This window comes from Porites lutea, chromosome 6 (assembly GCF_958299795.1).
Source record: "Porites lutea chromosome 6, jaPorLute2.1, whole genome shotgun sequence".
Lineage (NCBI taxonomy): Eukaryota > Metazoa > Cnidaria > Anthozoa > Scleractinia > Poritidae > Porites > Porites lutea.
Window position 1 is genome coordinate 22,498,968 of NC_133206.1, and position 71,535 is coordinate 22,570,502.

The 71,535-nt window shown below is 39.4% G+C and overlaps 5 protein-coding genes across 6 annotated transcripts in view; 3 read left to right on the forward strand and 2 right to left on the reverse strand.

Annotated features, from left to right (window-relative positions):
• Positions 1–7,040, reverse strand: part of LOC140940126 (pyrophosphatase PpaX-like) — a 9,013-nt gene extending 1,973 nt beyond the window's left edge. Inside the window, exons 1-5 of one of the 2 annotated variants that reach the window (XM_073389019.1) lie at positions 6,935–7,040; positions 4,951–5,077; positions 4,010–4,097; positions 1,365–1,498; positions 1–866 (exon numbers count right to left, since the gene is read on the reverse strand). The exon at positions 1–866 is cut by the window's left edge and continues 1,973 nt beyond it. In XM_073389019.1, coding sequence (XP_073245120.1) covers positions 19–866; positions 1,365–1,498; positions 4,010–4,097; positions 4,951–5,047 — 1,167 coding nt within the window. In that variant the 5' untranslated portion in view covers positions 5,048–5,077; positions 6,935–7,040 and the 3' untranslated portion in view covers positions 1–18. Of the gene's footprint in view, positions 867–1,364; positions 1,499–4,009; positions 4,098–4,950; positions 5,078–5,837; positions 6,081–6,934 lie in introns of those variants that run through there. The other variant, XM_073389018.1, reaches the window with a different exon arrangement.
• Positions 7,041–10,493: 3,453 nt separating this feature from the next.
• LOC140940556 (multiple inositol polyphosphate phosphatase 1-like) lies at positions 10,494–12,050 on the reverse strand. The gene has a single exon (XM_073389543.1). The coding sequence runs from the start codon at positions 12,027–12,029 to the stop codon at positions 10,599–10,601; it is 1,431 nt and encodes a 476-aa protein (XP_073245644.1). The 5' UTR covers positions 12,030–12,050; the 3' UTR covers positions 10,494–10,598.
• Positions 12,051–12,739: 689 nt separating this feature from the next.
• On the forward strand, positions 12,740–25,880 carry LOC140940574 (peptidyl-prolyl cis-trans isomerase FKBP4-like). The gene is made up of 9 exons (XM_073389566.1): positions 12,740–13,011; positions 15,613–15,870; positions 16,377–16,445; positions 16,871–17,052; positions 17,203–17,286; positions 19,148–19,327; positions 20,523–20,573; positions 22,141–22,291; positions 24,442–25,880. The coding sequence occupies exons 1-9, from the start codon at positions 12,753–12,755 to the stop codon at positions 24,672–24,674; spliced, it is 1,467 nt and encodes a 488-aa protein (XP_073245667.1). The 5' UTR covers positions 12,740–12,752; the 3' UTR covers positions 24,675–25,880.
• Positions 25,881–29,643: 3,763 nt separating this feature from the next.
• Positions 29,644–33,938, forward strand: LOC140942027 (uncharacterized). The gene is made up of 2 exons (XM_073391019.1): positions 29,644–33,370; positions 33,851–33,938. The coding sequence occupies exon 1, from the start codon at positions 29,649–29,651 to the stop codon at positions 33,366–33,368; it is 3,720 nt and encodes a 1,239-aa protein (XP_073247120.1). The 5' UTR covers positions 29,644–29,648; the 3' UTR covers positions 33,369–33,370; positions 33,851–33,938.
• An 11,451-nt stretch (positions 33,939–45,389) lies between these two features.
• On the forward strand, positions 45,390–49,633 carry LOC140940781 (tetratricopeptide repeat protein 28-like). The gene has a single exon (XM_073389743.1). It carries the CDS (start codon positions 45,499–45,501, stop codon positions 48,112–48,114), a length of 2,616 nt encoding a protein of 871 aa, XP_073245844.1. The 5' UTR covers positions 45,390–45,498; the 3' UTR covers positions 48,115–49,633.
• Positions 49,634–71,535: the final 21,902 nt, after the last annotated feature.

Here is a 71,535-nt window from a genome sequence, read left to right on the forward strand (position 1 = left end):
AAAGAAAGGAGAATCGACTTAAGAAGACTCCTCTGGAAATAATGTATCAAGGAGCTCATCCACATTGTTTAGGACAACATCGGCCTCCTTTTCAAGGAATGTCTTACTACCTGCCCCACTGAGCACACCAACAGTAAGGCCCAGCCCTGCTGAGCGACCCATTGTGGTGTCAGCATATGTGTCCCCAATTATAACAGTCTGTGTTGGGCAGACATTCAACTCTTTGCAAATTTCAAGAGCAGTTTCAGGGTGGGGTTTGGGCTTTGTATCTTTGTCATCTCCACATACAATCTTATCAACCATTTCCATCAGTCCTAACCTGTCAAGAGCTGACATAGTGCCCTCCCGGCTATCTGCGGTGCATATAGCAGTCTTCACCCCCTTTGCCCTTAGTGTTTCAAAAATGAGTGGCAAATCACCCAAGGGTTGTAGCGTGTCATGACTTCCACTATCAAACTCCTTACAACAGTTGTTGACCAGCTTCTCTGCTCTGTCTCTGTTCACACCACAGTCGACTAGAACAGAGACAAATACTTTCATGATTTCAGCTATAGTAGCATGGGCCAGCAGACCTCCATCCGTGTAAGCGCGAGTCTTTGGACAGAACCCCACTTTTTGGTACAGTTTGTCTGCCAGATCCAGCCCAGTTGCTGCTTCAAGTTCACGTACATAGCTCTCCATCCATGGTATCCAGACAGAATCAACATCAATTAAGGTCCCATCCTTGTCAAATATGATAAGAGATGGATCAAGGGAGTCAGCAGATGCAGATGACCCAGAGCTCTGCCCATCGCCAGCAAGGGATGAAAAACATGCGGAATAACCACCACGACGAGGAAGCAGTGGTCTTGCCCAAGGGGCATTACCTGCAGGAGGCAAGCAATATTAGCAAAACAAACAGGGGGGAAGGGACATGTCAAAAAGCCACTGATGACAAGACGGGACTTCTTGCACACACACTATCCTTTGACACCACCCAACACTCTCATGAGGCTTGCTGTGCTGTTGTAATGCACAGCCAACCAAAATTTATTTTTTACCCTATGCAGGGAGGAGGTAACAATTTGCTTACCTTCCTAAACATGCAAAGGGAAAGTTTACTATAAAAATATTAATATCAATAAAGTAATAATTAGCAGCTTTTACCAAAACAATATGACTGAAACAGATGTACAAAACTGAAGGAGTGCACAAAGATAAAATGAGTTTTTGAGAATATTAAAAGATGAATATATTTAATATTATAGTCAATATTAGTAAAAATAATTGAGTTATTATTGTAGAGTTATTTTATTATTAAAATTTTGGCTAATTAGTTGTTTTACTCCTCCTCCCCACCAAACAAGATTAAAACCCTTTAATACCTTGTAATGTACGACCTTCTCTCCAAAGGTCCCTGTCAATGTATGGTTGTTTCAATGACGATGATCTGACTAATTGTTCTGCTTCGGGTGGAGGACCAAAGAGCTTGTTGTAATCATAACCATCAGTGCATTGCCTGTTGATAATTACAGGTCAGCACCACATAACAGAAGGCCTTCAACAAGCAGTGCTTGCAGGCCTTAAAGCATATAACTACAGTATTAATGGTAGTACAAGTGACCTTTATAGTATAACAACCTCCATCACAAAATATACCGGTGAAATACACTGTTATTATTCTGCAGAACAACAATAGCTCATCTAATCACAACAAAAATATATAGACAGCGATCATTAGAAACTTAACAAAATTATTATTCGTGACTCAGTCGAAATGACCAATCCAAATTAATGATTCTTGCAAATACTGGTATATCCAAAGAGGTTGTTAATTACAGCACAACATACTTACCTTACACCCTCATAACAGTGCCTTGACCCCCTTCCAATTTAGTACTAATCAAATTTACATCAACATGTTTTGGATAACAGCAAAGTCAAAATATAAGTTGATAGAACAATGCTTCAAGTGACTTCTGATAAACTGCTACAGGTAGAGATTCTCCTTCCAAAATTTGCCTTTTAAAAAGTACACATGAAGTCCCCTATGACTAAAAAGCAACTTTTAAAGAAAACTAAATGACCATTTGATGCATGGTGCCATATTTGGAAAATAAATGTAAGCTCACCCCATCTTACATGCATTTTGAATAGCAACAAACAGCAAGTGCACTTTTCAAGTAATATTAGGCATGTTACGGCACAAATACAAACGACTGTTCATTTACAAAGCTCTTCAGAAAAAAACTTGAGCTGAAAAATGCTCAAACATTATACAAATTTAACATTACAGTGTTATCACAATCTACAAACTTTCCTGACAGCAATGATCAGGTAATATTAAAAACGGTGCAGGGCTTTTCCTAAGTGCTGGTTGTTTATAAGTGCATTGTTCTTGGTGTAAACCCTCCTTAACCCTGTTCTACATTTTCCTCAAAACAAGCACAGTCCAGATTTGATTTGCACATTTTCAAGCAGAATGTCACTGGTAATTTGAGTAGTATGTTTTAATGAAGTTATAATGATTTTGGGATTATTAAATTTGTAAAGTCCAGAACTTTATGCTCTTACTAAAAACCCTGCTCATGGCTTTACAATCTGCAAGACAAAGTGTTCTACAACGTTGTCTGGATTATTTTTATTTTAACTCCTCTGGGAATCTTGTTCAGGAAGGTTGTAACATACCATGGTTTACCTAAAAAAGTTTTAAAGTGAAAAAATTCTGTGAGAAATTGCAACCTGAAGCAGTTATTACTTGAAAACATTGTAGAAAAACAAATTAGTAACATTGAAATATATTCAGATCGAACCAATTGAAAGAAAACAGATAGATGTAAGATAGAAAATTTAGATGTTAGGAGTCAAAAATAAGAATTGATCTTGCCTATTTAGTTACACTGTTGTGAAGTAGGTGAATTGCACCAAAAAGAAAGAAAGAATTTATTTTGAGAAAACTTGAGCACTGCCACCAACAAGTCATCTTTAAGCTGAATTTCTGTTACTACAAATGTGTTCTAAAGAGCTGTTATAAAGCTCCAAATTTGCTGAAGCACTTCGTTTCCTTTCAACATTAAACTTAATAAAACTTGGCCAAAACTCATCATAGTGTAAGCCTTTATTGCACTTAAAGTGCAACTGAAACAAAAATTGCATTAACTGTTTTTACTTTTACTACTTAAAAATTAATAGTTTTTTACCAGGGCTTGATCTGCTAACCGTGTGATGCAATGCATTTATAATAATCAAATGTAAGTCGAAGAAATTTGCAACTGTTTACGAGAAGGCCAAAGTTTGCTTTCCCCTTTTTTTGCCCCCAATATTTTTATTCTTCAATTCCACTTCTACTGGTGCCTTATCTACATTGGGATATTTGGAACTGATGCTTTTCTCTATTAAGGGCTTTTTGGTACGGAATAGTTGTTTGCTTTAAAAATATCCCACACACAGAGTTGTTAGCTCTTCCATGCTTCACCTGCAAACTGTGCGACATCATGTGGTAGAAAATGCATCCTCGGTGGGGAAGCAACAGGTTGCTCCCATTTGGATAATGGAGACATTAAGATTCACGTTTATGCCAAACGGTAAACATCAGATTCAAGTTGAAAATTTCTCAGAATAGAAAATAAGCAGATAAAAACTGTCCAGAAAATTCTTATGTATAAAACTGGTGTGAAACTACTTATTTTTTAGTTGAAGTAATAAACAGTTAAAGACAATTAGGGAAAAAACTTGGTCACGTGGTACAAATTCAGGTTGGCCATTTGGCATAAACGTGAATCTTAATCTCTCTAATATAGCCAAAACAAAACTGAAAAATCCCATTGACAAATATTTCCTATGACATTAAAAAGGTTATTTTACATATTAGTTTAATCTTAAACTTATTATAGCTCTTTAACCGGACCAATAATATTGGTTTCACTTCGTCCTGAGACTAGCAGTAAACAAAGAAAACTGAAACTTTCAGAACAATGTACAATGCACACATGATCAAAAATATTGTTAGCCAAAAAATTCATCAACCTACTCTGAATTCTTTGTTACAAGTACAAGTCTTCCATCATTGTTTGAACCAAACCCAAGGCTTTGATGCCACACACATTGAGCTGACAAGCCTACAAATCAAAAGGTAAACAGGTTAGCTTTAGACAGACATGTGCTACATTGAATTTGGCTTTACAGACTACTCACAAACAGTGCTATTTTCTAAAATAAATGCCCCTGGCATTATTATTTTATTTTTCATAATATTTGCATAGTGGACCTGGCTAGCTGGTTCTTGTATAAGGTATGAATTTTTTCTTTGACATCTTGGTTTTAGAACTGCTGGCTTGTGAGTTTAGGCGGAAGTCTAACTATAATTTTTTTTTAACCAAAACCCTGCCCACTTGACTAATGGAGCTATTCCCAGTGCATATATTATTTTTACTTTCTGGCAATTTTTAAGAATTTTCCAGCTTTTACCCAAAGGCTAAATTAAGTTCATGTCATGTTGCACACTTCAAACATGATGACAACTTGCACTGGCCATTGATACTGACACAAGACTGACCTTAATCCAATCTACAGGTAGCTTGTAAAACTACACAAGTTTTCCAATCAGATAAAAGCTAGTGCTAAAGTACAAGTTTTAAGTACTAAAGTAAAGCGATTTCAAAAACCAAGCAAGAATCAAACTTTTAACTGATGATGCCAAATCCAACAAAAGTAAATTGAAAGTCAACATTCTGACAGTTTTTCATTTTCACTAGCCAGTTGGGAGTTGTCCATTTGATTAAAGGTAGAAGAACAATACAAGAAACTTCATTTAAAGACAAGATGTTATGTCATCAGTTTGGACTTTTTTGTTCTCTGCATACACAAAGAACCAGAAGAATAATAATCCTCTTAATACCTAAACAGCAAACACCAAAATGTGAATCCAATTTTGCCTATAAAATGATAAATGATGCAAGTTATAAGCATTACCTGAAAAAGAAGGCTGTGTTTTTATCGATTTCCTCAGACACCTGCTTTGAACTTGGAGAAAACTTGAGACTTTTCTTGTACATCCACGAAGAGCCATATTCTTTTAATCCAATGCAACAAAATCAAACTGCGGCAAGGAAGATGTATGAAAGAACCCTGGTCAACAATTATTTATTCAATGCGGTCTACAAACTGGCCTTAATCATGCATACGGTAATTAAGTTACCGGATATAAACAAAACGCTTGAAATAAACAAATTGAGATGTTGTGCAATAAAATATTCGCTGATCGAACAAGCTCAGAAATTCCAAAGTTTCCACAGTGGTCCAAGACGCGTTCCTATAGCAAATCATTCCAAGCGGCCCAGCGACTCAGAAAACGTTTATTTTTCGACCGACACGAACAAGGTGGTACCAAGAATTGTTAGCATAAAAATTTCGGTTGCGAGTTTCGCGGCGTAATAACTTTTCAGATTTTGATTGTACTAAAAGCAGAAAGCGGAATTACTTCTGTCAGGTAAAAAAAACTTGCGCCTTTCATATCAACAAAATATTCGAGGTAGAAATAAGGTACATATTTTCCGCTCTGAAACCGCGCGAAAATAAAATAAAACTGGATGAAGTTCTGAGAATCTCAAGCTTGAGCTTAGTACACCTGGACGCGAGATCTCTCATTGTAGAACCAAAAACCACAGAAAGAACTGTAAAAAATAATCATTTCCCAATAAAACGAAGTATGTACTTTTCTAAATTTATGAAAAAAACTGTTTACTGAAAGCCTCGGCGGCAGCATTCGAAGATACAAAGGTCAACTCTACGTTAACCGAATTTCTGCGGGTTGACAAGGAAAACTTGACGGGGACAAGCAAAAGAATGTTCGAACTTACCTCGGCTGTTCAATATTGCGTGATATAACGAAAAAAGTGCGTAAAACCGGCAAAAGTTCTGTTTTCGTAAAGTCCTATAAACGAAACATTCACACCACTTTCCGCCATGAAAGTGATGCCGTAATGAGCCGGCTTTCGATTATAAAGCAAAATTTCGTCACGTGTTGATAGCGTCATCACTAACAGGCAGAACCGGTTTTTCCTGTTTCGTTTTCACGTGCTCATCGTCACACCATCAACAATATCACCCCATCCCAGCGAACACAGACGTATTTCCGGTCGTCGCTTCTCTTTTGAAATTAAAAAAAAATGGAAAAGTTTAGATTTTAAGCGGTTCTCTTTTTATTTTCCAATTCCTTCTTTTATCATTTATTCCCGCAATTTAATTTGGTTGGCTGCTAGTTGCGGCTAAAAATGGCTAGCAATAAGCACACTTTTCAATTTCTTTTCCTTGTTTACTTTATTATTATTATCATTAGAGAAAATACGAATGAGGTAAACGTTGTACGTCTGATCCACCCCTTCATGACCTTCATGATCCTTCATGGGCCCTTCATGCAAGCCGCGGTGAAATTTTGCATTTCAAGCCGACCCGCGCGTTTCATCCGCCCGTTAAATCGCATGGCTACCCTGACTTTTACAGAGAAAAAATACAACAACAATAAAGATGATTCTTTCTTTCGACTGAATTTTAATGTCTTTCTTAACGTAGATAACAGAGAAAGAGCTGGAGCGAGAGATAAAAAACAAAGAGACCAAAACGTGAAAATTTTATAGCGGCGGTGAGAAGATGAGAGATGCTAGCGGCCAGCAAGGTGAAAATGACTAATGAGCGGCAGCGACGAAAAATGTTAACAGGAACACATACGACATCAGTCTTCCATCGTGTAGCTAGGAAGTAGGCCTAGCTACAAATCCGGATATTTTTTTTGATATTTTAAGAAACTTATGGCCCGATCATAGTTTAGAAAATTACGATGTATTATATAAGGAAAAACATTGAAAAAATGATTAAATTTAGGATTTTGCTATGGTTACTAAATTACTTTTATGAGTTCACACAAGTTTTTTTCTTTAAAAATTGAGATGAAATCTACCTTGAGGCTCAATTAAGTGTCAACAGTGGCCCTGTTCAGCGGTTTTCCTCACGTATATTTTATCCCATGGACTAAAAGCGAGAAGTCCAAAGACTACTGCAAAGCTGATTCAGAACAACGTGTGTTGTTTTTTCATACCAATAATTCGGCTGGCGATACCAGCCTTCTTCAGGTTTCCAGATGCTAATGAGCCTATGTAGGAATCACAATATTATATAAATGGGGAATGTCGCAATAAAGATTGTTTAAAAGAGATCGAGAGGCGGAAATGACGTACAACACCAAAAAAACTAGAAAAAAAAAAAAAAAAACAAGGATATCGTCACGGCGGTTTAGGCCATTAGGTTCAAGAGTCAATTGTGCCACTTGTTCATACATTACTAACCGCCTCACAAGTTATACTTTTTACGCTACAGGTGAAACACGCTCCATCACTTCACATTACTTGTAATAGTGAAACACGTGATCTGCATGGTTCAATGTAACCGTTGTAATTTACAATATAGAGGTGAAAATAAGCGACGCCTCAAGGACAGATTTAACGAACACAGACGTGCAGTCGACAAAACTGACATTAAGTTTAAACCCACTAATGTTTCTGAACACTTCCTCTCTCACTCTAACCATTCTCACACTAACATGCAGTTAATCCCACTAGAGAAAATTCATTCTTCACGTGACTCAGTTCGTAAGGCTAGGGAGTCGAATTTGATAGATAAGGCCATGACTCTTGAACCGATTGCCTAACCCGCCGTGACGAATTATTCTAATCCATATCCTTGTTATAGGTTTTTCTTTTCTAGTTGTTTTTTTGTGTGTGTTGTACGTCATTTCCGCCGCTCCCTTTTAAACAATCTTTATTGCGACATTCTCCATATATAATATTGTGATTCCTACATAAGTTCAGTAACATCTGTAAACCTGAAGCAGGCTGGTATGGCCAGCCGAAATATTGTTATGAAGAAACAACACACGTTGTTTTGAATCAGCTTTGCAGTAGTCTTTGGAGGCTTCTCGCTTTTGGTTCTTAATATTTTGGCTGATTAGAGCTCTTCAAGAGTCCAACGTTTACAATTAGCAGGAGCCTCTTCGTCCACGGTTTTTGCAGTTAATTTAATTTCTTTGTTATATCCCATGAGTCTTAGTAAGTTCGACCTGAACAAAATGGCAGATGCTGAAAGTTCGGAGGCTTCTGTTCCTGCCGAACCTGAAGCGGTTCCTACAGCAGAAGCGAGTAGACTAAAAAAAAGCACAGTAGCATCGCATTCAGACAAACTAAGATCGCCAGCTCCTAGTGATTATCAGTTTATCAGTTTATAAAGTCGATATTTATAGAAAAATGTTAAGCGAATATTTGAGATATTCAGAATTTTTTCTGATATTTAGGGAGGGGGGGACAAGATATTTAGGAAAAATATCAGGAAGTTCCGGAGGCATATTCTGGCGATTTTACGTGATATTTGTTGCTAGCTGGAAGTTTCAAGTTGTAGTCATGCAAAACAACGGCAAGAAATGTACAAAAACGTCTGCTGCACCTGCGAAATTGTTTTTTTTTTGCTAATTGGATTAATGTTTTCGTTGCCTTCGATCGCCGCTTAGCATTGCCTGATTTTATGTTTTGTTTGAGTAAACCATAAATATTAACGAGAGCTACTGTCTACTATGCACAAACTAATTGAGTAGTCCAAGCCTGATTCGTCCATAAGAATTGATTCGTTCAGTTGTTATCTCGGCCCATTTTCTAATTTGAGAAAGTGTCAACTCGTCATTAACTGTATCTCATATTTCCCCATTTCTAGCCTGCGTGGCAGCCGGCAAAAAAGGGAGGGGAGGGGGAGAGGGAGAAAAGCGCGAAAGAAAAAAGGAAAGTCCCTTACCCTCTCTCCCCAATCCCCATCCCTTTTACCCTTCCTTCCCGTGATCCCTTACGCCCTTGCCCCTTTCGACACTTGCTACGCAGGCTACCCTATTTTCCCCTCCTTGCGCGCCCGAATTCTCTCTTATAGCTTCCCCTTTTAGGCCAGCAGACCATGGTGAAGTGCGACTATCCCAACAAGCCCCTCACTCTAGCGTGACCCTCGGCCCTATCAAGACCAGAGGGTCCCAACGATTCTTTAGCAACCGTGGTTTATTTGGCGGGAAATCGTATGGTAGCTGTTATTTTTTAGCGGGAAACCGCATGTCCAACGGCCTATAACAAGAAAGCAAAAATAAAAACAACAACAACAACAAAATGACTGATCAGCACAGGGCAATCATTTGTTGGTTTTAAAGAGAAAGTCAAGTTGGTCCAGGGCAACTAATCCAGGTAAACTTAATTGCTTCTTTTATGAAAGCCCCCCCCCCCCCCCCCCCCCTTGCGTTGACATTCTAGATTTTTTTTATTTAGACATTGACATGGACGCTTTATTTTTAATACGTGGTAAATACACTTAGCCATACGGCTAGACATTTTACAGATATCCCACGGGAAGACTGACACTATCGAACACGTAGCATGCATAGATATCGAATCCTGATATAGGTTGTTGAACAAATTATTTATTTTAATAAAGTTGAACTCAACCTCGTGGTTGAGTTGAGCTTAGGTAGTCTATAATTTCAATGAAACTGTCTTGCTAGAAACTTCGTTTTACAATTACTGATGAACTTATAAAATGGGTCGTTTGTTTTTCTCATTTAGGTAATGGTCGTAATGTGGCGACTTAAAATTGACTTGTGTATCACAGTTCGCGGTTAATTAAAACATATAGCCATATAGGAGGAACATTTTCACATGCATTATTATCTAACTGCTTTTGTCAGGAGCCTGCTTTTGTCAACTTTTACCCTTAGTTTTCGATATGTAAATAATTTCCTTTTTTGTGAATCAAGCATGGCTGCCGCGAGCGATTTGGCTCGTCATGTTTCGCCCCATGTATTGTAGGTATTCCGGATACCGCATTCGGCGACTTTCTTTGCTTGTGGAATCGGAATCCTGGGCTTTGGAATATGGAATTCACCTGACGAATGGAATCCAGAATGCAAGTTCCATTGACAAGAAATCCCTAATCCAGGGCCGGGGTGCTTACCATTTACACAAACCAACCGGGAAGAAATCGTGTGCAAAAACAAGAAAAAAAAAACTATAAAATTTGACATGGTGGGAGAACGACCCGCTACAATGAATACTCAAATCAGCTGGACAGCGCATGTTTTCTGAGGCTCCACAAACGGAATGGCGCGAACCATTTGATTTCCCATTCAGAATTTCCGGTTTTCCATGTAAATGATACGTACCCTAGTTTACTTGCAATCCGGAATCCACAGCGTGGATTCTAAAATCCACTACTGTCTTAGAAATACCAACCTAGTTCCCAGGGTACCCTTCTACTCGGCCCTCGTGGCGCTGTCACAATGATGTGGGCATCCCCATTCCCAAAACCCTAGTGATATGGGCATCCCCTATGACCCTAACCCTACCCCTAACCCTAACCCAAATCGCTAAGGTAATATGAGAAGGGGATGCCCATATCACTGGGGTTTTGGGAATGGGGATGCCCAAAATGTGGAAATGCCCATATCCCTATGACAGCGCCACGGGGGCCGAGTAGGAGAGGACCCTGGGAACGAGGTTTTTGGATATTACATCACATGGGATGGGGCGAGCTGTTCTAGAGTAAAACTAGTCCTGAGGTCCCCTCCTGTTCTTGCATTTTCGTCGCCTGCCGCATATTGTTCTAATGTCACAGTTATCCTTGATGTGCGAATAGTAGGACAGAAAGTTTTTTAGCCTGCAGTACATCCGTCCTCCACATGCAGGCATTGGCACGGGGGCTTCATTCACCAACATTTGTATTGTCATATTGGATATATGACAATGACCTGCGCAATCACTCTCTCCTTCAGTATCGCTTTTGCTTTTGTTCTCGGGACGTTCTTTACTGCATTTGTAGAGCAAAAATGCGACATTTCCTCCCATAGGTACAACATCAGAAATACGGAATTTTCGGTTGGCTTGTTGGTGAAAATTGCCTGCTGTAGGTGGGATCGTATCGTTGTAGAGACCCAACATTGTTAAAAGCGGAATGACAGTTCCCGTATGAGCAAATCGAAATATACTATGCGGCTTTCCAGACTGAAGAAATCCTTCAAAACTGTCTATTATCTCAGCATAAAGCTGACAGCCCATTTTATAATTGATTTCACGGCCGTAGCTCCGATCCCAGTAAAGTTTCAAATCATTGAGATATTCCAGAACTTTTAAATCTGCTTCCTCAAATACCTCGCACCAGCTTGAATCGGCGCTATCCGTCTGAATCCCAAATGCGCACATTAAAAACATTTCCACAACCATCTGAGGGGTAAGCAAAATTTTCTTGCGCAATTTTAGCCTTTCAGCGATTTTTTGCACAACTTCGCGCATTTCTGGACCGTTGAGAAATTTTGCGTGCTCGGACCGCGATCTTTTCTTCTCGGTTATTTTTTGCCATTTGGGACATGCTTCAAAGATTCGTAAAACACTGTCATCATCGTAAGAACCCGAAAATTTTACGGCAACTGGTTGGTATTTCGCTGAACCTACTTTTCCTTTTCCTTCGAACAGCCCTTGGGCAAATGCCACAGCGCTTTGACTCGATCTAAGCTTATCGGTGGCAACAAAGCTATAGTTAGTGTTCGAGTATCCGTGTTCCAACACGCTACGAAACTCAGCAAGAAGGCGTCTTGCTATGGAATACATCTCCTCGGAGCCTAATGCCGACATTTCTTTGCTTGCGGCTTGCAGGATATCGTTTGGTATGTTCCAAGGTAGTGAAAGACCCTTGTAATGAATCGTAGAATTGCTTGGGAAGACTTGATTGATCTTTTCAAGCATCTTCTTCATCTTGTTCACCCGGTAACTTCCCGGATACCTTGAACCGTGTCTTATTACCATATTAAGATGAACCGCTTCACATTCTGGAGGTTTAACTATGGCATTTCGCTTGAAATGGTACGGGGTTTTGTCGCTAAACATAAATCTTGGCGACGTGTTCGACGCCCAGATCTCATCTGAAAATAAGACAAACAGCACCGAAAGACTGAGTATCACGAAGGTAGTTTGCAAGCTCGCCATTTTCGTTACAAAGCAGTGAATTTTGGACATACGTTACGGAAAGAGATTTATGCTGACAAGCAATAATCGGCTATAAATTACTCTTTGGTTTTGCCTAATCACGTGCAAAGATCAAATTTATGCTCACAGACAATAATCCCCACCCTGTCTATGGCCACCTCCTTCCCTGAGTCCCCTGGAAAAAATCGGGGAGGGAGGGTACAGGTGTGCTAGCCATTTACATGAGAAAACCAGAAAAACCGGTTTGAAAATTGAATGGTTTGCGTATATTCTCTTCGTGAAGCTTCAGGAAAAATGTTTAGCCGGATTTGGATATATTTTGTTGCAGGTCGCTCTCCCACCACCTCACTATGCAGAAGATTTCCGCCCGGGTGGTTTGTGTGGGAGCCTCTCTCCCTGATTTTATTTAAGGGGAGGGAGCGGTTGTACACAGCCTTAATAATCGTCTATATAAATTATTACTTTTTGTTTTTGCCTAATCACTTGTAATTTACTAAATGTTGCTCTAAAAGCACAACGCCACAAATTTCCGGATTCCCAAATTTCCTAGCCTGCGTGGCAGGCGTTTGAAAGGGAAGGGAAAGGGAGTTTTAGGTGCGCAAACGCCTGCCACGCAGGCTACACTGAATTTCCAGGGTCTCTTTGTCTTAACGGCCACTTTTGGACGCAAAAGCCTAGGGTACATAGTTCTGACGTCAGTGCCGGCTCATGCCGTGTTTCAACATGGCGGCAGAAAGTGAAAGCTGTTCTACGCAAATGTCCGTGGACGAGGAAAGTGATTTGCTAAAATACGGAGAGGATATATCTCCAGCAAAGGATGGTGGAGTGCGAAAAATTGTAAAAGTAGAAAGTACTGAAGGGAGCAAGCCGCCGATTGGAAGTAAAGTTAAAGTTTTTTATCGCGGAACATTTCTCGACAGTGGAGAGGAATTCGATTCAAACTTCGGCAGAAGAGAACCGTTTGAATTCGAAGTCGGAAAGGGTAAGCTTGTGTTTTACTGATGTGTAGAACAGGAAAAATGTCTTAAAATTGCGATGCTTGTAATGTGAGCAGGCCAGCCGGTTTTGATGAGAAAAACTTCACCCAGCTCGCAGGCAAATTACAAAAAAATACAAGTGTTAAATAAGCTTAATTGGGCATGGGTAGGGTGCAAGCTGCATTGCAAAGAACTTAATGGGAGAAGCCACATTCTTTCCCCTCGAAGGCATGGCCCATGGTCTGGTGCCTAACTTTTGCTCCTGGGCGACTGGAAAATCTTAGCCTGAGTATCAGGCGTTTCTGGGGGAAAAGGGGAAAGATGGAAGCCAAAAAGGGAGAGAGCTGAAGGAGAGGAACGCCTGACACAGATGATTTTACTGGAGCCTTCCACCCCCACACAGTATGATTCAATACCATCCAATCAAAATCACTTCCGGTCATTGGGTTGTCAGCTTCACGTCTCAAAAAGCTCGCCTAAAATAAATCTCACCTTTCTGTCTGGCCAAGCTCCGGTGCTTGTGTTGCTATGATTTCACTTTTTTCTGAAACCTCCAATGACGAGTTTTCAAAAACTTGTAATGCCCGGAAAAAAGTTTTGTAAATTGCTTTTGTTTGCAAAGGTACAACAGGTGCTCACAAAATAAGCAGCTAGGTTCCTGAGAGTCTGGCAGCTAAAAAGCCTTGGGAAAATCTATTTTTTTTCTTTAGGGTTTGTTGGTTATCCCTCGTATTCTGGGGTGGTTTAAAGGAGCTGCAAGAATAAATAGGAAGGTGCGATAGTGAAACACCTATGCATAGAAAATTATCAAGCAGCAGCAAATTTCACCACTTCACAGAGAGCTCGCGAAAGCTGTTACAAGTTCAGTTAAGAAAGAAGTGAAAGCCTATAGCAATCCCGTTGGCAAAATATGATGGCGCCTGCTTGAGCTTAAGACATTTTAAAAGTAAAAAAAAATTTGGAAGAGGAGGTGACGAATTCCAATCACGTGGGCTATCGTAACTGCCACTAGCAAAGTCAAGCTAAAGCCTTAGTGCTGGCGGCTATTCTCAATAAATTGCTACCTCGTTCTAATTTTATTTACAGTAACAATACCCTTTTAACGGCAGGATGTTGTAAATCAGAACTTAGATATCTGATGCACTGATATCGTCCTCTTTGTCCTGGTCTTGTGAAACCAATACTTGGACATAGTTTTGGCAGAAGCTGGTATATGAGGCTTTTCCATACTCCGAGAACATCTTTCCTTTTAACTACGAGGCCTTGAAAACACAATTCTTGCTTGGGTTTTATTTTCATTCCAGGAAAGAACTTGAGAGCACCCTCTAGAGCCTCTTTGAATTCCTCTCTGGGTCTCTGTCCTTTTAAGTACTACTTGAAATCAAAACTTCTCTGAAAAATTTCGATGGCTTCTCCTTGCCGATCGCTCTACTCGTATTTACTTGCGGTCGGTGACGTCAGGGGGTATTGTGTGTTATCCAATCACTGCCACATCCAGATTTTGGATGTGTCACACAATATGCTGAATGGTTTTGTGTCAGGCCTTCCTTTCTCTTCTCTCCCCTCTCCCCTCCCCCATCTAAAATCTCCTCTCCCCTAGCCCCTTAGGTAGGCCGGATACTCGGGCTACGAAAATCTTGGTTTTCTCATAGAAATCGTATGCTTGGTACCCTGGTTGAAGTCCAGGACACTACTGAGCTTCCTTCAATATTTCCTTAGAGCACAGCTTTGTTTCCATAATAATAATATTAATATTTATGTAATTCAAACCAACATGTAGGGAGGATTATGTGGATTACTCTGCTTAATCCTTTCAATCCTAGAATAAGTTTTGGTGGGATGATTGTTAAATCTGTAAACAAAGTCATAGTATAGCACATAGTACTATAATTATATTTCTTAGGATTTAACAAAAAGATGTAAATTTTAAGATGGGCCACTTTGGACTAAAAAGCATTTCGTAGATCAAGCATTCAAATTTCCCATGACATTTCTTCAGTATAGTGAATTGTTCAGTGAGGTCTTTGTTCTTTTGATTGTGAGAGTCACGCAGGTGTTTTCCAATTTCCAATAGCTGAGTGCTTGTGTTCATCAATGCGTTGGAAAAGGTGTCGGCGAGTATAACCAACATAATCTGCATCACACAGATCACATTTGAATTTGTAAACAACGCATTGTTGATTTATTAACGGTGGTTTGGCTTCAGCTACTCTGATGTCGTCGGCAATTTTCTTGCTTGTGAAAACTGGGCGTATATCACTGTTTATTTTCTTTCCAAGATCGGACAGCTGTCTACGTACAATGTCGGCTGATCTTTGATCCTTGAATGGCAGAATAATCTGAACGGGTGCATTTCTTTGAACGTCGCGAACCTGCTGTTGATTTCGCGACTCGATGAATCTAGTTATGGTGGAATTAATGAGCTTCTCTGGGTACTTCAATTTCAAGAAGATTCCTCTCAAGTTGTCAAATTCTTCAGCAAATATATCCGGTGAAGATGAAAGACAGTGGGCATGGTTTAACATAGTCAAAAGAAGTGATCGTTTGTAACGGACTGAAAGGGTTAAAACAGGCTTCACCATTTTCTGTCTTTTTTTTACTTGTAGGTGTTGTGATACAAGGATGGGACATTGCTGTTCCTTCTATGATTGCTGGTGAGACCAGTCTCTTTACCATTAAACCTGAGTATGCCTATGGAAAAGAAGGTAGTGGCTTGAAAATACCCCCAGACGCTACTCTTCAGTTTGAAATTGAACTTGTTCTCTGGAAAGGGGAAGACTTGACAAAAGATGGTCAGGTGACAAAAATAGTTCTGCAGAAAGGAGAAGGATATGACAAGCCCAATACTGGTGCCAACTGTGAAGGTTAGAAAGTTTCATTAGTTTTAAATATTTAGCTAATAGATAAATAATGTGTATTGCTCATCATTTTAAAAAGCAAGTTTGCCTAAATTGCCTGTATATATGTATTTAACTAACAATACTTAGATAATTATTATAACCCAAAACCTTAAATTATAGCTGTATATGTACATGTACATTTTGCTTGCAAAATCTTTAAATAGTAATCATTAACACAATTTTTAGGGGATTTAATAATATTTATTGTTATTCATTCAAATGGCAGTCAATTTAGATTCAGTTAAAAGATGAGTGCGGGCCTGATTTTAGTTACTGTTACTGAATACTAATACATTGTAAAACTGTTAGTGGAAAAGTGAATTATTGGGATGAACTCTATAAAACAGACACCCCTTTAATGTGGACAGTTGCTCTGTCTTTGTCCATATCAGAGAAGTGTAACTGAAGTACAGAAATCTGTCTCATGTCTAAACAGTTTTAAAACTAATCCAATGTGCTTTTATTTTTAGCTCACATTGTTGGAAAGTACAATGAGAAGGTCTTTGAAAATCGTGAAGTCTCTTTTCAAATGAGAGAAGGTAATATTACTTCTCAAAGGTATGATTACTGTTGCTCCAGTTAATAAATACCAACATATGCTCACAGAAGCTACAACCTTTCTTCAGGCTGGTCTCATCAAAGTTTGAAAAAATTCACACTGTATGATAGGCTTTCCTTGTGACATACTGGCAACTATTAAGAAAAGCGTTAAAGGGGGGAGGGGCATTGAAATTGTATTTTCTTGTTTGGTAAGAAAATGGGCTAGGCACTTATTTGGGGATGGAGAAGCTTTTTTGAGGATGTGTGGTAATTACTGAAATTACACCAGGAAACTTCTTTTCTTTGTAGCTTCCAACTAATAATAGTTATAATAATAAGTTTTAATCATAAATCAGTAATGTGCTCACATGTTTTAAGGCAGTCTAGGGTAAATGTAATCAGGTTTATTCTTCTTTGACTGTAGGCTCCGAGCATGGCCTCCTTGCTGGTGTAGAAGAAGCTATGGCACAAATGTGCGATGGAGAAAAAGCACAAGTTTGGATTCACCCTGGGAAATGGGCATTTGGCACAGCAGGAAAGCCAGAGTTTGATATTCCTGGAGAGGCGTTACTAGAATATATCATTCACCTAAAGAAATTTGAAAATGTGAGTATCGTTGGCTTTAATGCAACAAATTGCCTTATGAAAATTCTGAATAACAGTACTTCACCCTCCTAGAACTATTATCTATCAACTTTAACTATTCTTGCTTAAAGAAGTTTCTTCTTACTGGTAATTGCTGTGTACATTTTTAAGAGCAAAGAAAACTGGGAATTGAGCAATGATGAGAAGATCAATTTAGCAGCTTTGACCAAGGAGAAAGGAACAAAATACTTTAAGGTTAGCATTAAGTTCTTTGTATTTTGGTGATGTTGAAGTTTTGGTTTATTCATTTGTTCATCTGTCTTTTTATTATTTTATTTCATTTATTTATTTATATACCGTATATATTCGAATAAGTGCCCAACCTTGAATTAGCGCCCACCTCGAATAAGTGCCCATCCTAAAAGCAGAAAAAGTTAATGAGCGCCCAGCTTTAAATAAGTGCCCACCCCACCCCGAACCCCACCCCTCCTCCTCCTAATCAAATTTAAATAATTAAGCACCCACCCCCACCCCACCCACTTTAGTAACAATGTGATTGAAATTGAATAAGTACAGTACTAATAAGAGACTTTCCCGAGGACAGAGTTTTCTTCAGAGTATTTTACAGAAACCTTGCTTTGTTACTTCTTCGCATTTAATTGTTGTTAATCGAATTAATAATGGTATTTATCTAGGGACACGAAACTAAATATTATCAATTGCAAGACCCTACAACAACATTTCTAAACGATGCGACCTATGCTTAACAGAGAAACTAATGATCATTACTGCAAACCCCGACAGAATCCTAAATAAAAGATCAGAACTGATTTCCAAGTGCCGCCACGAAAACAAGTTTTACCTTAGGAACAATTGACTCAAAAACAACACTCTATTAGTTTTTCCTCACACCTAATTGTAATTAGAACCGCACTGCCCTGCTTTTTGTAATCAATAGACGCGTGTATATATATAACTTGATAGGTTTATTCTCCATTAAATACTGTCTGATGAGTGCGTGAGCACGAAACTCGGAGTAACAGAGAATTTTGTCTCTTCATTATATCTTCTTATTCAATTGAAAACACATATGGACACTCAAACACAACAACACGCCGTTCAACTTAAGTGGAAAATCATCAAACAATGCAAACCTTAAAACAACACAACTAAGAAATGTAATTTATGTCTTTTTGAAAAACTCATAATCATCTGTAAAAAGGACCTCTGCAGTCTAAACAAGTGAAATGAGTTAGTGATGGACCATTAGAAAAGTTATGGGGGGGGGGATTTTTGAGCCGCAGGAATTTTTTTTCGTTATCAAATTCCTTGTATGAATTTTTTTAGGCCATATCATGAATATTTTTTAGGATTAATTGGCATGCATGAATTTTTTTTTCATTGAATTTTCCCGTGCGCGAATATTTTTTTTGTATGACACCCGCCCCCCCCCGGATAAGTTTTCTTATGGTCCGTCCCTGAGCAAGTTCATACCCCCACAGAAACAGATACCTCCTCAAGAACTTTATGATAAAGTACCACAATCTCCCAAATTATAAATAGCAACCACATGATTTATATAATAAAATAATGGCATGCTGTTTTTACATCTTATTGCAACCGTATTTCCGCTTTTTTTTTTTTTGCCAGTTATTGTAATTTAATGGTCAATTGTTGATATTACATGATAAGTGTTGTCATCTTTTGGCCACACGAAACAGAGCTGTAGAAATAAAACAATGCACTACCTCTGAAGTCTTGAACCAGTTTATTATAATTATCCATTCATTCATTATAGATTCCACATACTGTTTGTCTAAAATATGTGTCTCCCTTTGCTCAGATAGTGACCAGAAAGCATCATGCCTAGCAATGTTTGTTAGGTAAATGGGATAAAGGCATGTTATTGAGGGGAAAAATAAAATTGTGGACTTAAATGGTCAAGTTCTAAATATGATGTGGTTTAAATTATATTTTCCTTTGTATTTGGGTGTGGCACTGTATGGCAATGAGTTTAAAACAAAGGAAAAGAAAAATTAATTTAAAGCAAAGATAAAATTGAAACACAACAGATGAAATGGATGCAAAATATAACTCTTAAATTAATTTTTACCAGGAGGGGAAATACCAGATAGCAGCTCATCAGTACACCAGGGTCATTGCCTTAGTAGATGGTTACTTTAAAGATGAAGAGAAGGAGAAGCGAGATCCACTTAAGTTGGCTGGTCATCTTAATCTTGCTGCCTGCCATCTAAAACTCAATAGCAACTTCAAATGCATCAAAGAATGTGAAAAGGTGTGTACATGTAGTTTTCTGTATTTTAGTATTTTAAAAACTAGTATGCAACTGTTTTGAGTATTCTATAGCACGGTTTTTAGGGACTCACACTCATTAATTATTCATGCAGTCAAAAGCCAATTAATGACGACCATTTGCATGGTTCATACAATCTTCAAAAGGTCTTGAATTTTAGCAGTTGTCTTGAAAAGTTCTTGAATTTGTTAAGTCCTTGAAAAGTACTTTATTTCTTTATTAGGTCTTAAAAAGTCCTTGAAGTTCACAACCTTGTCTAAAAATATTTTTGCACTTAAGCAATAATTTTTATCTTACTTCTGTTTCTTTATTTTAAATCCTACTTATGTACCTCAGATGCAATTGCAAGTCATACCCAATCATTTTTCAAAGTGTTGTCACAGAAAGTGGTATAAAATACTGTGATCAATCGTGGCTCAAGAATTTAAAATTTTAAATGACTCCATGACATGTTTTAGCCAATAAGGTGTTCAAGAGGGGTTTGTTGTGAACAAGGGAAGACATTTGCCTGGAGAATATTAGGCTTTAATCACCAAATCTCTTACTAGCACAAACATGGCAGCAAACTGCAACCACGAGGATTGCAGGCTCATACAATAAAGTCAAATCACACTACATATACAATACAACGAATCATAATGTAATGCGATACGTCACACAACTCTTGCAGTGTTCAAGTGTTTCTAGTTTCTAGCTTTAGTTTGCAAATTATCATTTACACCACAGGGTTTAAAGAATGTAGATTTTTTGAATAAATCTTAGTCCTTGAAAACTGTAATTTGTTCTTGAAAAGTCCTTGAAATTTGTTTGTCTGAAGTTGTAGGAACCATGATTTGGGTCAGGTGGATGAATCTTGATGCCTATGAAACACCAGATAAGACACCATGCACCACCAGGTTTTCATCTGAGATCAAACACTTGTATTCGCATTTTTGTTATACTCAGACTGTATGCTTCATCACGGGCTCCAAACACCTCGAAGCAGATGAAAGCTTCTGGCCTACGGCCTCCTGCTGTTTCTTGGTGTCTGGCACTCGCCCTCGTTCTTAACATCTTACTTGAAATACTCTTGTGTATATCAACAAGAGTTTAAGTCACTTATGGCTGTAAAATGTGTAAAAAATACATGTTTAGTACATGCGATTGTAAAACTATTTCTCTTTTCCTGTTATTGTAGGCTCTTGAAATTGAAAAACAGAACATAAAAGCACTATTCAGAAGAGGAAAAGTAAGTTGTTAGACTTTATGTAATTTGAAGTCGACATGCATTACTTGATTCAGTTTATAATACAGTAAAACCCTGCAACTAAGAACCTGTCATGGATCTTAAGAACCTGTTGGGCTAAAATGTGCCTGTAAGGCCCCCTCTACTGATACAAGAACCTGTTTCTGAAGCCTAAAATTTAAAACAGGTTCTTATTTTCTAAAATCTATGAAAAAAGTCTGTGCACTTGGGCAAATATTAGATAAGTCAACATTCAGAATTTTCTTTGGAGAGATAGCTGCCTTATCACTCCAACTGCAATTTAAATGCCAATGCAGTCAATGAGATCAATGCTTTACTTCTTCCTTTTATGGTCATTTTTACGTACTTTCAAATTTGGTTTTATAGAATTTGAGGAATAAGCTGAACCACTAAATACTCTTAACTACATCGTATTTTGTGTCTTTAGAAAATAAGAAACCATTCAAGAACCTAAATAGCCTAAACTTGTGCTAACTACCATTTTATTATAAGAACCTGTTTAGGCTAACTTGGTAAAATTTAGGTGTTAGAACGCAGAACGAGTGGTGGGGCACGTCGAAAGCACCCATGCAAACTTTTGTTGGATTTTTTTTCAGCTCTGATTGAAAGCTGTTCTACGTTGTGCCTTCATTTGTAGTCAAGCCCAAAAGAGCTAACAAAAACATACATAAAAAAGACGTTCAACAGGCTGTGTAACTATCCCCCTTTATTTACAATTGCCACCTCTGCAGGATTTCGTCCAAATACTCAAAAGGTAGAATTTGCTACCCAGAATCTTGGTAATCGTGATAATCATGATAGTGATAATCAGAAAACTTGAAAATAATTAGAAGCAGGGAGTAATGAGAATACCTTTAATAGAGTGTCGGACACTTGGTTAATAGGGCCATTTATACGAGGAAATATAAGACGCGTCTTACATAAGACCCGTCTTAAATAAGACGCGCACTGTACCATTTATACGAGCATGTCTTATCTAATAAGACGCGTCTTAGCTAAGCCGCGTCTTATTTTAGACGAAATGTGCCGTTTATACAGAAAGTTCGCGTCTTATTTAAGGCGCGTCTTATTTTTCCGCGTATAAATGGCCCTATTGTTTCGTTACTATAAACATATGTTATCAACACTTGAAGACAATTTTCATTTGATGTTTAAGATATGGCACATACTGTGATGGACCCAAACCTTAAATGACCTTGCGGAGACAGTGAACGTTAAGTTGAAACAATCATAGCGCAGAGGATTAAGCACAAAAGGAAGGGTTTCCGTTTAAGTTGGGAGAGTAGCTCTTTACACGCCCGATTTAATGGAGTGATTGCGAGAACACAATAACCAAGTCATTCTCAGTGGAATTTACTGATTGAGCTGTAGTTCGTTTTAGTCTTCTTATCCTCAGTAAAAAACTGGACAAACGTTATGAAAAGAGAGAGGGGGTTGGGAAGAAAACGCCTTATTCCCTCTTGACATTTTTCCTTCCCGGTGCTCTTTGCGTCCTCGATATCTGAGCTTTAAAAATAGGCAACTGATACCCTTTGCATCTCTTTACCAGGCCAGATTATCTATCAGCGAACTTGACCTAGCAAAGAAAGACTTTGAACTTGTGCTCAAAATCGACCCAAAGAACAGAGAAGCTCAACAGCAGCTAAACTTGGTCAACAAGAACATAAAACAGCATACGGCCAAGGAGAAAGTCATATTTGGTAAGTGTTTGGTTATTGCTCCTTTCTTTCTTAAAGTAACAGAACAGAGTTCGGTGATACAAGTAGTTTCCCTGTGAAAATGTGAGGGCACCACTCTCTAGAGAGAGTTCGCGCCAATATTGCTTAGAATTACGTGTAGTTTTGTTTTGTTTTTGTATTGTTCACCGTAACGAACCCGAAGAATCCAACTTTATCTTCCTGAACCTATCTCTTGGAATCTCATAATAAACACGCGCGGGGTAGCCAGTCTCGCTGCGTTTCTCGAGGTAGGGCTGATCTCTATATCGAGAATAGAATCTCGCGTTTAGGTACAATAGGTGTACTTCCCTCACTTTCCTCAGGAATAGCAAAGCGAACGAAAAACGCGATAACGCGTGAAAAATCGTATTGAGGTAAACTACGAGTAGTTCCCTCAATTTCCTCAGGGATAGTAAAGCGAACCTTAAACGTGATAACGCGTGAAAATTCGTGTTGAGGTAAACCACGAGAAGTTTCCTCAATTTCCTCAGGTTTGGTAGAGCGAATGAAATACGCGATAACGCGTGAAAAACCGTGTTGAGATAAACTACAAGTAGTGCCCTTAATTTCTTCAGGGAAAGTAAAGCGAACGAAAAACGTGATAACGCGTGAAAAATCGCAAACCGCAGGAAGGTTTCACGCGGAGGAAAGACAGAATTGGCCTTTCGTGGCTTCATATTCCAGGGACTGTGATGTATTTAAGTATCACAGGAGACCCAACCAAGAAGCCGATAGTAATCAGTTCACTCTGAAATGGTTAGCTTACTGGACTTTTTTCTGTCCTGGTAGCATCTAGTTCATTGTGACATTTTTGTTGCAGTCAGGTTGAAGTCACAAAATGGGTGAAAAAAAATAAGGTAACCACTGCTGCAAAGAGCCGCTGACAACTGTCGTTCTTCAGTACTGTTTGTGATGGTACACAAGATGGTTCTAACTTTTGAGTCTGAGGATAAAATCTCAAAATATGTCCGTTCCAATAAGAGGTACTAACCAATACTTTCCTGTAGTACTGTTTATTATTCTGCACAAAGTGGTTCGAACGTCTGAGTCTGAGGATAAAATCTTAAAGTGTGTCCGTTCCAATAAAAGGTACTAACCAGTACTTTCTTTTGGTACTGTTTATTATGCTACACTTGGTGGTTCTAACTTTTGAGTCTGAGGATAAAATCTCAAAATATGTCCGTTCCAATAGAAGGTACTAACCAGTACTTTCCTGTGGTGCTCACGGTGTATTTTGCTGCACAAGGTGGTTCTAACGTTTGAGTCTCAGGATGAAATCTTTAAAGTGTGTCTTTTTCATTTAATGGTACTAACCAGTACTTTCCTCTGGTGTTGGTTATTATTCTGTACAAGGTAGTTCTTCTAAAGTGCAACCATTCAAAAGAAAGCTACTGAGGAGTACGTTTCTCTGGTAATGGCTAAATTATGCTTTTACCTGGTGGCTCGGCCTGTTTTCCGTAAGACATGTTTTCGAAGAAGCAAATATTGCCTAGAATTTTCTAAGTTTGAGGACGCTAAAAATTCCCGATGACCGTTCCATTCATGTACAATTTTTGCTTGTCTAATACATTCTGTACGATTTTCTGAAACTGAATTTTTCACATTCGCCTTCCCCCCCCCCCCCCCCCGGTTTAGCTAAAATTTGCTAAAGCCCTCGTAATTTCCAAACGGCTCAATTTACCCCAGGATAACCGAAAAGATACAAATTTTATTACGCCACTTAGAATGCATTTCTAGGGATCTGAAGGTACTCGGGATAACCTGAAAAGCGTTTTTCAATGTAAGGGTGTAAAGGCGCACACGAGCCAAAGGTCCAAACGGCCGGAGCTTATCCCAGCTTCCTTAGCATAAAGCGTGCATAGGAGTGTTGCTACTCCTGACTGGAAAGGATGCTAGTCCTCCCCCCCAGCAGTATGTCGTCGGTTCCCATTTATACACCTGGGCGAAGAGTAAAGTTCCTTGTCTAAGGAAACAACAGGACAGGCGAGGTTGTTAATGTATTTGGAGAAAACTGTCGTTGGGTGCCCCTGCTTTGAGTCTGTGAATGAGTGAAAATCCTATAAGTGTAAATTCTGATCTTCCAAATAATAGGTATAAGCGATAAAAATTGTTTTTTTTTTGTTATTCCTCAGCTAACATGTTTGAGCGTCTGGCGCGCAGAGAAGAACTCGAGGCAGGGCAAACGCAGCGTCGCGATGTGTTTCAAGAAGCCACAGACGAAGAAATGAGAAAACTTTCAAACTCAAGCGACACAAAACCACTTGCTGCGAAAGATCAAGAGGAAGCGCCATCGACGGAAGTCAACGGTCAAGGAAACGCAGATGTGGAAATGAAAGAAGACGACAAAGGAGGCGTGGTTTGTTGACATCCGGTTGAAAACGAAATGACGAACAATTTTTAAGAATTGGATCCCAAATTTAGCGTCTGCATTCCTGCCCATCAACAACTGTACAGTCCACCGTCTCTCAACGGAAACCTCCCTAAAACGGAAACCAAGAGTTGGACAGACCCTGCCGGACTCCTCATTTAGAAAACCGGACGTGTGTTGCCGGTTTCAACGCTGTCCGTGGCTTGTATTAGAGAGAGAGTAGACTGTGTTATAAGCACCCCATGTAAAGGAATCCAAGACAGTCTTGGGCTCTGGATTCCAGATACTGGATACCAGATTCTTTGTCAGTGGAACTTGGATTCCGGATTCTAATTGGTTTTTGAAATTCCGGTATCCTTGAGCCTTTTTCCTAATTCCAAATCCCAAGATTCCGGAATGCACAAGCAAAAAATTTCCTTGATTCCCGAATCCGGATTCTCTAACATAGAGTGAGTCATAAACAAGGAGTCGCAAAAATCATCCTCAGTTAACCGTGGTTTGGTCTTTGCTGAGTCAGCAACGATGCTGTGATAAACCCTCCCAAACAAGGTGCCGTTGCCTTTGGTGTGACTGTCTACCACAGTCGAATCCCCTTAATATCTACACCATAGACGCAGGGTGCTTAGTGTCCACATTACATGTCTGTGTCAGAAGTTGGGTTTGTATGATTTTTGGGACCAAAACAGTTGCCCTCAAGAGAGAGGTTTCCGTATTATAGAGGTTTCCAGAAGAAGAGGTTCGACTTATTCGTTTGGAACCGGCGAAGCAGCTGTCTAAGACAGAATGGTGTCTGTCTCCTTTCTGCTCGTGCCTGACCGTAAGGGGCTGGCCAAAACTACTGTCCTCAATAGAGAGATGTCCCAGTCGTAGAGATGTTCGGAGGGAGGGGTTCGCGAGAACTACAAAACCATAGTCCGAAGGGGCCGCTGTAGGTGCACCAGTATAGTATAGCATCTCCCCCTTTTCTGCCGTCGATCGGATTTATTTTATCAGATCGTGTGATGTTAGCTGGACCGTATTTAAAATTTACTTGAAGTAGAATATCTTTGAACCTTATTTTCGCCCTTTTTCGTGCCACCAATTGTCGCCTCTCAAACGCTCTTTTCTTTACTGGTGTTTTATATTTAGTTATGCATAAAATGCTCTTTTATATTGTAGAATCAGCATTACATTATCTTGAAGCAAAATTTATCTTAAAGAAAATAATCCTAGCAGCTTTGAATAATATTTACTCTTTAGTGTCAAAATAAAGGAGAGTCTCTTACTTCCTGGCGCCAGTTGTTCAAAAGGCGGATTACGCTATCCACTGGATAAATCTCTATCTCCACAGGATACCCAACGCAATTGGTTTCCCTAAAATTCATCCGCTGGAAAGTGATTTATCCGGTGAATAGCGTTATCCAGCGTTTTAAACAGCCGTGGCCTGAACTCTAATTTTAACCTGTAAGGGATTACAAGGAGTGACTAACTTGTACATGAATTGACACAATAGGTCATTTCCGAGTTCCCCCGGGCCTCTGTTTCAAAACGAGGGTAGGTACTCAGCCATTGATATGGAAATTATTTTTCATTCTCATTCAAATAAAACTCATTTTCACAAGAAAGATTGTGCACCTAGCCTCATTTTGAAAGTGAGGGTTTTTGAAACTCGGAAGTGGCCTATTGGTGGAAAGATGAACTTGGGGAGGGGATCTATATAATGTACTTCACTGAGCGAGAAGACCTCGGGAATCCAGGATAGATGTGCATTCACTGGGACTAGAATATTCATGTTGATACTGTCGTTGACATTTTTACATTTTTACTTGAAAACACCTGCGATACCTGTTTCTCGCTTACCTTTTGTCGACATACCTTATTGAGACAGGTTGTTCTTTCACAGGTGAAATTTATGGTTTGGTTTCATTTCATTCGAACAATCTCATCGGGAACTATCGTGAGTATTCGTGCGATTTCCTGACTCTTATTTTACTGCCGGTTACCCATCCGTGATATGCGATAAAACGCCAAATGCGCACGCTTTCGAATGAACCTCTTTACGAATACACAAGACGTCAGCTTGCAGCGAAGCCAGAGCTGAGACCAAAAGTCCAAACCAGAATGAGAAACGTCTTTGTTACTATTTCACCGGCAGTTAAATAACGAAACGGCTCAAACCCAAGGTCAAGATGTCCGTCAACTGTCAGATTTTATTTTGGTTTCGCGATCGTCGCTCTTTTTCCCGTCCGTGACGATGGTAAGGAGGGATTCGGCTCTATCTTTGGGACTAAAGCAACTGTGTGAGACTGAATGGTGGTCGCCCCTATTCTGGCGTCCTGTCCCTGCCCCGCCCTTATCCAGGTAAATTCGCTGGTATTAATTTTGACAAATTGCACGAGATGGAATATGAGCGTTGAAGTTTCAAACAGCGCGAATTCTCTTTCAAAGTGACGTTTTCATCACCGCCGCCGCTGTCGTAGTTGGTTAAGCTCTCTATTATGAGACCAGGTGGGGAAGCAGGAGGGGGTTATCGTACTCATTCATTCTTATACAACTTTCCATCTTTTAGTGTATTATCTTTATCTAAAAACAAACTCGTCACGCTTAGCAAGTAGCGTGACTGTCCGTATGATTTCGTATGACTCGAATTACACTTCCGGGTTTAATACTTGTCATGCAATAAACTGCGCATGGTTTTTCCGATGTCGGGAAAGGTCCCTTTGTTTGAGTACCCAAAATTTCAACTTGCTAGAAACGACAGTTGTGGTAATTGCAAACAGGAAAACCTGGTTTGTTAATCTACTTTCACGTTGTCGAATAAACGACCATTTTTACAAGAGCAGGACTTTGAGCATGACAGGTTTTTACATGCAAGATTCTCGCACTTCGCTCTCGACTGTGTCTTGTTCTAGCTGTTAGGCAGGCTAGCGTCTTGGAAAGAGGCAGGAAAACCAACAATTATTTTGCTGCATCGATCACGCAAGGATTAGGCATTTTAATCCCGTAAGATTCAAAAGGACACGGAACAATTCCCCCTTCAAAACACAATTTATACAGAAATTCGATTTCGACAGACGGTGTAGTGGATGTTAGACCGTGTTAATAGCATTTTTTCCCATATATGGTGTATATTTGGCAGATATGAGCTGATTTCACTTTCTCGGGAATAGAAAACAAGCCAAGACTTTCACAGCACCGTGAAGGAAGTCAAACTCCTGCTGAACTAATCAAGCGACAAGCTAAGCGAGAGGTAAGTTTGAAGTAAAAATTTTTGTTTTATATGGATTCATCTTTTAATAAGTCTGTGCAATTAAAAGTATTTCTGCGGCAGTAGACGATGAATGCAAATGCAAAAGTTTTATCGATCAGTGCAGATATGAAGTCGGGAAAACGGCTTGAAGGCTAGGTGATTTTTTTGTTTTGTTTTGTTGTTTTTAACTGGGCGTACGGTATCTTTCGGCTTTATTCAGAAGTATTCATTTTTTAAGTATGTGGTTACTGCGCTTCTCTTATGTCTAGATGTATTGCAGAAAATGCTGTGGTATCCTGAATTTGGCAGCATTCCTTGTATAGCGATACTCATCTGATGTTACTCATCTATTGATGTTACTAGAGAGCTTAAGCAACTACGACGACGACGACAACGTCAAAAAAGAAAAAAACAAAACAATTGGTTTTATGAGAAAAACAACGGCTCTACACGTGCATCACGCTTTTTAGTACATTTCTTTGACGTCCACTGCACGACTACGACGTGAAACCTCCCAATGCGACGTTTTATGGAGGACGTGGACATACGAGGACAAGTTTTCCTTTCTCTATTCGAACATGGGTAAAGCCCTTGAGAATTCAACTCCTGGAAAAGTCGCCTACATTTAACGAATTAAGCGCTTCCAGATAGACGCGATTAAGTTTGAAAGGACGCAAATTCATTTTTTTAATGCCGTTTTCACTGCCGTCGTTTTTGTTGCAACCAGAAGCGCGTTGGTTCCTGTAACAAAAGATTCTTTTGGTTTCACTCGTCACGAATTTGAATAACTAAAACAATGTTTGTAAAATGTGATGTCTCCTACACTGCGGGGGGGAGGGGACACAAGGGTAAGGGTGACATTAATATTCCTTAACGTCGCTTTAACAATTCGAAATCCATTTTCCAAAGCTAGGGTTCTTTGGCTTATTTATTAACTTTTCACTAAACGAAATCCCATCTTCAAGCCGAGATTATACGCGATAGCTCTTTTACGCAGCTCAGTCTACTCCATGTTATTGGGCAAAAGTGTACATATCTCGTCAAAATAACAGTGACCTACGCTCTATACTTTTCATGTCGTTTTAACAATTCCATTCAGCAATTGGTGTTGTCCATGTTATTTTGCCTTTTAAACTTTCCATTGTACAAAAACCCATCTTCAGGCGGACGCAAAAGATTCCATCTACTCCATGTACATGTTATTGAACAAAAATGTAAGCCTTTCTAGTACTCGCTAGAATCTGCCAAACATAGTCCCACTAAAGCAGTACTTAGTAGGGGAGGTAGCAGTCGAATGTTTAATCCAAATTTAATGAATAAATTAATGAGAGTCGCGTGAGTGAGTGATCGAGTGCCATTCGACTACCTCCAAAAGCTCGCCAACCATGAGCTAAAAAGAGAAGTGATTTACACGTTGGCAATTAGAGACGGGTAGGGAGCACAGCCACTCAGAGATAGCAAAATACGTGAAAATACTAGCTACAGCATAGTTAATATTTGAAATAATAGTCAAAGACGGTAAATTTGCATTTCAATAATGGTGATACAGCTTTGATTCCGCATTAAAGGTAGAGCAAACTTAAGTTTTTCCCAAATAAGGCTTGGGCATTTGCGTACGTTTGGTGTGCACAACATCAGACTTTCTCAATGCAACCTTTTCCTTACCTTTGCCTTAATGAAAAATTTGAAAAGACTGGTCATTGTCATCTTTCTGTTCATGTTTTAATTTAAAGCTTACTGTCATGGACAACGTAGACGAGGTTCTTGAGGCGTTCCATATCGGCTTTATCGTTGCTGCTTTTGTTCTTAAAACCGGGCGCGTTCCTGCAGCCATCAAGTTGTTCAAGGAATGTTTGATTCTTCTCAAGAGCAAGGCATTGGAAAGAGAAAGAGAATTGCTCGCATCAATTCATGAATGTATATTCCTTCAGATGTTTAATGGGTACGTTCTTATGAAGGATCGCACAAATGCCATGGAATGTGGCCGAGACCTTCTCGTTTTAGCTCGAAGAAATGGAAAAAAAGACGTGGACCAAAAAGTGACTTATGAACTGGCTGAAATGCATCTGTTCCTTGGTAGATATCAAGAAGCAAAAGAGTTTTATTTGAAAGCACTCAGCGTCATGATCGAAACGGGTGATAAAAAGGGATTGTTAGCCTGTTACAAAAACCTAGGATCCGTTCTTTGGTCTCTTGGCGAATTTGTGGAGGCTAAAGAATGTCAACAAAAAGCACTTGCGATTGCGAAAGAATCTGGCGACAAATACGGTGAATGCGCTTGCTACGGAAGCTTAGGGAATGTGTATAAATCCCAAGGTGAATATGTCGTGGCTAAAGATTATTACGAAAACGCTCTGAAGGTGCTCAAAACATTTGACGACATGGAGATGGAGGCCTCCATTTATGGAAATCTGGGAAATGTGCTTCAGTCTCTCGGAGATTATGCCAAGGCAATAGAAACTCACGAAAAAGCACTTAAGATCGCAAAGAATATTGGCGACAAGGAAAAGGAAGCCTGGTGTTATCGAAACCTGGGAAGCCTGTTTCGTTCTGCTGGTAAGCATGGACAGGCTGTAGAGTTTAACGAGAAAGCAGTTGCGATCGCGAAGGAAGTTAGCGACAGAAATGGAGTAGCATTGGCCTACTTAAATCTAGGAACTCTTTCACAGTCTTCGGGAGAATATCTCAAAGCAGAAGAATATCTCCAAAAAGCACTTCTGATCATAAAGGAAATGGGCACCAGAAATAAAGAATCCGAAGCGTCGTGTTACGTTAATCTCGGAACCGTGTGTCATTCTCTTGGAAAATATGCTGAGGCGAAGGAACATTCCGAAAAAGCCCTTCACATAGCTAAGGTAATTGGCGACAGGAAAATGGAGTCCTCAAGTTACGGAAACCTGGGAACCGTGTTTGAGAGTCTTGGTGAATATTTCAAGTCCAAAAAAAACCTCGAGAAGGCTCTTTCGATCTCAGAACAACTTGGCGATAGACAAGAAGAAGCTCGACATTGTGGAAACTTGGGAGTTACGTTTCAGTCACTGGGTGAAAATGACAAGGCAAAAGAATATCAAGGGCGGGCATTAAAAATCAGAAAGGATATTGGGGACAGAAAAGGTGAAGCATCAAGCTACCTAAACCTTGGAGAAGTGTCTAGGTCTGTCGGAAAATATGGAGAAGCTAAGGAACATATCAAAAAAGCACTCATGATAACAAAAGAAATAGGCAACAGAGAAAACGAAGCCATTTGTTACGGAAGTCTGGGAACTGTGCTTGTGCGTCTCGGTGAATTTTCCGAGGCTTACAAATACTATAAAAAGGCACTGGAAATCAGATCAGAAATCGGTCACAGACAAGGAGAAGCAACCGATTACGCCAACCTAGGGATTGCGTTTCAGTTTCATGGACGATATACTGAAGCAATGAAATATATCGAAATGGCACTTGAGATCTTTAAGGAAATTGGCGACAGAAAAGGAGAGGCGATAGGTTTCAGAAGCCTTGGGAGTGTTTTCCTTTCTCTCGGTGAATATGCCAAGGCTCAAGAACATTACAGCAAAGCACTCACAATTGCAACGAACATTAGCCATAGAGAAGTTGAAGCAGCTAGTTGCGTGGATCTTGGAGCTGTATGTAGACTTCTAGGAGAATATACTAAGGCTAAAGAATATCACGAAAAGGCAGTTAACATTTCAGTAGAAACTGGCGACAAAGTAGCAGAAGCGTGTTGCTATAAACAGATGGGAACGCTGTTTCAGTGTCGTGGTGAATACGCTATAGCTCAAGAAAATTATGAAAAGTCTCTTGCGATCTCAAAACAAATGGAAGATCGAATAGGAGAGGCATCAAGCCATGGAAAACTGGGAATTGTGTTTCTGCTTCAGGGTGAATACGGCAAGGCTAAAGAATATCACGAGAAAGCACTTTTAATGAGCAGTGAAGCTGAAGACATAAAAAATGAGATGGATTCTCTGAGTAACCTTGCAATGACAATGCTGTTGGAAGGCAACGTCGATGAAGCTAAATCGCTTCTCCTGGCCAAAATTCACAAGTTTGAAAGAATCCTAAGTTTCATGACAGATGCGGATGACCAAATAAAGATATCACTGTTCGACGAGCACGCGCATTCCTACCAGTTTCTAAGTGTACTATTTTCCTTCACTCAAAATCCTGACCAAGCACTTTACACTGTAGAGCTTGGGCGAGCAAGAGCCCTAGCAGACTTAATGTCGGTACAGTACTCCTTTCCAAAACAAATATCACACAATCCACAGACGTGGATGGGCATTGAAAGCATTATGGAGAATGAAAGAAAGTGCATCTGTCTATACATTTCCTATGCATTTCACTTCATACTTTTGTGGATTATTAAATCAGACGAACCTATACGTTTGCGAACAATAGATGTCAATACCTGTTTCATTGACAAAGTCTTTGTAAGATATGTGGATGAAATGTTTGACACTGAAATCGTGAGGCAATTCCATACCTTATCTCCAGAGCAGTGCGAGGATCGATCCTGGTTTTCTTCTAATACCAAGGAAGACAGCCTTGCTGCCGCCCGCCTTGCAGAAGAAGATGAAGTAAAAAATCAGCAACCCATTCCTACTCTTTCTGAGTGTTACAATATGATCATTGCCCCTGTGGCCGAATTCCTTGACGAGGCCGAAATTATTATTGTCCCTGATCGCTACTTTTTCAAAGTTCCGTTTGCGGCGTTACAAGATGAAAATGGAAAGTATTTATCAGAATCTTTCAAGATCCGCATCGTCCCCTCTTTGACAGCACTAAAGCTAATTCATGACAGTCCATCAGACTATCACAGCCAGACTGGTGTGCTGATAGTGGGAGATCCTGATGTTGGTGTGGTGCTGTACAGAGGAGATGTTTATAAACCGCCAAGATTGCCTTTTGCAGAAATGGAAGCTGAAATGATTACACAGCTACTGGACGCTAAATCTCTAGTAGGAAAGCAAGCAACAAAGCAGGCTGTTCTTCAAAGCATTAGTTCCTTTAGTCTCGTACATTTTGCTGCTCATGGGAATGCTGAAAGAGGAGAAATTGCTCTAGCCCCTTCACCTGCCTCTAAGACGCCTCCAGAAGAAAAAGACTACTTACTGACAATTCACGACATCTCAGAAGTTCGACTTCGAGCCAAGCTGGTAGTTCTAAGCTGTTGCCACAGTGCCCGTGGACATATCAAAGCCGAGGGAGCTGTTGGAATCGCACGAGCCTTTTTAGGATCTGGTGCACGCTCGGTGTTGGTAGCACTGTGGGCTATAGAAGACAAAGCAACAAAGCATTTCATGAGTCGTTTTTACGAGCACCTTGTTCTTGGAGAAAGTGCTAGTGAATCTCTTCACGAAGCCATGAAGTGGATGAGAGCTAACGGCTTTCCGGACGTGGGACAATGGGCTCCTTTTATGCTGATTGGAGATAACGTGTCCTTTGATTTTGGAAATTAAAGGTAATTTTAAGATTACTTGAAGACGCTTATAAGGGAACACTCTGCAAAACGGCCTTGGAGGAGTACTGTAGTGCATTCTTTCGAGATTTTATTTCAAGGAAATCTTGACTATATGCCTTTTTTAATAGAAATAGGAACAATTCTAGAAGCAGTTGAACGTCTTCCGAGTGTCTGAGTCTTAATCGTCTTCTCCACCCTTTCTCCTGAAGCAATGTCGAGTCTTCTGTCTATGCTAAGTACTGGTTTGTGAAGTGAGGGCAATTTCCCGAAATGAATTAAGGTTTTTAGTTACTCCAGTCTAACTATCCGGTGTCTATTTTAGAAATTTTTCTTCCTCATGCGTATCCTTAGTATAATTTAGTATTTATACTGTTCCCCCTCTGATAAGACCCAAATGGCTACGAAATTTATAAGTTCTTTTAAAAACAGCCACAAGAAGAACGTCTATGACCTTCTGAAATACCGTTATTTGACTTGCAGGTGTTTTAGCAAGAAAAGGCGACTTAAAGAGTTAAGGGCCCCAATCATTAACAGTCCAAGCACAAACTATTGAACTGTAATAAAATGTTAGGTTTAATTGTGCTACTATATACAGCAGAAATCGTTTTTGACCGTATATTTTGTGAAGGAAAATTGAAGGTAGTGTTAACTAAGAAATGCTTTCAATGCATTAGTGGGCATATGTCTAACTTTTCATTTGAGTTGGTTTGAAGCAGATAGATTTGTCCACCTCGTTCTACTAGTATTACGCATGCTCTGTGAGGGTTGCTATCATATTTCCGGACGAAAACGATTCCATTGTGCCGTGTGAATACAATGCGTACACTCGAACCTCTCCACAGCGGTCACCTTTGGGACAGAAGAAAGTGGCCGTTGTGGAGAGGTGGTACGTCGTTATGGGGAGTAACATGACAATTTTTTTTGGAGTATAACATGTTAACTGCGCTTACTGTATCCTATAATAGGATAGAGTAAGTATCCTATTTTATTAAAAACTGAATCATTGGATAATGCAATTCTAGCATTTTGATTGGCTTAGCCGTTATGGTATATGAGCTATTATACCGTGCTCTCCTTATATGGTTGGCGTACGCGTCTGTTTAAAATTGGAAGCTAGCTGAGATTTTTTTTTGCAAAGGATAGAACGGCGCCCGAAGCAAATCGTTTTAATTCATTTCTTAGAATACTACAAATGCAATTTCATCGAAAGAAAAAAGACAAAAACAAACAAAAAAGCCACAAGAGCTTGTTTGAAAGTTTGTCGAAAAACACATGAAAACACATGGAACCATAGTTAACTATGATGGAACTAAAGTACCTTGACCAGCTACGAAAGAAGACAAGTGTTGTTTCTTCATGATCGCGAAGCCATTCGCCGATCGAGTCACTAGCCGATAGATAACTGCGGCTTGTTTATCCGACATCAAGAATATAAATCAGAAGTAACCAGCTACAAATACAGGCTATGCAGCCATTCACTAGAGCAATCGAGGCGGCAGTATAGCTTCTTTCGTTCAGCAAAACCAGCTTGTGACTTCAAACAACTTCATAACAAGCGACCGAGGAAATAGTTTTTCTCCGTTGTTCTTACTTTTACAACTGCACCGAAAATCCAAAATCATAGTAATTTCGACGCCTGTCACTTAAAAATTCTTTTCCTTCACATTATCTGCCAGGTTTTTTTTAGCTGTTCTGCTGTGTAAAATCCTAGAATCCCGATGAGTTTTTAAAAAACTAATAGTCATCGCTACAATGTTTTGATTTTTCATTCATGCAGTCCAGGCGAATCCGTTCGCGCGTTGACAGTTTTGATAGACGTGTGACATGTGAATAGCGGAAGTCCCTTGTCTTTTCCGGTTTGTTCTAGTCGGGGAGATTCAACGAGATTTTGTGGGCGTTTTTAATAAAACAATTATTCCACTCGCACTTGTTGGATATGAGATGATTATAGCCAACTCGGCGCTACGCGCCTCGTTGGCTATCTATCATCTCATATCCAACGCGCCTTCGTGGAATAATTGTTAAATAGGATACAGTATAGTAATCTAATCATATTTAATACGTGTAATAGAGGTAAAATCCACAAAAAAACTTGAATAATGTTTTGAATCAAAATTTTTAAAGTGATTTTTAAGGTGGTTTTTAACAATAGGCGGCGAGAAAGGGTGACCAATACTATTATTTGGGGGATGACAGGGGAGTGGGGCCCGAGAGAATAGGGTGCGTGAGGCGGGAGATGAGAGTTCTAAAAGGAATGGGAGAAACGGGGAAATTACGTAACAATATATGCTTTATATTTCGATCGCAATCGAAACAGGGCTAAACAGAGAAAGCCAGTTAAAAAAGGAATGGGAGCCAGCAATGCAAAGGAGGCGGGAGATTTGGGCCCCTTACCCCCCCCCCCCCCCCCCAACAGCGTCTCGATCGCATCGCCCTTGAGGCTTGCTTTGACGATTGGCACTATGCCGACAATTACATGGAACCATGGAACCCAGCCTACATCTCGCGGCGGTTGTGATTGTCCCAATTATCCAGCGCATCTTACCTCATGCATTCAGATGATCATATGATCACCTCGATCACTTGAACACATTTTGAGACGCTTCAGGCGGTTGAAGCAATCCGGACTTCACGACACAAGCTTAGAACTTAATTTTTATTTCCATGTGAAGAAAAATTTCGTATCTCCAAGCGACCATGTAATATTCTTTTTATTATATAAACACCAATGAAATGCCAAACCATTTTACGTAAAACGTTTTTTGGTCTGAAAGGTGCGGTTTATTGTGAAGCCTTAGCAATGGTGATATTTTCACTAGTGAAGATAACATGTTATTCTCACATGTGAAGATATCAAGTTTTCGCGCGAAAGCTCACTTGGTATTTCATTGGTGTTTATATAATTAAACATAATACAGACTTTTCACTTGATTACGAACAGTGTTCTTTGCGTCTGCGTCTGTCACTGTCGCAAATTTAACTTTTAGTACTGACACCATTTAAGGTGGACAAAAGACTCTTTTTCCTTGTGCAATGTACGTACCGTTAACTTCTGATTATAAGCCCTGGGCTTATACAACTTTTGTAAGGGGTTTTAGGAGGACTTATACTAGAAACGGGGAGCTTATATTCACGGGGGGTAGGCCTTTCCCGATTGCGCTCGTAAAATCCTTAAAAAGTGCTGGCAAAAATGGCTAAAAAGTGCTCAAAATCTCAAAATAGTGCTCAAAAAGTGCTAAAAGTTGTGAACAGTTACCTCTAAGTTTTTCGTGAATGTGTCAATTTTTACTGAAGTAATTAACAATCCATTTTGCGTAGTGTTATTCGACAGGTTGTTACGAAAGGTTGATAGAATATAGAACAACAATATTTTTAAAAGACTAAAGCCGGTTAAGAATTGTAAATAAATTTAGCAGTACTAGTGCAAAGCCTAGACATCAGATGATTTAGAAATTTGAGATGACACACGCATGATACATCAGCTAATCAGGAACTTCTGTTCTCACCCTCAGTAAGGATAAGTCCACGTGCCTTTCCATGACAACGGTCTTTTATTCTTGACAACATCATTAGTTATTCAAATTTATGACCTGGAACACGATTCTCGTTGCGAGCGATACACAGTTTTTGCTTTAAAATGTTTTAGAAGACATATAATGCTCGAAATTTGCCCGAAATGTGAAATATTGCTCAAATGTTGCCCAAAGCGCGAAAAAGTGCTTAAGGGTGCTCAAAATGCAAAATAGTGCTCCAAACTCAAAAAAGTGCTCAAAAGGTGCTCAGCGCAATCGGGAAAGGCCTAACGGGGGGAGGGAGGGGTTTATACCGGATTTAAAAAAGTGTCTTAAAGCAAGCTACATAGAAAAGCTGATCAAAATGCCCTTTGAATTTGATGGCGTTTTTAAGCTTCAAATCGTCTAGTTGTAAAAAGTCGAATTCATTTCATTACAGGGGGGGAGGGGCGGCTTATAAAAGGACCTTTTTTGTTTACAGGTTGATGGGTCTTGTTTACAATAAGGGGGCCTTATAAACGAAGGTTAACGTGTATTCTTACCGAAAGTTTAGCTTGTCAACGAACGGACCTTTTCATCTCTGAGATGTAATGAGCTTTACTCCCCGTGAGGTGACATTATACACATGCACAGACTTTCATAGCGCTAACCAAGAGTCATACCGGGGGGGGGGTTACTCCCTATAATGGCCTATAAGGGGAGGCTCTCCCTGAAAGGGGTACCTTTTTCAGGCCTCAGGTATATGAAATGGAAGGGATTTTACTCGCTGAAGTATACGAAAGGGTAGGCAAATCTATCATTTGGCCGATCTGTGAAAGGGCCTAAAAGGGCTAACATGAATTTTAAGGCTTTATAAAGTCGAGAAAGCGTTCTATTTTTGCGATTGTGGTAACGAAAGGGGTACCTTTTTCGTGAAAAACGGTATATAAAAGGGTAAGGGGTTGAACCTCGAGGCGGAGCCTCCCCCTATAAACATTTGTTGACTACCCCCACTTCTCCCGGGGGAGTCATTATGGCTCTTGCGCTGACTAAGCGAGATTCCAGCGAGAGGCCTCAAAGTCTAGACCTCAATTTAATCCTGACTATTTAACTAAGTAACTAACTAACTACAAAGGCATATTTTCTTCTTTAAGGTAAAAATGTTTAGTACGTGTGCAGCTACGACAGCTACTACAGATAGTACAGACGACTACATCAACAACACCTACTTCTAATCTACAGTTGCAACTGGGCAGTCTTACATCAATAGTAGTAGGCAGCAAGCTCGGGACATTTTGGGCAGTCTTACACCAAGTACTACCCGTGACGATACTGAATTTTCTGTTTTATATTCTGATATTTTCTCAAAAACTAAAAGGTACAATTTTATTCATGTTTATTGTGATTGATATCAGTTACTAAAAATCGGGTCCTTTCAGTATCCTTATTCAAGCGATTTTTGACCAGTCTGGTCTTTTTTCAGTTTCTGACAATTATCTGTAGTTATCTGTAGCTAGACATTAGTCACGTTCAGCTAAATTAATTAATGGGTAATTGTTTTTTTGAAATGGAAACCTTCAGCAACATTCAAAGAGCCACCAACTCGCTCAATATTTCAAGAGTGGAGAACTGTCCTCAAGTTGAATTCTTAGAGCGTGGTTTCATGAGCTATTGTAGGAAAAGTTGTTAAAGGATACTACAACTTTCAGATTATCGCTTTCTGACAAGCAAGTTATGAAGCAGAATTTCACATCAGTTAACAGTTTACTTTCTTCAAGTACCAGCAATAAGGAAATAGTAGACAGCGAAGTCCCCAGCTTCGCTAACGCTTTGTTCAACTGATCATGACCTCTAAATCAGTTTACTCTAGTCACCAAATTTTTAAACTATCAGGACTAGCTAAGCGTAAAAATCAACTCACAGCCACCGAAAGAAGTTGTGATGTGCAGACTTGCTGTTTTCAGTCATTCACAACTACTAAAAAAAATCAATGATTCACCGCATTAAAAATGAAACAAAACCAAGTTTAGTAACTTCCGCTTTAGGAACAGGATGTTGAAAGGTCATGTGACAGAATAATCGACTCCGTTTGTAGGGACTTGAACAATCGCGGATTAAGTGAAATTGTGTTGGCCGAACACTGTAGCCCGTGTCGCTTCGAGGTAAGTACAAACAATAACACTCCATGTTCTACTGGTTAGAGTTGACTAGGTAAAGAATAGGACGGGTTTTTTTTGTTGTGGAGACAGGAGACTAGTGTCAATAGTAGCAGCCCTCCTCCACCACAGTCGATCAAACGTCGTGGGTGTATTTCGTTTCATTTGGCGGGATTTCATTTACCACTAAGTGGAAATATGGTTAAGGATACTTGGAAGGGATATATAAAATAGCTCGTTGAAGTAGACATCTTTTCATTTCTGTAAAACAATGACCTTTATGTTAAAAACATTTTGCCCTCGAGCGAAATTAAGTCGGTCAATGGCGAGGACAATGCGACAGTTTCAGTTTTCATACAAATTAATTTTTATAGGTTAATTAAATTAACAGTGTATTGGTAAAGAATTAGCATTAAGCAGCTGAAGTGACTTCCCTTGATAATTTGAAGTTATTTTGCTTAGTTTTAATGATCATTTTCTCGTTTGACGTCGATCAAGGTGAGTGAACCAGTGATATCATATCGATTAAAGATATCGAAATACATGCCTATCAATAACGTAACGCAGGGACTTTTAATGATCGAGGATAAGATAACATAAAATTTATTTTGTTGAAATGTTAGTGACAAGCCGGTACGTTCTCATTAAAGAAGGCACGATCAGCTATAGCTACATTTAATAATAGTTACATGGAAGCTCATGTTAACAAGAATCGTGACCCTACTTTCCTGTCGCTGGTTTGGATTAGCCAGGAAAATACAGGATTTTTTATTTGTAGTACAAATTTTGTGCCTTAATTTTAAACCTGTAAAGAAATTCCCCCTTAATGTCTTCTGGTCTTTTACAAAAAGGTAATTTTTAAGGAAAGTGAAGTTTGGCGAAACGGTTATTTCAAACAAAATTATTGTCACGCTTGTCACACAAGGTTTGCCGTTTTCTTCCCTCTCCCGTCCTTTTGCGTACTGTTCACTAATTACTTTAAGAAACGAAACACCTGCTATGTGCACCAGGAGTTCAGCTAATCAAAGCCTTGGGCGGGTCCTGAAGCTCCAAACACGAGCAGCTAGAGTAATCCTGAATGCCACCCCTCTAGCACCATCAGTTCCCTTGTTTAATCGGCTGAAATGGTTGCCTTTTTATAAAGACGCTTTAATATCTAAATGTATCATTGCTTATAAGCGATTACAAGGTGACGTCCCTATTTATCTAAACGATCTACTTAAATTAAATAGTAAAATCCACAGTAGACAACCAGGTACTGTAATTTTATCCCAATCTCTCCGAGGTATAATCGCGAAACAGAAGGAGGCAGAACTTTTACCGTAACAACTTGCAAAGCATGGAACAGCTTATCTTTGCCTGCAAGGCAAAGGGACTCAGTTGACTGTTTTACATGTAAAAAATCATTGTGGAATGAATTTTTTAAACAACAGCAGAATCTTGATCATTTTTCTGTTTAAGTTACTTGATGAATTGTGAGATGATTATAATGCTATATTTTATCTTTTAAATAGTTTAGAAGATTCTATAGTATAGTACTTACCATCATCCACGCCTTCACTTCATCAAAAAAGAAGCGTTCCTGATGTTTCCTTCTAAAATCGGTTTATTTTTAACTTTTTGTTGAATAAGAATGGTTATGTGTAGTTTTATGCGCAAGAAGATGACCAAGAACCCGTGAAGCTTCGTTATGATGGAATCGAAGCTGCAAAATGTTTGTTTGTTTTTGCAACGATTTTTGTTAGAAGATGTGCTTTGGGGGGGGGGGGGGGGGATATTATCTTAACCTCGCAGACACCCTGGACTGCAAAACCCTAAATATCACCTGTGTCCCTCTAATGCTATTTACTACGGATAATGTCATTTCGAGTCACCTATCGAGTTATCCATCCCAATAATAAAACCATCTGAATCGGTGTCCTTGTAGCTCTTTCAATTAGCCAGGGCTAAAAGCGAAACTCTCACTGCTTCAAGTATCTCAGACTCGTACAATAGGCCATTTTACAGTTGTGTGCTCAGTGCCCTAGCCTTTGAATAGAAGCGAGGCTGGCGGTGACCTTGTTTTGTTTCAAACCTTCCCTAATTTCATGTGCAAATCGTGGTATTCTCATGCCAACAAGCCCGTGAACATGATCATTTACATATGAAAAACAACAAGGTTTGTAACAAAACAAGGTCACCGCTAGCCTCGCTTCTATTCAAAGGCCAGGACACTGATTACACAACTGTTAAATGGCCTATTTTCTGAAATAATTCATCTTGAAATTCTCTCTGTTATTTATCAGTGGTACCATAAATTGGTCCCTTCTTGTTTTGTCGATAGTTTTAATTCCAGAATCTTCCACCATTCCTATTATACACGTCAATCAGAATGATGATCTGTTTGTTAAATCGGTTTATACAACCCAATACGGCATTCGTTGACATTCTATTGATGTTAAGAGAGCCTTTCATGCTTTTCTTCCAACGAAATTGGTCTCCGTTGTTTTTTACTTCCTTCCCTTGACTAGCTCTTTCTCTGTTATCCACGTTAATGTAGACATTAAAATTTAGTCGAGAGGAAGACTCGGCTTTGTTGTTGTTGTTGTTTTTTTCTCTCTAAAAGTCCGGGTGGCCATGCAATTTACCACCAAAAGTAATTACAGGCCGATATCTCTATTACCAATTATGTCAGAGAAGAGAAGCATGAGGGACAACGCTTTACTTTACGATTTCCAGTCTGGCTTTAGAAGAAGTTTTTCTACTGAAACGGCAAAGATACGGCTTGATAGATTGCAGAAATGGTCAGATAACAACAAAATGACTCTCAGTGAAACGAAGACCAAAGCAGGGAATGTAAATGGTCGAGAAAAGAACGAATAACCAGCAGTTGCAAGTTAAATAAAATGCCACCGAACTTCAACAAGTGAGCTCACAAAAACTCACATATTTTCCCTGATGAAGGTAGCGTTGCCGAAACTTCGGAGTTTTATTTGCAATTATGAGCGTTTAACTTACCACCTTCCCACTTTTAGTACACTAGCTCACAAAAACTCTCAGGTGTCACAATTGATCACAAACTCTCTTTTGATGACCATATCGAGGAACTCTGTAATAAGCTCTGTCAGCGAATTGCCGTGCTGAGAAGGATTAAGAGATTTCTTCCTCTGGAACAGAGGAAAGCGTACTACAACGTCATGATTAAGCAAACAATACTGTATACCTCCACTGTATGGTCCGCGTGCTCCACTGGGAATTTGCAGAGGGTTTTCCGTCTCCATAAGCGAAGTGCACGCGTTATCCTTGACGCCGACACGCTGGCGAACAGTGTTGAACTATTTATGAAATTAAACTGGCTTCCACTTCACCTCTAGATGAAAGTAAACATTTGTATTCAAAATTACAAGCGTGTCAATGGACATAACCCAAGATACCACATGAAAGATCCACTTCTCGTTTTAAATTCGGACATTAATGATCGGAATAGCCGAAATAGCTCCTTGAACTTAGTCTGCCCTTGCTTTAAACGTGAAACCGAAGAGGGGCGTACATTTAACGTGAGGGCAGCAAAATTATGCAATCAATACCAAATTCTTTAAAAAGATTGAACGTGTACATAGTTTTAAAAGGGCCTTAATTGACTTTTAAGCGTCTTCTTAATTTTCTTTGTTGTCATTTTTTTGTTAATTGATATAACTTTCTATTTACAAATTTTTAAATTGTATTTTTTTGTATTTTTAATTGTAATTTCAGTTTATTCCATGTTTATTTTTAATTGTACCGTAATTGTTAACTGTTGCATAATGACAGCAGCAGGTTTGTCAGTTTACGTTTTAGCGTTACCCTCTTTACAGCTATTTCGGATAGCACGTGACCTGAGTTGTCAAAAACGTTTCAGGATTTTGGGAAAATTTCTGCGACGTCAATCAGTCCGCTACCGTAGCATCCGCTGTGTTTGTCAAATAAAGGCGGCAATATTAAAAACGAGCAGAAGCTGTAAAAGTTAACGTTGGCAGGAACGTACCGATTCGTTTTCACCCTCCCATACATGTGTTTCTTCTGGATTTGGAAGCTCTATTGCTGGCTTTCAGTGTCACGCCATTCAAAATAGATCAAAATAAAAATCAAAACCGTATCAATAGATAATGTCAGAAATCTGGGATGTGAAATAAGGTAAATATTTACAAGTTCCTCGCCAAGATTCAGGTCAGAAGAATATTCCGTTTACGAGATATTCGAAGAAATGTCTTACCCAAGTTTATAGAGATTTGTATGGAAACGCCATGCTGGTGCCCACCTGGATGGGCACCAACATGGCGGACGGAAACCAACAAAAACATCTGTTACCGAGTTTTGGTACAAAAGCGTGAATTTATTCCTTGAGGAACTCATAAACATTAAAGTAATACTCTTTCTAATCCATGAACTGTTTAGATAGCAAAATTTCCCGAAATACGTCACTTTTTTAACCTACATGACAGCTCTCTCGGCCTTCATGTAAATACCACGTCACGCAAAAGCTTAGAAATTCAAGCGTACTCTATCACAAAACCAAGAACCCTTTTGAAGTGAAAATTTGTATGAAAATTAGTTTTCAGCTGCTCTAATACATCATGAAAGTAAAATATCAGTAGGATAGATAGTTTTGTAGTTTGAATTTTAGTGACGTCATGTGAAAACTAACTATAGGAACAATTCCACCTTGGGAATCTAAAGTTGTCAATGTTTCAGTATAAAGAAGACAAAAAAAAATAAGAGCCAAGGTAAAACTTACTGCGCTTTTCAAAAACACGCCTCTTCAAATGCAACGAACCTTGAAACACAGAAACACACAAAGCGGATCGAAATCCACTAGTCACAAATCACAAACCATTACCTTTTGTTTCCTAAGAGGTCAGCTTAGATGTAAAGGCAACTAAGATTTTGATTGACGTCACAGAAAAGCCCAAAATCCAAAGACGTTTTTGACATCGCAGGTCGCGTGTTATCCGAAACAGCTCTAAATAAAGTTGATACATGCATACATACATACATACATACATACATACATACATACAAAACGCTCGGGGTGCTTGAAATGCAAAATTTCACCCCAGATTACGTGAATGGGTGGACGTAGGTACGTACGGTCCATTTTGTTAGAACCAATATTCTTTGACGCATAGATAACCAAATTTTCTTACCTATGGTGCTCCGCTAAAAACACCATCTAAATCGGTGTACTTGTAGCTTTTTCACTGAACTATACTTCTTTTTGCCTGCTCCGCCAATAAATAACTATGTTTACTTATTAGTAAGAATGATAAGGCCTATAAAATGCTTTGTCAGGCGTGTACATAATTACCGATGGGTAAAAAAGTGCATTACTTAGTAACTAACAAACCGAATTTCAATTCATTTTAATTTTCGTTTCATTTTATTTTGCTGTTGTTTTAATTCAGTCACACTTAAGAAAAACACTGTCATGGACAACGCGGTCGACGTTTTAGAAGCTCTTCTTATTGGCTTTCTGGTCGCTAGGTTCCTCCTCAATTCCACTCATGTGCTGACAGCCGTGGAGTTATTCAGGGAATGTTTGATCCTCCTCAACCACAAAGCTCTCAAAAATGAAACTGGATTGGCTAAAGCTGAAATCAAAGAGCGGATACATTACGGACTGTTTCAAGGGTACTTTCTGATAAATGATTACTCGCGTGCGATAGAATATGGAAGAGAAGTTCTGGTCTCGGCCCGAAGGCGTGGTAACAGAGATGTAGAAGGAAGTGTTACCTTTACACTGGCCAAATTGCATCATTACAAAGGCATATACCAAGAAGCAAAAGAGCTTTACTCCAAAGCGCTCAGCTTTATGGTAGATACTGGTGAAAAGGCGTTGGAACTGAGTTGTTACGGAAATATGGGGACTTTGCATTGGTCAATGGGGAAGTATTCCGAGGCGAAAGAGCATTTGGGAAAAGCACTTGCCATAGCTATAGAAATCGGCGACCGGAGCGAAGAATCTTGGAGTTACTTATTGCTCGGAAAATTGGTTCACTTACTTGGTGAATACGCAATTGCTGAAAAATACCAGGAAAAAGCACTGGCAATTGCAAAAGAAATAGGTGACAGGAAGAATGAAGGCTTGTGCTATATCAATCTGGGAACTGTGTTTCAGTCTCTTGGTAAATATACAACAGCTAAAGAACACCTTCTAAACGCAATTGAGATTGCAAAAGAACTCGGTGATAGGGAAAATGAGGCCTCTTGCCTCGCGAACTTAGGAACTTTGTTTCATTCTGTTGGTGATTATTCCAAAGCTAAAGAACATCTTAAAACAGCAATCGCGATTACAGTGGAAATCGGTGACAAGAAAAATGGGGCCTTGTATCACGGAAAACTTGGACGGGTGTTTGTCTCCACCTTTGAATATGCCAAGGCAAAGGAATGTCACGAAACGGCACTTGCAATCACAAAAGAATTGGGCAATAAGGAAAGTGAGCCGGTGGACTACACCAACCTGGGAATGGTTTTGGAGGCCATGGGGGAATTTGTAAAGGCTAAAGAATATTACGAGAAAGCACTTGCTATCACAAAAGAGACTGGCGATAGAAGAAATGAATCCTCGTGTAACGTCAACTTAGGAAATTTTTGTCGTTCTGTTTGTCAATATGCCAAGGCTAAAATATACTATGAAAAAGCACTTGAGATCGCAAAGGAGATTGGCCACAGGGAGAATGAAATCCTGTGTTACAGAAATCTTGGAACTGTATTGCAGCCTGTCGGCGAGTTTGCCAAGGCTATTGAATATCACGAGCAAGCACTTGCGATCGCGAAAGAAACTGGCGACACGAACAAAGAAGCCATGCTGTATGCAGAGCTAGGAAAAGTGTTCGAGTCTTGGGGTGATTATGTTAGAGCCAGAGATTATCACGAAAAAGCACTTGCAATTAGTAAAGGCATAGGTGACAAAGAAAGCGAGGCCTTATGTCAGTTCGGCCTAGGAACTGTGTATTATTCTTTCGGTAAATTTGCTAAAAGTAAAGAATGTCTTGAAAAAGCGATTGCAATCGCTAGAGCAATTGGAGACAAGAGGAGAAAAGCCCAATGTTATGGGGTTTTAGGAGCTCTGTTGGAGTCTCTCGGTGAATATTCCCAATCTAAAACATATCTTGAAGAATCATTAAAAGTCACAGAAACGATAGGTGACAGGGAACTCAAAGGTGCATGTTATCAAAATCTCGGTACTTTATTCCACTCCATGGGAAAATGTGTCAAGGCGAAAGATTATCACGAAAACGCTCTTGCAATAACTAAAGAAATTGGCAACAGGAAAGAAGAAGCCTCGTGTTTGCGATGCCTAGGAGTGGTGTTTTACACTCTCGGTGAACATGCCAAGGCTGAAGAATATCATGAAAAATCACTTGTAATCACCAAAGAAATATGTGACAAACGGGGAGAAGCAGAAAGTTACGGAAACCTTGGAATTGTGTGTCATTCTCTCGGAGAGTACGCTAGGGCAAAAGAATATCATGAAAAAGCACTGGAAATAAGTAAAAACATTGGCGACATTAAAAACGAGTTTGCTACCCAACAAAACCTTGCAACGCTCATGCTGTTAGAAGGAAAGGTACTTGAAGCTGAATCCTACCTACTGGCCAGCATAGATGCTTTTCAGAAAATGGGAATGTTCTTGACGGATAATGACCACTTAAAGATATCGTTACTTGAGAAGCACGTTATTATTTACCAGATACTAAGCTATCTGTTTTGTAGAACTAAAAATCCTGAGCAAGCCCTTTGTGTGACGGAGCTTGGACGAGCCAGAGCCCTGGCAGACTTGATGTCCTCACAGTACTCAGTCCAAAAACAAATTTCAGACAATCCAGAGACTTGGGTGGGCATTGGTGCCATCATGAAGAATGAAAGAAATTGCACCTGTCTATACATTTCCTATTTTAAGAATGAAATCCATTTTTGGATCCTCAAAGCTGACACACCCACACACTTCCAATACGTAGATGTAAATGATTTCTTCATGGGAGAAGCAAAAAGAGAGGTGGATGAAGTTCTGGGAAGCAAAATCTTCCGGCGGGTGCATACATTACCTCCAGATCAGTGCGAAGATCGATGCTGGGTTCCTTCAAAAGATAACCGTACAAAAGGTACTAAACCAACCCAAGAAAAAGGCTGTGGTAGTTGGCGCCTTATAGAGGAGGATGAAGACGTAAGCCAAGTACTTGAACTTACTCTTGCCGATTGTTACAAAATAATCGTAGCTCCTGTGGCAGAGTTGCTTAAAGAGTCTGAAATCATCACTGTTCCTGATCGCTTATTGTTCAAAGTTCCATTTGCAGCATTAGAGGACGAAAGGGGAAAGTTTTTATCGGAGTCTTGCAGAATCCGCATTGTTCCGTCTTTGACGACTCTCAAGCTGATTCATGACAGCCCATCAGACTATCACAGTCAGACTGGTGCACTCATAGTGGGGGACCCTCAAGTTGGTGAGGTGCTTTACAACGGGTGTCTTACACTCAAACCACCCTTGCATTTTGCAAGAGAGGAAGCAGAGATGATAGGCCAACTGATCGGCGTTTATCCTTTGCTCGGAAAGCAAGCGACCAAGCAGGCTGTTCTTGAAAGCATTAACTCCGTCAGCCTCATACATTTTGCTGCTCATGGAAATGCTGAAAGAGGAGAAATTGTTCTTGCCCCTGCACGTACCACTAAAACGACGCCAGAAGAAAAAGACTATTTATTGACAATGGCTGACATCTCACAAGTTCGATTAAGAGCCAAACTGGTGGTGCTTAGCTGCTGTCACAGTGCAAATGGGGAAATTCGAGCGGAGGGAGTGGTTGGAATTGCACGAGCCTTTTTAGGATCCGGTGCACGCTCAGTGTTGGTGGCATTGTGGGCCATAGAGGACGAAGCAACGAAGCAGTTTATGAGTCGTTTTTACGAGCACCTTGTTCGTGGTGAAAGTGCCAGTGAATCTCTTCACCAGGCCATGAAGTGGATGAGAGAAAACGGCTTCTCTGAGGTGGAGCAGTGGGCGCCATTTATGTTGATTGGAGATAACGTCTCGTTTGAATTTGGAAATAAAAGGCAAAAAATTGCTTGTGCAGGGGAAAAGTCGTAAGAGAAATCAATCTATTTCTACCAGTTAAAAGTAGTAATTGCAATTTTGTTCATAGCCTGTAGTGTAAGGAATTTTTTTATGGAGAATGAGAGCTTCGTATCATTGTCAGAGACACCATCTTGGATTTTAAAAGCACGAGAAAGAGTAGGGTGTGTAATCAGTAGACTAGGCATCTCCTTCGCCACCCATTTAGTGGACTGTAGTCTGATATACTCTCTAAGAAGGCTCTCGGCTTCGGTGAGGTGTGTGTTACTGGGGGTTTGACTGTCGTTCGCAAAATCCATACACTAAAAACATAGACGTAATTTTAAAATAAGTGAAAATGTGTTTACCACACAAGTGCAAATTGAGGACACTATTTTTTAAGTTTCCAACAGGGAACGGGACTGATCCTAGAAGTCTAGCCGTGTTTTAAGACCTTGAATCAATATGCAACCTCCCACTCTGCAGGCCAGCGCTCTACCGAATGAGTTAATACTGCCGCGGTCAAGAGTGACATAACAATAAGAGGCCCTTTATTTGCAGCTGGAGTCACGGTGCTTTAAAGGGGCTGTGTCACAGCAGTCCAGTTCATTTTGTTTAATTTTGCCAATTACTCGCCCTCAATCGCTATGGAACTTAAAGTAAGCAAAGAATAACATGTAAATGGCAAAATTAGAGATCCGAGACAAACAAATATGTCTCCTGAGTATTCTTTTTGAAGTTGCAAGCAGCAGGGGCAAACTTTGAAAAACTGTTAGGCTGAACAGTTTTCAAAAACCCTAATTTCAATCCGTTTCAATCTTCTTCAGTTTTGCCCATCCGTGGCATCTGTTGTTTGTGTTATGTTATTTTAACCTTCCTTTAAAGTTTTAAGCGGTTATTTTTATGTTTCTGTTAATTTAAAGGGCATTTTTTAATTTCCTAATCTGGCTGAATTTCGTGACACAGCTCCTTTAAGTGAAAGAAAGTTGGGAATTTATGGTTATGGTGTAACGTGGCATGAAAGCCTAAAATGATTAGAAAAACTAGCATTTCCCCCTTTTTCGTGAAAAAATGATGTAAGAGGTTGATAAGTAATTTTTTTCTGTACATTCGAAATATGAGATCATAATTTGCAACTTGCTTCCGGAAGTGTCTTAATTTGATACTTTTTAATGGAGCCCTAAATCAGTTTTTTCGATTTTTTTTTCATCAAATTTTTAGCGCGGCGTTAGGTTTAATCCTCTCATATGTTAGGAATAGGAACATTATATATTTGTGATTTGCCCCAATAAACAAGGTGTTTCAACAGCAACCCCGCAATGTACCGACATTCTCTTCAAAAACAGTGGCTAGGTGGGGCTAAATCAGATTTGTGTACATGCCACATAAACCGTTCCAAGTTTGTTCAGCTTGTAATGACAATGGTCTTAAGCAACTTTCCCATAACAAATTTTAAAATGTCTTCCAATATTCAAATCATACTATGCCTGTAGCTTTTGACTCGAGGTAACATGTCCGCCCCTAAAACCGCTTGCCTTATGTATTGCTGATTTTCACTGTCACGCCATCGAGAAGAAAAATCAAAAGCGTTCAACAGATAATGTCCAGGATGAAGGGAATTAAAGGTTAGTTAAATATGTATTCTCTCCAAGATTAAGTTCAGTTCTTTTTTCTATATGCCAAATCTTCGGAGAAATGGTTCACCCAACTTTAAAGAGCTTTGTATGAAGACGCCATGGTGGTGTCCATCCGGATGGGCACCATCATAGCGGCCGGAAACTGGCAAGAACATCTAAGGTTTCTGAGTTTTGTCACGAAAGCATGAATTCATTTCTCGAAGAACTCATAAACAATATATTATACTTTTTCTAATACAATGACTGTTCAGATAGCAAAATCCGCTCTACATGACAGCTCTTTCGGCCGCCATGTAAACGCCCCCGTTAAGCAAAAGTTTTTCAAGGCATTGTATCACAAAACTTAAAACCTTTTCGAATTGAAAATTTGTATAAATATTAGGATATTAGTTTTTACCTGCTCTAATCCTTCATGAAAGTAAACTGACTTAGGAAGATCGTTAATTCTTTAGTTCTATGTAAGCATGAAAGTTAACACTTATCATGCAAATTAAATATTTTTCATTATTTTGAAGTATATGTAGTTCTGTAGTTTTATTTCCACTAAGTGACTTTTTCAGGACCTCCCTTAGTTGTCGGTTTATTGAGGAGAGGCAATAAACAGTGAATAAAGAGAAGCGCGAACGAGCGGCGAAAGCGCGAGGCGGAATCACTCGTTCTTTCGAAGCCGATAGTAGTCCAGCTACTTAGCAAAATCTGGTCGGTCCTAACAAAATGTAAGATCATTAATTTAAAAATCATAGATCAGTGCCAGTATATAGGAAAGTTTCCCCAATTAGCTAACTGTTAAGCTAAATACATTGACACTAAAATAAACTTATTACTAGTAATAGTTGATACTACAGCTGTCCCCGTTCTGTATATTGTCGGTCAATAGTGTTCTTGCTCGTTGTGTAACCAGTGTGTAGCTCTTTGAAATATGCCGATTCACAATGAAGATTTTCACACATATTCCATACAATAGGTGAGATAAATACAGGAAACGCAAGGTTCCATGCACAGTTTCAGCTCGATTTACACAGCTTTGATCAAACATTCTCAGTTTCGAGAATAGGTTATTCTAAACCATAAGAAAAGATTTAATTAGAAGTTGAATTTTTCGCTATTTCTCTCTCACGTTTTGCATTCAGTTCATTTTATTTGCCGGAAAGTAAGCCTTAGAAATTAAAAGGACGTTTGATCGACTCACGCTCGCGCATTCAGGTTTTTATAACGGAAGGACGTCTGTGAGCAGGGAATAAGTCAGCACAGAATTTGATTGTCGGCGAATTTCTGTAATTGTCCATCGTTCTGCTAGTGAGAAGCTAGCCGTTCTTCACTCGTCTTCCTTGCTTGGGGCTGAGTCTTATTCCGGTCGAAGAGAGAGAAAGAGTGGCAAGGTTTCCAATATAAATCAAAGATTTGTGAACTCGTGTCTGGCAAACTCTCCAAGTGTTTATATATACACAGTTAAACGCACCTTATAACCTCATCTGCGCTTAACGACGATCTTTTGGTCCATAACTCTCAAAACAACTGCTCCACAGGATGTCACTGCGTAACGCAAAAGAGTATCGAAGAATGACTGTACAATACACAAATGTCACAAAATCTACCTAAGCGTTCCCTTCGGGATTTTCTATGTTAACGTCATCCTAACCATTTCGTACTTGTCATACTTGCGGGCGCAAACAATAGAAACGTCATCATTACCTACGGATTCCTGGCGGCCCCTGTTCAAGCAAATCGAGATTTTTTTTATATTGACTGTATGACTATATTTCAACTGTAAGTACTTTCCTTAAAGGGCAACTCTCGGGAAAATTACCCCTGTTTTTTAAGTTCTCTATGGTTTCCTAATGGCATGTAATATCTCTCTTTGGTGAAATTTCCGATATATCTGCGAAACTTATTTTTTTATAATTTTTCGAAAACTGGATTTTTGCCGCCATTTTGAAAACATTCGGATTTCAGATTAGTCACGTGGTTTTACGTCACACGTGTGGAACACGGATTGCCAAGTGAAGATTATAAGAGAAAAACGCACAAAATTTCTCTTGCAAATAAAGGAGAAATAGAGCCTCTACTGCCATATTAACGTTCAGGAAAAGCATTTCGATGATGGTTCCATTTTTTAAATTTACACGGGCATCAGATGCGGGTGATTTAGATTTTTTTTTGTATTTTTTTGTTAGGGTATTTTTGAAGTCGCGTGAGACATTTATCGACCCGAGGTCAATAATTGTAAACAGCTATGCTCCTAATCTGCTACGTATAATACAAAGAACATCTTTCCTATAGCAGATTTAAAATTCTGATACAACCATTAATGTTACCTGATGGGTGTTGATGCCCTTCACTCCTCGAAAACGACTTAATTTATTCCCGTGAAATACTCGCATCTTTGAAGAGAACGCCGTCACAGACCGCCGTACCGGCCTGATTCTATACCGCCTTTTATGTTTTCACTTAAGTGTGTCGTTCTTGTCTGAAATCTGCAGTTTCTATCCATTTACCTTTGCTCCTAAACACGCGAAATAAAACTCACTTCTCGCCGAAAGTTGCGATTTTATGATCATTATTTTGAATGTGGTTATTCGAGATGTGCTCTCGAGATTGTAGCGTCATTCCATTGCAAAACCTGCACACACGCTAAAATTACATGTAATGTGCCTTTTAAGGATAGAAGGAAATTAAAACGGTTTAAAAAAATGGATTAAAATAGGATTGCTTCATTATCTTTAGCGGTACTTTGTACCCGTCCTACCTGCGAACACTATAAAACTGCAGTGATAGCACGCGTGTCACGCTTTTTTTGCAATACTTCCCTTTGGGACTTCTCACATTTTGGAAAAAAGAAATCATTAACCCGTTTTTAAATCCCCGACGCGGTACTTATGGAAAATTTCAAGGAGAAAAAAGCGATAACGGGAGCGAAAAAGAAGAAGGAACTAGGCAAGGTTCACTCCTGCAGTATGAACCTTTTAATTGAAGGTTATATGGCTCAAGCACCATAACTGAAAGTCTTTGCTGGCTATTAAGCAAATTCAAGGGCTTTAAAAAACTACATGTCGAACCTGCAACTGAATACCCCTGCACTACTTGCTGCATCCATAGAGAGGCCCAACAGAGATGAGGCAATGGGTTCTTTTGTTAGCAGATAAAATCTTTCCAGCCTAGTCAACTAAAAAATGCCCTGCAATGTTTTGATTTTTTGTAGTTTAGGCTAAGCTAGGTCACTACTGCAATTAGTGACTTAGAAGACCATGCACTGTATGGTCCACTTAAACTGTGACCGGTTTTCTTTATTATTATTGCCTTATCAATTACATGTAAAATATGCAAGATGGAAACAATCAATTTGTGAATTCTAATTTAAAAATGAGGATTTCCAATTATAACCTAAAGATATACAGCAATGAACAATAAAATACCATTTTATTATTAAGATATAAAGTTTCAACTTGTACATTTTTTTTCCCAGTTAACAATCACAACTGTTGGGAAAAAAAGGGCGACATGTTATTATTCAAACACTAATAAACCATTATTATTCAGAAGCTGTGAGCAAATAGAGAGAAGAATTATGTATTTCCCACACACCATTGGACTTTAAAAGACCATGTAGTCTTACAGATTTTTTAGTTCCAACAATTATTGTTGACATTTCCATCCTGCATATTTGAGTTAGGGGCATTTTGTTTGCTGGGTAGCAACCATTTTAATGGCAACAAAGTTGCTCTAGCCCAGTCTTCCAGTGGTGAGTGAGAAAATTACATCATACTTTATATAAACTAGGGTTATTTGCAATGTATCATATATTTATTCATCCGCACAATGGAATCCTGTGAACTCCATCTAATCCTCCAACCTTTCAGCTCCTGGAAATGAGGTCGTATGCGCTTAACTGCACAGGAATCAAGGACAGTAACGTAACTCCTATGTCCCTTCCAAGGTCTGAAGGCCATGTGCCTGCTTTTTTTATGATCTGATTCTTCATATGCCAAGGCACCATACTGCTGCTTGTATTGCCATGCAGCTCGTAACACCCAGTAATTCACGGCAAACTGCCTGGAATCCTGGGTGTTCCACTATGCACTCTGGAGGCTCCTCCATATTTTCAACTTCAACTGCCTCCAAATATTTACATTTTACAAACAGCCACCTCTTGGAAGCAGATATTTTCCTCCTGCCATCACATTGTCTGGCAGTAGCCATACAAGCACCTTGCAAACATTCAATAGTAGTTATTTTCTTTAGTCATAAATACTAAACGTCGGTTAATGAAGGGCAACAAAACTGCCATGAGTCAAGACATAGAACATCAAGGCTGTGCTCTAAGGAAAATTGAAGGGAGCCCAGTGCTCTGAAACTGTAAAATCTAGGGTGCCCAGCATATGATTTGTATGAAAAATCTGAGATTTTCTAGTTGCCCGAGGGTAAAAGTTAGGCGCCAGGGGCCGCCGGGCTCTGCTAGAGCACAACCCTGAACATTATTTCAATTTTGGGCTTATTGACTCTTTAACGTTTATGGCTTCATCATACTATCTCCTGCCCATAACCACAAAATAGTTTCAAATATGCACACGTTTTCAATACTGGGTGTATAAGGTATAGAAATTCCTGCAGTTACATGTATATCTCATCAAATGCAATATTATTGTAGTTAACACAACCACTGTTATGCTCCAGCCAAAAACATAAGTGAATACGACATGTCCCAGCCTCAAAAATCATATACTGGGGAGCAGACACGTTTTATGCAAGCAGTTAGTTAACATGTGTATGGAGGTGTATCTCATCCCAACTTAAATAAAATTAGGATACATAAACGCTAGAATAATAACTTCTGAACCAAATTCATTGACAGAGCAAGACAAAGTAAAAGTAAGTGAATGACTTGTAGGAAAACAACTGTTCAGCGCCTTTCCATTATTATGTATAACAATCTGTATAACAACAAAAGAGACAAATTTTGAAGTGCAAGCACTCCACGAGTCCAGCTTGAACTGCTGTCAACACTGTGTCAAGGGGCAAAGATATGGAAATTTTATTTGCGTTGCAGTCAACGGATTACGAGAGCGTAGTTATTGCTTCCGATATCATATGAATTACTGCTTTTTGTAAAACCAGGATTAAAGCTGAAATTAAAAAATAAAAACTACACTGAGACAACTTGTCCAGATTATTTTTGCCTCGTCGTGAGAGACCTCTGCTAGCAGGGAATCGTTACAAGGGGAAGGTACGCTTTCGAATACTTGTACATGTGAAAACAATGATCTAAAATTATAAACGCTCAGTATACAAAAAAAAATGCGTGTTTAATTAGTCCTTTTCCTTTTACAATTTAAAGCATTCATAGCATTGACGAAATCAAGCGATATGCGGTTCGCACTGTACACAAGAATTGTTCAAAACCATCTAGGCTCTCACCATTCTTCACTATCGAGATCGCAGCGGGCGAGTGGCAGGCTCGATGTTTTCTGGCGACGTACAAACTTCATCAGCTTCGGACGATCTTCCCGCCGGTCAAAACGCCGGGGTTGAATTCCCGTGAAGGGCTGCCCTATGCTTTGCATTCTAAAAGTTCTTCTAGATCCGAATAATCGGACAAAGAGGTAGCGCTATCACTTGAAGAACTACAGTCAGCCATATTCGAGATCATCTGTTGTTCCACACCTGTGACGTCACGTCACGTGATAGGCAAAATCGAAGCGTTAATGGCGGAAGTTCGAGTAAGCGGCAAATTTAACACTTTGAATCTCGATTTCTGAGCCAAATAGATCGCTGACGATATATTTCTTGACGGTATTACAATGAGAAAGACATTTGCAAGGTTTTTCCGAAAAATGTTGTCCTACGCGAGAGTTGCCCTTTAATATACGCGCAAGTTTCTAGAGTGCGTCCTCGGGGTTTCGCCTTCTGGGCGAAATTCTGGGCGAAATCCCTGCGAGGGCAATTATAATTATAACTAGGGTATCTAAAAGATAGTAATGCTGCGGCACATTCTGTTGATACTGGCATTAGTTAGGCAGTGGGACTTAAAAGAATCGAAAATGACATCCTATTTACGTTACATGTTGGAAAGTACTAGAATAATTACTATCAGTCTATAGAAAAAACTCGTGGGAACGTTGTTTAGAAAATGATCAAGTGGTTATCAACTCTGGTTTTACCAAAGTAAATTGTAGGAAATGATAGAAATTTAGATTGTTTATCCATATATTTAATAGAAAAGATAGTACGGTGTACTATCTTTTCTCTGGAAACACGATACTTCTGATACTTTTCTTGCTGTTTATTGCACTTTATTAAGTAACAGCAACAGTTATTTAGCTATATATTTATAGAAAACAGCAACACAAAAAACGGAAAAAAAAGAAAGAAGGAAAAAAAGAATTTGGTAGGACTCGAACCCGGCACTATCGGCTCGACGGGACTACACCTAACCACTACACCACAGAAACTGATCACGTAATTTTGGGAAAAGGCTTTAATTTAATGCCTTTTCCATGAAACTTCCGCCGGCAAGATGATCGGCAGCCGCGTTAATCGAGCTATTAACAGTAAAAAAACAATGTAAATGCATATTCCATGGCAATGAATGAATGAAAGAACATAATTATGCTTTTCAAAACGCCGATACACGTCCTCGTCTGCAACGTAGGACACAAAACATATGTTTTGTTATCTCGATTTCCGCTGTTATTTTGAAGTGAATGGTCACATCACATCCATTTGCGGCTCATACAGGTTCTTAAGAATAGCATGGCATTACATTTTCTCAATTTCACATCACCTTCTAGCAAGCTGGAATTTGTATATCCCCCGTGTTGCGGAGTCGAAGAGCAAATGCTCATCTTCTCATCAGGTTTAACACCTGGACGAGTCAAAGGCTCTTGAATTGAAATCCAATCCCCTAGTTAACCATCGTACTCATCTGAAAGACGCTTGCGTGTCTTAAATTTGGTAAGACCTCTAACCGTGCTGTAGAAAATTTGCTACAAAGAAAACTCTTGAGTCTGGGCAGCAAACGATGCGAACTTCCCCCTGTTTTATTTGAGTTGTTCGTGGCGCAATGCACTCTGGTTAAATGCAATGCATTGTGGTAAAAAGTGTGGTTAAATGCAATGCATTGTGGTAAAAAGTAATGAATTCGAGAATTCGTCGCCCCTTATATATTTCCCTTAAATCCTGATTATGTTGCTGCTCGCTCCCTACGGTCGCTCTGCAGTAATTATTATTATCACTAGGGTATCTAAAAGATAGTAATGCTGCGGCACATTCTGTTGATACTGGCATTAGTTAGGCAGTGGGACTTAAAAGAATCGAACATGACATTGAATGTCCTATTTACATGTTGGAAAGTACTAGAATAACTACTAACAGTCTATAGAAAGAACTCGTGGGAAAGTTGTTTAGAGAATGATCAAGTGGTTATCACCTCTGGTTTTACCACAGTAAATTGTAGGAAATGATAGAAATTCAGATTGTTTATCCATATATTTAATATATGGTGTACTATCTTTTCTCTGGAAACACGACACTTTTCTTGCTGTTTATTGCACTTTATTAAGTAACAGCTATTTAGCTATATATTTATAGAAAACAACAACACAAAAAACGGAAAAAAAAAGAAAGAAGGAAAAAAAGAGTTTGATAGGACTCGAACCCGACATCGTCGGCTCGACGCGACTACACCTAACCACTACACCACAGAGACTGATTACGTAATTTTGGGAAAAGGCTTTAATTTAATGCCTTTTCCATGAAACTCCTGCCGGCAAGATGATCGGCAGCCGCATTAATCGAGCTATTAACAGTAAAAAAAACGATGTAAACGCATATTCCGTGGCATTGAATGAATGAAAGAACATAATTATGCTTTTCAAAACGCCGATATACGTCCTCGTCTGCACCGTAGGACACAAAACATATGTTTTGTTATCTCGATTTCCGCTGTTATTTTGAAGCGAATGGTCACAATCACATCCATTTGCGGCTCATACAGGTTCTTAAGAATAGCATGGCATTACATTTTCTCAATTTCACATCACCTTCTGCGGAGTCGAAGAGCAAATGCTCATCTTCTCATCAGGTTTAACACCTGGACGAGTCAAAGGCTCTTGAATTGAAATCCAATCCCCAAGTTAACCATCGTACTCATCTGAAAGGCTCCTGCGTGTCTTAAATTTGGTAAGACCTCTAACCGTGCTGTAGAAAATTTGCTACAAAGAAAACTCTGAGTCAAGGCAGCGAACGATGTGAACTTCCCCGTGTTTTTGAGTTGTTCGTGGCGCAATGCACTCTGGTTAAATGCAATGCATTGTGGTAAAAAGTAATGAATTCGAGAATTCGTCGCCCCTTATATATTTCCCTTAAATCCTGATTATGTTGCTGCTCGCTCCCTACGGTCGCTCCGCAGCAACTAGTAACAGTTGACACTACAGCTGCCCCCGCTCTGTATACTGTCGGTCAATAGTATTCTTGCGCGTTGTGTAGCTCTTTGAAATATACCGATTCATAATGAAGATGTTCACACATATTCCATACAATAGGTGAGATAAATTACAGGAAATAAACGCAAGGTCCATGCACACTTTCGGTTCGATTTTCACAGCTTTTATCCAAACATTCTCAGTGTCGAGAATAGTTTATTCTAAACCATAAGAAAATATTTAAGTAGAAGTTTGAGTTTTCGCTATTTCTATTTCACTTCTTACATTTAGTTCATTTAAAAGGACGTTTGATCAATTCACGCTCACGCATTCTAGTCTTATTTTAAACTCTATAGCAGAAGGACATCTGCCTTGTGAGCAGGGAATAAGTCAGCAAAGAATTTGATGGTCGGCGAATTTCTGTAATCGTCCATTGTTTTGCTAGTGATAAGCTAGCCGTTGAATCATTCACTCGTCTTGCTTGTTTTGGGCCGAGTCTTATTCCGGTCAAAGAAAGAGAAAGAGTGTCTGGCAAGGTTCAGCTGAAGGTTTCCAATCAAAGATTCGTGAACTCGTGTCTGGCAAACTCACTTAGTGTTAAAATATACACTCTTCTACGCACCTTATAACTTCATCTGCGCTTAACGAGTGTCTTTTGGTCCATAACGTTCATAACAACTGCTCCACAGAATGTCACTGATAACACGTAACGCAAAAGAGTATCGAAGTATGACTGTTCAATTCATTTCACAAAATCTACCTATTGTAAGCTGTTCCTTCGGGATTTTTTTGTGTTTTACGTCATCCTAACCATTTCGTTCTTGCGGGCGCAAACAATAGAAACGTCATCATTACCTACCGATTCCTCACGGCCCCTGTTCAAGCAAATCGAGATTGTTTCTATATTGACTGTATGACTGTATATTTCAACTGTAAATACTTTCCTTAATATACGCGCGAGTTTCCAGAGTGCGTCCTCGGGGTTTCGCCTTCTGGGCGAAATTCCTGCGGGGGCAATTATTATTCTTCTTATTATTAATTTACGGTTGAAACGAAAACAGAAATCAGCTGGAGATACTGTCGGTTTGCAGAACTAAGCAAGTAACCGGCAGGCGATCGAACATTGCGAATATTCACTTAGGTGAACTGGTGTGCACTGGAAAGCAATTATAACTGTGGAAAATCTCGGAATAATATTAATCTACGTGTTCTGCTAAAAGAACATTTTCATTACATGGAGTGTCTTAAGGGCTATTTTTTTTTTATCTTTTTAAGATTCTGTGTTGTTTTCGGTTCGTAGGGCAGCAAACTATCTTTTTTCATTCTTTTGTACCAAGAACGTTTTTATAAATTTTCACTCAGAGTATTTCAAATACAAAAGCAATGTATTTGATAATGATGCGCTGATACTTCGATCTTGTTACAAAAAATTTTGCAATTTCTATGCTAAGATGCATATGCATCGACACTATGTTTTTGTCTTTCTTATTGCGATGCTTTTAATTTTTTGACCCATCCGTTCATGGCGAAACTAGATAAGTTTGAGATTGGTAACCGATTGCGATTCCGACCGGCTTTTTTTTTCAACTTGTCTCGTAGCCGTTATTAGAATATTATTTCCTTATCGCTACTCCTGGGATAAATTCAAACGATAATAAATCGTCAAAAATGAATGTTAAAGTTCCCAATCATGGTTCAGATAAGACTGAAAAAGATTCTAAAATTTCTTCAAGTATGTGAGTGTAACAAAATTAACATTTGTAATAAAGTACTGATTTAGCATTAGGGTTAGTTCGTCACGTTTCGACTTTAACTTTTACTTTTGATGTCTTTAATGTCGTCGAATACATTAATAGTACCAGAGACATTTAATACTTTTAATGTAGGTAATGTAATGCATGAAAATGTATCTCACACTCGTACCGCTACATTTTTTCACATGAATTCTCTTTACTACAAGGCGGGAAACTTGGCAAATTTGCTCTGCATCACTTTAATTTGAAACGAGTCGGATGCAGGATAGTTTAAAAATATCAAATTTAGCCTTTCTGTGGCGATTCGGGTTAGAACATTCGAATGCACCACAGGGTCCAGAGGAGATGTGTTTGTCGTTAGAACATCAAAACCCGTCGAAACCCTCTGAAAAAATGGGTTATTTTGATCGCGTTACCGTTTCGTTACACATTCTATAGACCGCAAACCAAGAGACAGAGGGCTCGGAAGATCGGCTTACAGTATAAAATACGGAAAGGGAGGAAACAAATTTGGGGCCGATTTTCGAATCCCTGAAACTCAAATGGAATTGAATGTAATCGCCTGATTTTACTAATCTGATCTAGAATTCTTATGTATTTGCCAAATACTGTAGGAAAACGGCATAAAAAAGCGTTCAAATACATTTTCGGCGACCAAAAATTAACGGCTTCGAGATAGCGCTTTCGTTCGCTGTGCACCGCAACGGATGGTGACGGAAATGACGTAGTAAAGTAAACATGCTCCAGAACGGAGCAATAAAGGGGAAGCCTACACGACCTTTGCCTCATGCCAAAAATGCTGCTCGTTCCAATAACGTTTTTTTCCTCTGCTGGGTAGATTATGCTCGGGAAGGTTCTACAGTAAATGTGATTTTAGCGGGGATTTTAGCTGCATGTTTCACACTGAGAGGTCATGACACATATCGATTTACTGTGGTTATTGTTTCTGGTCGGCAGGATTTGCCCTCTGATCAGGGTCTTAACGAGGCATATGGGATCAGGGATCACAGCGCCGGGATCTGGGATCACAAGCTGTGAGATCGGGTTTAGTAGTACTGTAAGGGGATCAGGGACCCGGTTCCTTTCTCGAATATAACAACCAAGACCACAAAATTCTGAAATGGGCCTTAATTGGAGGGACCTGCCAACGTTTTAAAATTCAGTTATATTTTTGCTGTAACATTTGGATCCGGTACTAAACTGTATGCAATCCGATCTAGCCGAATCGTCCAAAATCCAGGAAACAAAATCCGCATAAATCTGGAAATAAATTGATGCAAAATTCTGAAGCCATATTCCTTTTAAATTTCTTGTCGCTACACCTTTTCAATTTTATACTAGCATTGTAAGCCGTTGTTGCTCATACGCCTGTTGTGATGGGGATTCTCTTATCATCATGGTCTTGTAGAATTCTGTAACTAGTTTGATCGCTGATCAAGCCAATCTTTACCCGAAGAGAACTCATTTTGCTGGAGCAGGAGCTTCTGAGGAGCGTAGCGTCTATATACGCACATGCGCCCGTACAGCTAAGATAAGAAAATACATTAGTGTAAAAATTGTTTCCTGAAAAAGCATTTTTATCGCTTGAAAATCGAGATTACTGATACCTGGTTCTTACTATATTGGTGACTTTTTGTTAGTGATTGCTCAGTTATCCTTTTATTATTCGACAATTCTGAGGGTGTCACTCGCCATTTTTCGTGAAGAATGTACCTTACCGACAACTCTAGAGATAGCTAGGTAAAGTAAACAATAACTAACTAACTGCATTTTCCTGCGTATCAAATCACTGCAAAAAATGCTGGAAATAGCATTTCCGAGACCCTAAATTTAAACATTTTCCGGGGTAGCATGCCCCCTGACTCCCCTAGGCTGGGCCACCTTCGGTGCTGCAAATCTTCATCACCGCATCGTACACCTTCAAGATCTCAGGCTACACCCCTGAAGCTACGCACACTAGTATGAGTAGTCTACAAAGCCTCACCCGCAGACATTCTTAGGCGTCTACAAGGATACATGTGGTTAGATGGTGATGCACGACTAGAGGTGTCTAGTTTTCTGTAGTTTTTATATGATATGCAGCTAATCCAACCCAGATTGAATCCAGGGATCAAAAAATTTTCATGGGGTCAGGGATCAAGATTTGCAGCAATTTTGGGATCAGGGGCCCGTTTCTCGAAAGTCCCGATAATTAACGGGCCCGGTTAGTTGTCTCCGTTTACATTAAAGATCGAGGTTTCAATAGTTTTGTATCTAGCATGATAAAACTATCAGTTAGTGAAAAAAAATGGAGTAGTTTGCTAGCCAGGACCCGCGCTCTTATTCTTTATATTTCGATTTGAATATTTGATTTCGCGCCCGAAAAGTTACCGGGACTTTCGAGAAACGGGCCCCAGGGATCAAAATTTAAGGTCGAAATGTAGGATCAGGCGGGAGAAAATATACCCCGTTACGACCCTGCTCTGATGCAAGCGCATTTTCTTTGACCTCTTTTGAAGCGTAAAGCTTTTTGTTGAGCTGAACAAGGGTTCCAATTTCCTCCAAAGTGCCTTCTGGATCTGAATAACTAAGCGATTTTCTTTAGTCCGTGAATGTAATGTTTTTCTTCAATGCTGTATCACGCTGGGCCCAGCTTGTTAGTTTTGTTTGGAGAATGTTAAATTATTACGGATAGTGATTTACGGGTCGTGTGTACTCTTGCAATAAAAAGTGACACTGAGTAGAGCGGACGTACAAGGCAACTGTAATATCATCACGACTGTGCCATTGTTCGGTGGTCCAACTATATTACTTCTTTGGTCTTTGGCTGTGCGTTTTGCGACTACTGGGAAGCCTTCGCACAATCAAAACCTGCTTAAGACATCGAAGACTGTTGAAACGTACAACAAATGCCCAGTCTTGAAAGATCTCCACTTCTATTAAAACTCTGTTGCTTTCGCATAGATCTCTGAGAACTTTAAAACTCTCTCCGCAGCTGATGTTTTGATTCTCGAATTAGCAGCGGTCTGTTGCTTTTGCGTTTCCGGTCTCATTCACTTCCGTCACCGAGTGATGCGGTTCACAGCGAACGAAGTCACGTGGTACAATTAAGTTTCCTCCCTTGTCCTTTCTTTTACTCGGCACTTCGTGCCTCGGTCGCCCTTCGGGCGACGTGCCGTGCGCCAGCAAGGATATAGCTTGCGGTTATTGATTTTCAAAAGTCGATCTGGGTCAGATAAGAAGCGAAGAAATCGTTTACAGTAGATTTATAAAGATCCCATCGGGCTAATTAATCGTGCTAAGCGACAGGTATAGGCATTTTTCAAGGTAAGTAATTCATTTATTCACACGGAACTGCTCTGGACCCTGTGAATGCACTTACAATCCCAGATTTTTGTTGGTTTTAACAAGCCTGATTCAAGATATGAACAAAAGGGAGAAGAAAATGTATATAATGTATAAGAAAGTCGAAACAATCTATCAACAAAATAATGATCTGTTGCAGAATACTATTTTAAGACAAATTAGCTTAAAATATCTCTAGCTATCCTATAAATATTTATTTAATTTTCGCTTGAACGTTTATCTTTTTCCAGAAGAACTTTGACATCGTCATGGTCGAAGTGCAGGAGGCGCTTGTCTTTGGCTATCTTGTTGCTACTTTCCTTCTTAACTCTAGTCGTATTCGTAAAGGTATCCATAGCGATATTCAAAGAATTCTTGATTCTCCTCAAAGACAAAGCTTTAAAAGGGGAAACGGAACTGGTTAAATTAATGTACGAAATTCTATATCTCCAAATGTTTCAAGGGTACCTTTCAGTCAATGATTTTGCAAATGCTGTGGAATGCGGTAGAGAGCTCTTGGTCTTTGATAACGAAACTGGGGACAGAAATCAAGAAGGGATGTTGTACTTTAAATTGGGGAAATTGCACTATCTCAACTGTAAATATCAAGAAGCAAAATCGTTCTTTGAAAAGGCAGGGAATATCAACATAGCAACTGGATAACAGTAAGTGAGGGATCATGCTACCTCAACTTAGGAGCTGTTCTAAATTCCCTTAGTGAGAATATCGAGGCTAAAGAATGTCTCGAAAAGGCACTTGCAATGGCTAAAAAGCTTAACAATGGACGAGGAGAATCCCTGTGCTATGGAAGCCTGGGAAATGTATTCAACTGTCTCGGTGAATATGCCAAGGCTAAAAAATATTACGAAAAAGCGCTTGCACTTCGACAGAAAATTGGATTCAAGGAAAACGAAGCTCTCTGTTACGCAAACCTAGGATCTGTGTGTAATTTTCTTGGTCAACATGACAATGCTAAAGAACATCTCGAAAAGTGGTGACAGGAAGAGTCAAGCCTTTTGTTTCAAAAACCTCGGAAATTTGTTGAAGTCTCATGACAATGCCAAAGCTAAAGAATATTATAAAAAGGCGCCTGCAATCACAAACGATATTGGCGACAAGTCGACATAAACGAAGCCTCGTGTTATCTAGCCTGGCCTGGGAACTGTGTTATATGATCTCAGTGAACTGGCAAAATCTAAAGAATGTACCGAAAAAGCCCTCGCAACGGCAAAGGACATTGGCAACAGGGAAATAGAAGTCTCCTGTTACGGAAACTTAGGAACTGTTTCTCAGACCCTCGCGGTGAATATGCAAAGGCTAAAGACTATTTCGAAAAAGCGCTTGCAATTGCAAAAGAAACTGGTTACAAGAAAACCGAGGCTACATCTTCGTTATCTCTAGGAATATTGCTTAAAAGTCTCGGTGACTACTCCAAGAGTGAAAAGCATTTAGAGAAAGCACTTCGTATGACCAAAAAAAATAGGCGAAAGGAATGAAGTAGCGTTATTAGAAGGTTAACTCGGAAATCTGTCTTCGTATGCCAGTGAAAAGGTTCAAGAACGTTACGAAAACCAAGTCAAGATCGCATGCAAAAGAAAGTGGTAGCGGGAATATTATAGCGTCAGGTTATCTAAACTAACCTAGGAGAGTTGACATGTGGACTTGGAGACTATGACAAGGCTAAAGAGTATCTCGAACAAGCAGTTTTGATAACTGAACAAATTGGTGACATAAATGGAGTGGTCGCTTCGTGCAGAATGCTTGGAACCGCGCTTCATTTTCTTGATGATTACTCAAAGGCTAGAGAATATCACAAGAAAGCTGCATCAGTCAAGAGATTGGAGACATTTCAATGGAAATAGGTGTCGTTTCTGAAATCGGAATGACACTAGTGTTTGAGGGAAAAATAGAGGAAGCTAGCCACTATCTTTTGGCTAGTAATATTGCTAAGTTCGAGAATGTAAGAAGTTCCCTTAAAGGTAACATCGAAAGTCAGTTAAAGATATCGTTATTTGACCAGCATGTTCTTGAATACTGCGTTCCAAGTGCCTTGTTTTGCAGTATAAATAATTGTGTCAAAGGTCTTCACGTTGTTGACCTTGGACGAGCCAGAGCCCTAGCAGATTCAATGTCATGCAGCTCAGTGCTCCGTAAAAAACGAAGTATATGCTAATGACCTTTTTTGGGGTGCTATTGAAAGGCGTATGAACATTGAAAATAACTGTTCCTTCCGCGTAGAGGTCCCTTTTACTATAACAGAAATTAAAAAACTGAGATTTTGAATCGGTTTGTTACGTAAGTTTTTTCTCAAACGCATCAAGCTTGGTGAATATACATTCCAACAGGGTAGACACAACACCTATAAAGGAAACAAAATCACTTCGTTAACCTTTGCTGCTATGATTCCGAGACATGCAGACTCGGGCTACGATCGTGGTATTTTTTTGAGAAGGTAGGAGACTTGCTTCAAAGATGTTCATGAGCATCCATGAGCCATTTTGGGTGTCAGCCCCAGGGTCGACCAGAGTTTAACTTGGGTATACAGTATATTAGGTTGTAAGGTGTACAGTGTCTTTCAGATCTTTCGGCTGGAATAAATAATAACTTCGTGTAAACCCTTCGTTCTGTTTTGAGTATACTCAATTTGATTCTAGAAAATTAGGAGTCAATTCAATAGACCTTTCCCGTATTTCTGTAAGCCTGGATGGACAAAATACAGTAAAATTGTCAACCCTAACCTCGACCTTATTTCGTTATGTTTGTTCACTGGATTGGAATGCGCTGAAGGTCTATTGCACGCTGCGCTTGCATTTCTTTGGTCAAACCCGGCAAATCTTTTGAGTTTTCTTTGTTTCCTTAAAATTCATTAAACCCTCCTTAATGAAACATTTACAAGATATTAAGATTTATTTCTAGAAAAAAAAAAACAAAAACAAATGAAGAAAAACAAACAAACAAAGAGCTGGTCGAGTGAACAAAATCATCACGTCATAATACCTAAAGCAATCCCAATGCGGAAGCAGTGATAAAGAGAAGGGGGTACAATGAGCGTACCGTCGGATCTTGCCTAGTCCCTGTGCGACGTCTTCCCAGGCCTTCTCGGTCAATGCATTTCACCGGGTGACGTCTTAAAAACTCTCTCGGACCACGTGACCCCGAAACGCATCGACTGCGCGTAATAATGAGGCCTAGGACTTAGGCAACGTCTTACCCAGGTTTGTCGGTCAGTAGATGACTATTTCGAGCTACTGAAGTTGAATAATTCGGATTCAAAACGATCCTTTTTTTACTTCTTCACACTCTATACCATTTAGACGTCCAACGTAGACTGAATCATCACTTCTCCAAATTTGTAGTAGACACTGATATTCCGTCTAGATAAGTCATCCATTTATAGAGGAAAATTCAACTGATTGGAGAGACGAGACAAATTTAGAGAAAAACTATCCGAGAAGATTAGGCACTAATCAGAAAATGGTATTTCTGACAGTGTAGTAAAATGGAACAGACAGAAAGCTATTCTGCCGGCACGGACTAGAGGACTGGGCCGGCTAGGAGGAATTGTGGGTAGCTTTCCGAGATTTGTACGTAGCCTGTGTACAGACGTCCCCACTCCCTCAGGAAAAATCGAGAGAGGTCTCCTCTCCCGATTTTTCTTGAGGGAGGGGGACGCCTGTACACAGGCTAATTTTTAGGTCGCAAATTTGAATCAGTTTAGGTCAGCATTCGTTAGAGCTCCAAACTTTTATTTTGTTCATCAATTTTGTGAAATTTTTTTTGTAGGCATTTGGCAGTCGTTAGGTTTGCGTACCTCTGCTTCAGAGTTGTCGGCACCGCATCTGATTTCAGCAGGCCGGGTAATACGTTCCTCCACAAAGTGGTTTTGTTTTTCGTATCTGGCGGTGTCGTACCTGTTTTTTTTAGAGGTGTATTTTTCGTCATAGAGTGTTTTGCAATTAAGTGCGGTCTTGTAATCTTAATTACAGTTTAACTACAAATTAAATTATAAATTGTTTTTGTAATTTTGCAATAAACTGGCTTTTAGATCCATGCTGACCTGCAGGCCCCTATATCTACTCTTGTGTGGGTGTCTTTCTGGGTAATGAAGGCAAAATCGTAATTACTTCGGTCAAGAGCCATTGCTTCGGTGTCCTGTGCTAGCCAAACAGATCTCTACCCTCCGTCACTTCACCGTCTCAAATTGTCATTCGGCCTCTTATTCACCTGTGACGCAAAAAAGAGCCTGTAGACTTGTTATTCGAAGCCAGTCTTTAAGTTGTCGTTCTTGAAAATATATACGTCCGACATGAGTGGGTAGTATCTGATTCGTAAACTCGCCTGCGTTACAGACCGCGAATTTTATTGAGGCGGCTCGCACCTCTTGTAACAAATCCTAGCAGTATTGGCTGAGAAAACCATGAAACAGACAAAATTAAACAAAGAATGAACCCTAACCCTGAAAAAATAGCAGTGCAAGCTATGTATGGTTCATGAAAAGCCAGTAAAATAAGAGGTTACTGAGAGGTGCGTGGCTACTGACTTTATCCCTATACACTTGCGTTTAATAAATATGAGTCAGTTGTACCAAAAGCCGCGACTGACTTTCAAGTGTTTGAGTCTACTAGTAATTTTGTCAAATATAGAGCCCAGATGTTATTTACAACATCATTTGCTGTAAATGTTATCTTTTTTTGTCGCTTAAACAATTGTTTGATTTTGATAAAAATCCTTCAGTTTTACTGAATTTAAAAGTAAAAGCACTTCTCAAGCAAACAGTGGTACTCATCCGTATAATCAAACTTAGCCAAAAGAAATTGCTGTTTTCCCGGAATTTGAGGAAGTCTAATTAAAAATTTATTTCAATTTCTTCTCATATTGAAAAGTGCTGTAAATGTTATCTTTTTTTGTCGCTTAAACATTTGTTTGATTTTGATAAAATCCTGCAGTTTTTCTTTTTGCAAAGTAAAAGCACTCCTCATGCAAACAGTGTTACTCATCCGTATAATCAAAGTTAGCCAAAAGAAATTGCTGTTTTCCTGGAATTTGGGGAAGGCTTATTAAAAATTGATTTCAATTTCTTCTCCTATTGGAAAGTGAAAGACGTTGATGGTTAGTCGGTTATTCAAGCGAAGTCTATAACATCGGGTGCTGTTTAAGAAAACGTTGGACCTTCAGATTTCTTTCCTGGTGGGTTAAACTAAAAAAATAAGTGCTGTTTTAGTCAAAGCAAAATGCCTTATTGAAATTTTTCACATGGACTTTAAGATTCAACGACGCGGACGGCAACGAGAATGTCAAAAAAAAAAAAACAAAGGGTTTAATTAACCAAACAACAACTTCGCACGTGCATCACACTTTTTTGAACATTTCTTTCCCGTTTTTGCACGAGTACGACGTGAAAATGCCTAATTTCGCGTTTTATGGAGGACGTAAAACTGAAAGAAAGCAAATTCACTTTTCAAGCGACGTTCTCGTCGCCGTCGGGTCGTTGGATCTTAAAGTCCCTAATGGCTCAGAACGCGGCCGTGTGTTAAATACTCTGTTTGAATAATCGGCTCTAACAGTTCCCTAATTAATAAGTAAATTTAACTTACTCGCTAGCCGCTAGTTCGGCAAAAGCGCGGCAGAAACACAGCGTTTGAATCAGTGTTTTGAATTCGGTTTGACGTAGCAATTAAGTTCGACGAGCTCTGCCATGCACTACCACACTGGCACAGCAGCGATTCAAACGAAGTATTATAATATGCCGTGTCGAACTTGACAGCTTTATAAATTTCGGAATTATATTTTTGGCGGGATTTGTGGTGTGGCCAAACTTTTTAGTTCTATTTAATACCATTGACTCAACTTAACACAGTCAAACCCCGTTAATACGGATAATAAGGAAGCCATACGTGATCGGGAGTGTCCGTTATTTAAATCAAAAATACTCCTCACCTACTTGAACAAAATACAAAAGAAATAAAACAGGACATCAGTATCGTCAAATCATATAGCTAGTGGAAAAGACTGGTTATGAGAACCGGTAAACGTCAGACTTTAAAACAACGGTGCTGTAGTTTATGTTGGAAGCTTCCTAACCGTGCACAATCCTTTGTTTTTTGCTCGCAAATTGTGACTGAATAAATTAATGCGATGTTGGTCAGTAAGTTCAAAATGATAGAAATGCTATTGAACGTTGTGCGCTGTCAGGTCCAAAAAAGCAAACAAAAACATGCAACTAAAGAGTCTAATGGGTTTCATAACCATTCCACTTAAATAACTAGCTCCCTTGATACGTTTGAAGCCAAGGCCCGGGCCACTCGATCGTGGTAATGTACGAGAATATTGGAGACCTTCTTTCAAAGGTGCTCATTAGGGATTCAGACGTAGTATTGTTTTGCCGTGTTGAACTTAACAATTTCATTTATTTCGGAACTATATTTTTCGCGAAATTTGTGGTATGGCCAAACTTTTTGTTCCATTTAATATCACTGACTCGACTTAACTGTTAAACCCCGTTAATACGGATCATAAGGAAGTCATACATGAGTGTCCGTATTAACGGAGTGTCTGTATTAAGCGCGGGTTGAATTCCGAGAAAATGTAAGTGCTTTAACAAGGGAATTAGAAACCTGTCCGTGAATGGTGGGTGTATTAGTAACGTAATCTGAATTGAAGTGGTGCTTCTGTCGTGATTCTGTAGAGCTGAGCTCACTCAAGTAAGTGCGAACATCCACAAGTTTTCTTGGACAGAAGAATTCGCCCCATGAACTGTAATTAAAGCAATCCGGGAAGTTTTTGCTCGTGAAATCTTGAATCTGAAAGTTTGAATTGTGCAATCCGGAATCCTGGGCTTTGGAATCTGGAATACAGCTCAAGGAATCCGGAATCCCACTTATGATTGAGATCCGGAATCCAAGTTTCACTGTCAAAAAATCCGGAATCCAGTGCCTGGAATCGATGGCGTGTAATCCAGAATCCAAGACTTACTGTCTTAGATTCCCTTACGTGGGTATAGTAGAATAGAGCCGGATTTGGGGATTCCCCTCTGCAAGTATCCGGTTTTCGTTTTCCATTGATTTTTATCGCGGTTTTTTCGTATTCAGGAAGATCCTTTTTGATGTTTTGCGGTTTTCAGTGTTCCCGAAGGGTTAAAAATAGTTTATTGCGACCACTGACCATCAATAAGTCTGTTATATTTTGAGTTAATTACATATCTTAGTCCAATTTATAGCGACCGCTATAAATCGACATCACTTTAGGATCATTACTCAACGAACTCTCAGTCTGCAAATTAACAGCTGTTGTGGTAAGCACAAACTGTAAACTATAACTTGTAACTGGCGGACTCGGACTGTGGACTCACCGGTGATTTTTTGCTAGTTAATTCTGTGGCAAAGTGCATTTGCATTTATCTAATCATGTCTTTTTATTGACCCATGCATGAGTGATGACTAGAAACTAGATTTCGGCATCGAGTTAAAATGTCATAAAAGTGTTTATTTTCTTTCTTCTCTCTATAGACCGCCGGTAATAACGTCCTTCCTGTTCTTACGAATTGCTGTGCCCGGGCTATATTTAGTTGCTTTTGACTGAGGTAATTTCTTTGCGATTCTGAACTGCTATTAATTCCATTTGTCTATACGACAAATTTTCACTTCTCATGTTGAAGCTGAATAAAGTCCTTAAGAATTCAACTCCAGGGGAAGTCGCGTACATTTTACGAATTCAGCGGGTGCAAATACACGCGATAAAGTTTGAAAGGACGCAACCTTAGCGACGTTTTCACTACAATCGTCGTCATCGGGATTTACCAACTGTATTTAAAAGCAACCCTCCTAAACTTTCATCATTCCACAATGTCTCTGTAAAATTTTATCTACATCACCTCTAAAATAGCCGAATTGTAAAAGTTTTAAAAGATGTAGCACAAGAAAAATTTTGCCTTATTTTACTCACAGACAGGTGTCCCCCCCGTCCTTGAGTTCCCTGTTTTCCCGGAATTTAAGGACGGCTAAATATTTAAAATTGATTTCAATTTCTTCTCAGTTTGCAAAGTGAAAGACGTTGAGGCCTGAGGTGAGTAGAAACTGTGAAACCTTTTCAGTTCTATAAATGGATTTGTTACCGGAGTATTTGGCAAATTGGCAAATAGACGCGATGAGTTCGAAAGGACGCAGATTTATTCTTGTAGCGACGTTTTCACTACCATCGTCTTTATCGTTACCTTAAGCTCCCTTATAAGTCAGATCAACTTCCGCCTTATACCGAGACATTTTGTCATGTGAAAGTGAAATTACTTTAGGAATTGACCTTTCACTTGACAAATTTGCCCTGCATCAC

Excerpts from the sequence above, each read along its gene's own strand:
- LOC140942027 (XM_073391019.1), top strand. The coding sequence starts at position 29,649 with ATGGACAACGTAGACGAGGTTCTTGAGGCGTTCCATATCGGCTTTATC.
- LOC140940574 (XM_073389566.1), top strand. The coding sequence starts at position 12,753 with ATGGCGGCAGAAAGTGAAAGCTGTTCTACGCAAATGTCCGTGGACGAG. Across the intron at positions 17,053-17,202 it reads ACCTAAAGAAATTTGAAAAT|AGCAAAGAAAACTGGGAATT; the intron begins GTGAGTATCGTT and ends TACATTTTTAAG. Across the intron at positions 22,292-24,441 it reads CAAGGAGAAAGTCATATTTG|CTAACATGTTTGAGCGTCTG; the intron begins GTAAGTGTTTGG and ends GTTATTCCTCAG.
- LOC140940556 (XM_073389543.1), bottom strand. The coding sequence starts at position 12,029 with ATGGCGAGCTTGCAAACTACCTTCGTGATACTCAGTCTTTCGGTGCTG.
- LOC140940781 (XM_073389743.1), top strand. The coding sequence starts at position 45,499 with ATGGTTTTGGAGGCCATGGGGGAATTTGTAAAGGCTAAAGAATATTAC.